Genomic DNA, 72,089 nt, shown 5'->3' on the forward strand with positions numbered 1-72,089 from the left:
GTTTAAACTTTACCTCGCATATGTATACACATATATCCTGGCTGAACAGGGAGTTCTTGCTGGGACTCAGGAAAAAAAGGAGGGTCTACCACCTATGGAAGAAAGGGCAGGCAACTCAAGAGGAGTACAGGGCTCTCATTAGGTCGTGCAGAGAGGATATTAGAAATGCAAAAGCCCAGCTATAACTCAGGCTGGCCACTGTTGTAAGAGACAACAAAAAATGTTTTTACAAATACTTCAACAACAAAAAGAGGGCCAAGGAAAGTCTCCATCCCTTATTGGATGCGAGCGGGAATATTGCCAACAAGGATGAGGAAAAGGCTGAGGTATTTAATCATAGAATGGTAAGGGTTTGAAGGGACCTTAAAGATCATCTGGTTCCAATCCCCCTGCCATGAGCAGGGACATCTTCCACTAGACCAGGTTGCTCAGAGCTCCATCCAACATGGGCTTGAACACTTCCAGGGAGGGGGCATCCACAGCTTCTCTGGGAAACCTGTTCCAGTGTTTCAACACCCTCTTGGTTAAGAATTTCTTCTTCTTAATGCCTTCTTCGCCTCAGTCTTTAATAGTCAGACTGGTTATTCCCAGGGTAGTCAGCCCCCAGTGCTGGAAGACAGGGAAGGAGAGCAGAACAAACCTCCCATAACCCAGGAAGAAGCAGCTAACAACCTGCTATGCCACCTGGACACTTACATGTCTATTGGGCCAGATGTGATCCACCCAAGAGTGCTGAGGGAACTGGTGGAGGAGCTGGCCAAGACACTCTCCATCATCTATCAGCAGTCCTGGCTAACAGGGGAGGTCCCAGATGACTGGAGAATCGCCATTGTAACACCCATCTACAAGAAGGGCCAGAAGAAGGATCCTGGGAACTACAGGCCTGTCAGCCTGACCTTGGTGCCAGGCAAGATTATGGAGTGATTCATCCTGAGTGCGCTCACCCAGCATGTGAAGGACAACCAGGGGATCAGGCCCAGCCAGCACAGCTTCATGAAAGGCAGGTCCTGATTGACCAGCCTGATCTCCTTCTATGACCAGGTGACCCACCTGGTGGATGAGGGAAAGGCTGTGGATGTTGTCTACCTGGACTTTAATAAGGCCTTTGACACTGCTCCCCACAGCATCCTCCTGGAGAAAGTAGCTGCCCATGATTTGGATGGGTGTACTCTTCACTGGATAAAGAACTGGCTGAATGGCCGAGCGCAGAGAGTGATAGCGAATGAAGTTAAATCCAGCTGGTGGCCGGTCACGAGTAGTGTTCCCCAGGGCTCAGTTTTGGATCCGGTCTTGTTTAACATCTTTATCAACGATCTGGGTGAGGGGATTGAATGCTCCCTCAGTAAGCTTGCAGATGACACCAAGCTGGGTGGGACTGTCAATCTGCTCGAGGGTAGGAAGGCTCTGCAGAGGGATTTGGACAGACTGGATCGATGGGCCAAAGCCAACTGTATGAGTTTCAACAAGGCCAAATGCCGGGTCCTGCACTTCAGGCACAGCAACCCTACGCAATGCTACAGGCTTGGGGAGGAGTGGCTGGAAAGCTGCCCAGCGGAAAAGGACCTTGGGCTGTTGGTTGACAGCCGGCTGAATGTGAGCCAGCAGTGTGCCCAGGTGGCCAAGAAGGCCAACGGCTTCCTGTCTTGTATCAGGAATAGTGTGGCCAGCAGGAGTAGGGCAGTGATCGTGCCCCTGCACTCAGCACTGGTGAGGCCACACCTTGAGTACTGTGTTCAGTTTTGGGCCCCTCACTACAAGAAAGACATTGAGGTGCTGGAGCGTGTCCAGAGAAGAGCAACGAGGCTGGTGAAGGGTCTAGAGAACAAGTCTTTTGAGGAGCGGCTGAGGGAGTTGGGGCTGTTTAGTCTGGAGAAAAGGAGGCTGAGGGGGGACCTTATTGCTCTCTACAACTACCTGAAAGGAGGCTGTAGTGAGGCAGGTGTTGGTCTCTTCTCCCAAGTAACTTGTGATAGGATGAGAGGCAATGGCCTCAAGTTGCATCACAGGAGATTTAGACTGGACATTAGGAAAAATTTAATTACTGAAAGAGTGTTCAGGTGTTGGAGCAGGCTGCCCAGAAGGTGGTTGAGTCACCATCCCTGGAGGTGTTTAAAAAACCTGTAGATATGGCACTTTGGGATATGGTTTAGTAGAGACGGTATTGTTGGGCGGATGGTTGGACTTGATCTTACCAGAGGTCTTTTCCAACCTATGATTCTATATGAAAGTGTCTATTTCATTGTAAAAATCCTAGGTGGGTGTCTTTAAGGTTGTGTTTTGAAATCATTGTGTCTTTACATTGCAGTTTATTCCATATATTTCCATCCTTCTGAGTCACACTGTTCAACCTCCTTTTTCTTAATAGATTAATTTGCAATTGCTCTTTTGACATTTCAGCCTTTCATGACGGAGAGCAATTCCTCTCATTTCACCCATCAAGGCTCCAAATAATAATGAAAGTTCCCATAGGTCACCTCTATTGCATCTTATTTCCTTAACCCCTTTAGCCTTCCGCTCTGATGAGCATTCTTAAACCCGGAGCTCTCCAGACTAAGGCAAAAATAAAGTTTCTCCTGCAAGGCAACTGCAACCAAATCCATGTTGTATCAGTTCTATAGAAAATATGACTAGAGCCATGTGATTTCAATTCTCCAATCTCTTTACGTTGTCATAATATCCTGTTTGGTTTTTTCGAAGCAGTCATACACACAGAACTGCTGGGATTTTTCTCTAACAACCCCAGGTCTTTTTTTCCTTGGAACACTGAATAATTGGAACTCTGCTGTGGTTCACTAGCTCTAGACTTACTGATACAGCCACTAAAAGATCCAAGTCCTCCTCAGCTTGGTAAGCATTGCTTCTTACTGTTTGCTTAATCTTTACATTTGGCCGAATAACCAATGTCTACTATCTTACTTGTTATAATCTTTCAGAATAAAATTGATAGGCAAGATTCTGAGCTGCCGTAAGTTGGCGTGTTCCTAGCATCTCTTCACTGGTCGAGCTTCACACATTAAATAGATGCTTCAAAACAAACCTGGAGGGCAAGCTGCCAATTTGAATTTTCCAGTTGTTACTTATGACCAATAGTTGTTTCCTAAGTTGTGGCCCTGATTCATGATTTACATTTATGTAGGGGAAAGTCCCAACACAGCCTGCAGGCAGGCAGGTATGCTTGTGCACCGTGGAGGAGGTGCGGCTCTGGGTGCAAGTGAGAGGTAGCTGAAGGTGTTCAAACGTAGCCCTGTTATCCCAAGAAATCGCCGTTAAAAGAACAAACCATCACAATTTTTAAAGAACAATTGCACATGGCATCATATTCCAGGATCTCTCTTCTTTTGTGTAATCTGCCCATTCCATGGAAAACAATATATTTCTGACCAGCAATACAGCACAATAAAACAACTGCCATTCATACACAGAGCCTTGAAGGTTGTGCATCTTTAGGGGGAGGACACAACAGTTAGTTCAAAGTAATTCAGTGCTGATTGGGCTGGGAATAATTTTCTGGTAACTGAGGATAGGATTGAGACCAAAAAAATAATTTCAAATAACTATGACAGAGTCACAGGATAGCAACACCTTTCAGTCTCTAGAGACCCAGAATTGATTTGAACTGGTCTAACACTTACATGGAGAAAAGCTATTATCCCATCACTAATCTCCTGAGCCATTCACTCCCACTTGAACCAATTTTTTCTTCAACAAGCTATTTTACATATTTCACTTAGCCCACTATCTTTATGGGAGAAGCTTATCAAATGATTTGTATAAAAAGATGCGTACCTCTCCCCTTTTTCTGTTTATTCTTGGGTTTGTTGCTAACATGACAGAACTATTAAACCTGTTCTTCTCTCTTTATAGTACCCTGCTTTTCTTGCTACCATTCACAAAATAAGGCAATTTCTTAGTAGTTTTTGGAAGAAGAGCCAGCCTAGAAGCCTGTGTTCTAGAGACTTTATTCCCAGGTAAATGTAAATTGATTGCTCTCACATGTCATAGCAGTCATCCATATAATGCTGATACCTCCTCAATCGCTCTGCAGCCCAAGACAGGTCAAATTCAGGATTTGCAGAGGAAGAATTGCTAAATTCTAAAGCAGAGCATTGTTAAGGATCAAATTTGTAAAAGTAGTCTTCATTTTCAGGTGCATTCATGGGCACCAAAAGGTAGTCGTCACAGTCCCCATAAGTATAGGAAAAAGCTGTAATTAATAATGTCTTAAAAATTAGACCTTTGGTGTCTGATATTGGGCTTGCAAAAAATAAAGACACCCATAATGGAGTGCCATTCATGAAAAGGGGGCTGCAAACGAGGCCATCACGAGAACATGATGAGAGAGCCAGGATGGTTGGATCTGCGGTTTGGTGACGGGGACACACCAGCCCCACAAGAGAATTCTTTCTGGTGAGAAAGCCATCAGGCGTTCACACTCCAACCTCTCAACTTCTCTCACTGGTTTTTCCGCTGTTTTGTGCGCTTGGAGTGTTGTCTCACAGAGCCTGTTTTGTCCACTTCACACTTTCTGTTCCTTGAGCATTTTCCCTGTAGTTCCTCGCACTACTGTATTTACTTGGTCTCCTCCATCACTCCCAGAATTAGAATCCATGCCTTCAAAAAACCTGCGCTTTCTTCATTTCAGGCAGCTAATCGCCCTCCCGCTCACCCTGCAGGTTATACTGCCAGAGCAAGGCTACTTTGATATTGTTCCTCTGGCAGCAATTAGAATCAAATCAGCACCAGGCTGTTTATAAAAAGGGATGTTGCTATAATGACACTATCAATTCTTCCAAACATTGTAGCTATTTATCAAGTGATTAAAGTAGTGTAACTTACTCCAGTTTTACTAGCCTATTTTCCATTGGAACTTAAGAGGTTTTACTGCCTCAAGTACGACACTTGGACTGCTAATAATTTCGATTTTATTACATTATCATATTTTTTAGATTTATTTCTAGGTTTTGCATAAGATTCAAATTGTTACCCAGTTTGTAAAATAAGATAAATTTATCTTGGTCACAAATCACATTAAGATAATTATCTTGCCCTTTTGGCAGATAATTTTGTTTGTAATATATTGAAAATGCTTATTTTTTATTTTTCTAACCACTCATTCCTGCAAAAGTGGCTATTATTTTCCTGACACAGGCAACTCTATCTGCCTCTCACTGTCAAGAGCTGTCCTGTCTCCTCCCGTTTTCCCTTCTCCATCAGGGGAAAACCAAACTTGCCTGCTCTCGGCTTGCCAGCAAGGACCCACAGACACCTGTACTTCTGGCAGGCGTAGCAGGGCTGGCTTGTCCGCTGGTCATGCCACGTTGCAGTGTCAGGGACTCGTGGGGAGCACTCACTCAGGCAGTCCCACACCACGATTAAAGTAACACCTATCAGAGGCGGGTGTTGGCAATGTGCACACTAACAGACACTGTGACAGCCTCTCTCCCGGCCGACGCTATGCTATGCGTGTAGCTTCATTGTGCTCCTCACCAACTCCCTGCTTCTCTCTGTTAATGAAAATATTAACTGCTGACAGATGACAGAAAAGACCACTTCTTAAAGCATGAATGGAGGTCAGTGGCTGATGCCTTCTGCCTCTTCCCTCTCACCAAGCTGGAGTATCCCTGAAACTGCTGCCCTGCCTCCCGTCATAAGTCCACACTTCTTCCACCTCCCTGAAGTAGCAGGCTGTAGATAACACGGTAGCTTGCCTAGGCAAATAATTCAGACCCTATTTAATCAGATACTAAGTATCTGCTAAAACCCCTAAATTATAAGAAAGATACTACTTATCAGGTATCAGAAGAAAATTGCAGCAACTAACCCTAGAGTAAGCAAATCACATCTGTCCTCTGTCTGCTCGCAGGGTCTCTGGGGAAGGTTATTTATCTGAGCTTTATCTTCAAATATCTGGATGCCTATCTTGAACAGCCTCAGTTCCTTGGCTGTAGGATGTCTGAAAAGCCACCTATGACCTCCAATGTTAGCACTTTGTTTAGCTGAAATTAGATTTTTCATTTTATGGGATGTTTTCATACTTAAAAAGCAAAAAATCACAATTAGATCAAACTTGTAAGAGATTTTTTTGTGAAAAAAATCCAAATACTGTTTAAGGGAAAAAAATCAGCTTAGGGAAAGTTAAAGTTTCAAATTTTATTTAGAATGCACGGCTTTTCATTTGTGCATGTACAGCATTACTCTAAAATAATAATTTATACTGACATGTGTTAACCTGATGTCAATGGTTAGTTAAAATAGCTCCTCCTACTTTAAAAATTATTAAGGGAATGTGCTGCTTAGTACTGATGGAAATAACTCTGTTACAAAATAAACTAAGTGGCATTCTGGTGCAGAAAAAGGATAGCGATATCCTGAGCTTTGAATAGAATAAACAAGGATTTTTCAATTATTCTAATACACCAGCATATCAAGCACTTATGACAGAAGTACCAACAAACAGAGACCGGGTAATATCCAAAAGGTTTCGAGGTATGATGCTGAAATGTGAGCTATTCTTGAGTGAAATTATTTACATTTCTCAATATCTACCATAGTCAAGCAGCTTTATGAAAGCAATTCTCTCCCTGTATTTTTCCTCACTTCTTGCTCAAGGCCCAGGAAGGTAAAAGGTGTACCTTTTTTTTTCAGCTTTAATGCAGGCATAGAAAAAGAAGCAATTAAAAATTGGAGAACACCTTAGAAAAGTCCCAAAACAGAGCTAAACCAAATTTTCTTTAAAACATTCAGGCTCCATTTGAGTTTGCGGTTAAAATGAAGATCAGTTTACTTATTTTGTTATTTCTGATGGCAATTCTGTAGAATATACACTGGCAGAAATTCACCCATTTCTAGTGAGAAAACGTCTACCTTTCTCCTCTGCCATTGCTCAAAACACAGGCGACACTGAACTTCCTTTGTGCACCCTCCACAGCCACGCAGCCAGCAATGGGGGGAAAACACACGCACGGCAGAAGCCAAGCACAAGGGAGGCAGCTAAGGCTCCCTGCAGTGAAAATGGGTTCAGTTCTGTGGATTTTGGTGTGGTCATAGAGAAATTGCACCATTGTACAAATCACAATCCAGACGGGTTGGCAACAGAAGTTTGACTGTGTTGCATACTCCATATCTCTAAACATTTTTGCTCTTGTAATGACACAGTGAAGAAGCTGATGATCATAAATGTGGAGTGCATCACCCTGTCCTTTAACTCCCTCCATATTTCTTTGCAACTTAATACATGCATCTCAAATAAATTAAACGTGACATATAAAGTCAGTTCATATTTTTGGGGGGTTGTCAAAATCCTGAGAAACCAAAACGTTGAAAATCACTTGTCAAAACGTTCTGGGATGAAGTAGTTAAGCTGTCATCAACAGCTTAAACACTGTTTATTTGAATATGTAAAGCAACTTTTTGAAAAGACAGAAGTACAGAGTCTATTGATCAGAGATCTTTCTCCAGACATCTTAATTCTGCTTCCTTGATCTCCTGGGAAAGAAAACTTCACACGAAGCGCAAGGCCATATACACCCGCAGTGAAGTAAGTACACTGCTCTACTGACACAACTGATTTGACAAAGTATGGCAATAGTATTACCATGGTACTACAGGATTATTACTCTGCAGTGCCCATTATTTGAAATGGAGTTACTCTGTGCTTACCACAAAACAGCAAGTAGCATTTTGCAGTAACACAATAAATAACCCATGTCATCGCTGTACCTACACCTTTTGCAGGAACAGATACACAGCCAATCTAAAAACAAATCTAAAAGTGCTATAATAATGCCAGAATGACATGCCTCTTAAGCTGTTTACAGCTGACAGACTAAATGAAATGGTTTGACAAGGAAGAACACAGTACGTGTTGACAGCCTTGCTTAGTTCATATTTGAAAGGCAAAATTAAAGTCATACTTTTACAAGGTGCAGAATTCTGCTCCCTTGAAGGACATTCTCTTAAGCAAGGCATGGTATTAAGCCTCTGCCATCCTCCTCCTCCTGTCTCCCATTTTTATGTGTAGGCCACTAAGTGGCACACCTCAAAAATGAGCCCTGACTCCCTATCTCAGTAATTGCTTGTGAAAACGTATCATTTAGAAGACTATGGAGAAAGAGCAACAGTGAGAGCAGCCATAAATGTTCACCCTCCGTAATTTGAGGGAGCATGGCAACATATGGGCAGCATTTGGCTTTTCTTGCAGCAGGCAGCACCGTTAGGAAAGAGCAAACATCAAACAAAGGCTGAGTACAAATCCCCTCTATCCACAGAGACACCTTTCAGTTGATTACAGGATACGAGAGAAAAACATAACAACACAGTGAATCCTAAAAAATGTAAATAAGAGCTAAGATAGGTCAGAGGAAAGGGCTAGAGACAAGCATGAGGAAAACCAGACCAGTTTAGCAGTACTTTCACAGCTCTAAGGCAAAGGGAGCGGGAAGGCTCAAAGGACAAATGGTGGCAAATACCTGGACTCCCATTTTTACCTTGTCCTTGCTAATCCTATGGGCTAGCAGTAACCAGAGGCTGTCAGCAACTCATGTGGTGGTCACTGCGAGAGCAATTTGGAGGGCTCAGTTCAGCTACTATTGAAGAGGTTTCTTCACCACAAAAGCTCTTGCTAAGACTTGCCCCCTGACTGTTACAGGCCATGGGAAGCCATGAAAGTTGACCTTCCCTCCTGTCCCAAGAGACCGTGACTGTTATCGTAGGGGAGATGCACTGAAGAGGGAAAAGCCAGTGCCTGCTATTCCTTTTCTGTTGATAAACCCAGACATTCAGCTGCTAGCAGCGCCAGTCAGTCCAGCTCTTTTAATGAGCCCTGTAATTAACACGAATGAGCCCAAAGTTGCCAGATGAAATCATCTCACTGGGGGGCTGTCCTGGGTTTGGCCAGGACAGGGTTAATTTTCACCGGACTCCAGGAAGGGGCACAGCCGGCACAGCCGGGGGGGGGGGGGGGCTGACCCCACCTGGCCAAACAGAGCCGGGTATTCCATACCATGCGCCGTCATGCTGGGTTCCGGTGGGGGGGGCGGGCGGCGCGGCGGGGACTCACTCGCGGCTCGGGAGCACGCGGCGCCGGTCCTGTCCGAGAGAGCAGGTCTGTTGTGCGAGTTTGTGTCGTATTTTCTCCTTACCTGTATCATTGTTGTTACTGTTCCCCCTGTTTGCTGTTCTGTTAAACTGCCCTTATCCCGACCCACCAGTTTCTGCCTCTTTCTTTCCATTCTCCTCCGCACCGCGGCGGGGGGAGGGGCAGCCGCGTGGCGCTTTTGTTGCCGGCGGCAGCCGAAACCAAAACAGGGACACTACTAGAAAAGCATTAGGAATATGCTGGACTGGGAGGCATAGGATGCAGTTACCATTGCATTTACACTGGACTGGCTCTGCCAGCTCAGCCGACCAGGACCAAGGAGGTGCAAGGTCAGCGATCAAGAGGGAAGCGGCTGCTGGCAGCTCCTTCCTTACAGGTGAGTGGAGAGCTGGATCCAACTGCAACCTTAGCCCAGGCTTAGTACACAGCGCTTCCCAACTGTTTCAGTTGCAGCTCCATGTCTGGAGCCCACTGGCAGATCATGAACAGCGACTGTTCAAAATTTCAGGTTGAAGCTGTGGTTTGGAACAGTGCTGAGTGGAAGCCTTTTTTCAAACTAATGGAAGTTTTGCCTACATATTTCTTCCCACACATGAAGGTCATCAAATGTTTGTGTGCCAAATGTTAGAATTGATGCCATCCTAATGAACTCTGAAAACATTTTCCTGTCAAAGCAAATAGAACAAGTTGACATCACTGATCCCAGCATCGACCAAAGAGGAAAAACAAACAAACCATCAGTTCAAAAACCAGAGCGGGGTTTTTGTGCCCCGAGTTCAAGGATGTGAGGCCAGCAACGCAATGACAAAGGGGAGCACAGCACAGATGACAAAAGGGTTACACTCACTGAAAAGGAAGTCAGTCCTGAGGGAGAGAGATTGCCTCGGCATCAAGGTCAGACATGCTTGGGCACTACCTTCTCCTACCCCGCGGCACATATGAGATCCCTCATCTCTGAGCTGTGCTGGGTTATTACCTGCAACGCGTGCCACAGGCTAGGACCTGAGTGGAGAGTAAAACTTCCTACTAAACCCTGTCAGAAGTTGCAAACAGATTATGCTCTTAAAAACAAGTCAGCAGCTCTCAACTTGTCTGCCAAGAAACTTTTTCTTTCCTATTGGAGCTGCCCACCCTTGTGGCCTCCTTCTCCATCTCCCAGGGGATCTCCCAAATCATCTATCCAAGTATAACCCATGGAGTGAGTGGCAAGCCCGCTACAACTGGATGCAAGTATGAAGAAAGTGTATCTTACAGTTACGGTGCTAAATTGTGTTTTGGGAAATCCAGGCTCATTTCTTCCTTCTAACACATGATTCCTCTATGTCCCTTGGCAAATCCGTGAAACTATTCCACGTGGGAAATAACCACACCTCCTTCTTTGCCTCTCCTGCTTGTTCAGAAACCTGGGACAGGCTTCATCTTGCTGTGCACAGTTCCTAGCAAAGAAGTGCTCAGTCACAATCTCTCTACGTACCTTGGTTGTTCAGTGTACAACTAATTAAAGCTAATTTTACTATTCACACAGTACAGTGGAAAAGATAGAGACTTTCTCTAGAGCACACAGGAGGTCTGCAAGCCTGGTGAAAGCAGCTAGGTACCAAGCACTGATGAAGTTCCCAAAATAATTCTTCTCCTCAGCTGCTTTGGCCATTTTGTGAAGGAGATTTTTCACAGAAGTTGCTACAGGATGGAGGTCCTCTTGGAAAGTACAGCATTAAATTTGGGAATAATCACAGAGGAACCAGAGCAGAATTAAAAGGCTGAAACATAATTTGTTGCTCCCTACATCAAACATATTTCCATTTTATTTACTGTTTTAATTTCCAGTTCTCTCATGCTCACCCTATGCCGTCACCCATGTTTTTTGAACGGAAAGGTATCATCTCAGCTCCCATTTCTCCAAAAGTCAGTTCTAATCTCAGTCACTCTCCAGCCCTGTGGTTTTCCTTCTCCTTGACAAGCTTGACCACTTAAATTTCTATCAGCTCAAAGTTCACCCACACCCCTTTCTGTTCCTATCTCATTTCTTCCCCTTCCACTTTTTATGATGCCATCATACATCTATACCAGCACACAGAGCATGCAGCAATAGACATATAGATCCCGACTGTGTTCAGGAAAGGGGAAAGGTTGAAGTGAATAACATCCTGCATATGAATGATTCCCTTGCTTGCTATACTGCAGTGAGCTGTGCTTTCACATACTGTGATGGATGTGAGTTATGGGTCACTCCCTCACTTGTGAAAATAAATGTACAACACTTGCCAATTGTTATATTGTATATTACAAAATTCTATCACTTCAGATTTATACACCTAGCAAAGCAATTACACAAACAATACAGCTACAGCACAACAGCTCCACTACCATTTTTTGTGTTGTTGAGACAGACAGAGGCAAAATCACGCTTCGCAGTAAAGTGGTGCTACATTATCCAGAGGGGCACATTTCATAGACAAAGAGTTTATCATACAAGAGTTTGCCTTGGGTGCAGTGGACTTAGCACGTGTTAAGTAATGCTTAAGTGATTTGCTGAACTGGCCTAACAGCACAAAACACTCCTGGCTCTATTTGCTTATAAATACATTTCAAGGCACTTATTGAAGTCTGTGGTGCCCTAAATGGTCTGGGACTCAGTTACTTAAGAGATACAATCTCTCCTTATAAATCTTACATGGTAATTCAGAACCACAAGTTGTTCTTGCTTTCTTTTTCTGGGCGGAGAGTGGGGTGGCTTCAACAGGCGATGCATGAGCCTGGAACTTGTCCTCATCAACCTTCCCACAGAACAATGCTTCAGAGGACTATTTCAAGGAGAAATAAGAAGCTGGTCTCTTCAGCGTGACAAACATCAACTAATCTCTTGAGCGATCTTTTACATTATGTTAATGACAGAGGGCTTGGCTGTGACTGGCCATGTGTTCAGGAAAGCTATTCCAGAACCCTTTTCCTCTTCCTCCTATAACCACAGAACCAGTGCAAAGGCTGAAAAATCACACTCTTGCATGCACCACCTGTCCACAAGGTCTGAGCAGTCCTGGCATCCAGGTAATGTGACCAGAGAGACTGGAAACCCTTGCGGATCCCAGCTCCAGCAAGGCTCCCTTAAAAAACTCACAGTGCCACTGGCACATCTGAGCTAGTGAGAGTGGGTCCTGGCCACTTATATTTTATTTACAGCTGTGTTTTCCATTTCAGGTTCATTTTAACTGGTATGAGCTGCTGAAGCACTAGATGCCCTTATCTACTTTCCTCAAGGGAAACAGATACATAAAGTACATAAGATTGCAGGGTTTTAAGATTAAATGCTATAAACACAGATTAAATTATATGCTTTTTATTCCTTTAAGGAACCCTTGTTCATGGCATTCTGTTCCAACTTTCCAAAATAATTTCTACTTACATTTGCGTTTAGAAGCATTTATAACACAACAAAGAGGGAATGCATTTATGGACATAACTGGCAACAGGTAGCTCAGGTCTGCCTCCCTGCCACCCCTAAACCTCTGAAGGAAACACCCAGGGCAGCTGAGCCCACTCAGGGCAGGGCAGGGCTGTGCAGGCCCCTCTGTGGGGTAACAGAGGCGTCCCCATCAGTGAGGAAATGTGGTCGCAGCGCAACTTCTTCTCAAAACCAAAAAACTGACACTTAGGAAAAACTTCAGGGAAACCATTTCCCTAATCTCTGTTTCTATGATGCCAGCAAAGACTATCTAGTCACCTTCTTGAGAGGAAGCTTGATTGCTTGTCTTTTCGTTGAAAAGCGTGATGAAATGGAACTGAGAGAAACAAATAGCCACCCACAGAATAACAGCCTCAGTGGGTTGTTTTGGTGTTTTCTTTAGTTCACTGGCTTAAAAGGGTCTTTAGTTTTCTTTAGTTCACTGGCTTCACCTCAAGGACCCTGTTAGAGAAGCAGCTTTCAGCAAAACATATAATTAACCTTTGGAACTCACTGTAGCAGGATATCATTGAGGAAGCATATGAGAGATATTTTCCTTTTTTTAAAAGGGATTGCATATAAGCAACTCTAAGGATGCAATCAAATATCAGTATTTTCACTGCAGAGAATTCATTGGTAACAGCCACTAAGGACTGTGCTTCTGGGAATCAAGAATAAACAAAACCAGGAACTAATAACAAATCCTTCACTCACCAATTGTAGGTGAATATGACAGGCAAAACAAACAGGGTGAATCCAGACTGCTTAAAGTCTTCAGAAACAGCTGCTTACAGAGGCAGGAATAGAAACTACACCTGGTGAATGGATATTTGACCTATTCTATTATGGCAATTTTTGTGTCCAGCTCTTTGCTTCATGTCCACTTACTTGCTGGCTCCCAAGTGATGGCCCTTCACAACCTTAGAAAGATTAATGAAAAGTACATAAACCCCAGGCTGACCACAAAGGTTTAACAGGCAAGTTGAAAGCAGTATAAGTGTACAGAAGATTTCAAAAGGAAAGAATCAGGAACCAACAGAAAACGTTTTATTTTACTGTGCAGGAGACTCGTATGGCTTCTGTTAAGAAAAGCCCAACTGACAAACCTGTCTCAGAATGACATCTTTTAAGTGACTTCTGTAATATTTAGAAAAAATGTAAAATCCCTGGGTTAGAGGGACAGCGCAGCAGACAGGAGAAGCAAGATATTTGGAATGTGCTGACATTTGGAGTACTTTGAAGCAGTAAGTCCCACAACTCTCCTGCAAGACAAGAGAAAGTCTGAAATGTGCAGCACCTGCTGAACCATCAGGGTTATGGTAGCAAGAGAGTGTGGTAAGGATGCCACAAGTTCTCCCATTCTGTCAACATTACCATCAAAAATAAGCAAGAAAACACATAAACGCATCTTTTGGACTACTGGGTGAACTTATCAGAGAGTCAGAAATTGTGTATAATTATATTTCTAGCCGTGTGTAACTAACTACCTGGCACTCACAGGGCTCTATCCTCAGCGTTGTAACTCATCCTGGATCCCTCCACATCCATCAATCTATTCCAGTTTTGAACAGGTAATCCTTTAGTTTTGATCCGAATGATCTTCACAAGCTAAAAATAATAAATGTAGTTTTGGCTTTAGGACTTCTCTATACAAAGCCAAAATGTCGTCATGTGTAGTGGTGTGGAAGAAAAACCCCAACTAACAAAAGCCCCTGCAGCCTTGTGAAAAACAGAAACCGTGTTGCAAGCTTTGACAGTAATAAAAACATAACTGGATTGATTCTAGAGAATTTATTCAACAAAATTTAGTTAGGGTCTTTTTGTTTTGCTTTGTTTTAACGATCACACACCACTTAATTTTTATGAGCTCGATTATGCCTTTAAGACACATTCCAGCAGAGGGCTGAGGTGAAAAAGCCTCTCCAGGGACGATGCAGCAGAAGAAAAAGCCTCTGGGATGTGCAGGAGTTGAGTTAATCCTTTCTAGGTATGTGTTTGGCATTACCTACTTGCAGCTCTCACACTTCCCAGTGGAAAAGCAAATCTGTGGGCCCACGGCTAGGAAGTTTCTGCCTCCTTCGGCACACTGAACCCAAATGTGAGAGGGGGCTGATCCAAACCCCCCTTCAGGCATAACAGCTGCAGACTTCTTCATGAACAAGTTATTCAACTCGGGGACCCGGTCTCGTCACCACCATTCCATCACCAAAACCCAGGCTTTCTCAGGAAGAACAGAGATCATGTGCCTCATATATCCCAAGGCAGCCAATGCTGGCAAGTTTGTTTATAAAAACTCTAAGGAGCCTACTCTAGAGAATGTATCATGACTTAAAACACTGAAAATATTAAACTCAGACCTAAGAATAAACTGCTCCTCTCTCCTTTCCAACAGACCAAGCCATAACTAACAGTGAAGATCATGAAGCCCTTCGACCCCTCTCTTTCCCCAGCGACAGAAACAGGAACAAGGGCCGGTGCAAGCTTAATTGGGTAGGGGCACGATCGAGGCAAATTAGGCAGCCCTGTTACACCAAACTCCTTACCCCGCTTCAGCTTAACCGCCTGCGGAGCTCTGCCTCTGGACAGGAGGTGCTGCGCAGCAACTGGGGCCCCGGGCTGCTCCACCTCAGCCTCCCGCCTAGCAGCTGCCGCTCCTCCCACTGCACCTTCCAGACGAGAGGGCTGTACACTGCCTTAGCAGACCAAGCTTTCAGCGCTTGGAGAAGACACAAGAAATGGCACGAAATACTGCTCGTAGTATCTGGGATTCAGGGAACGACTTCAAAGCAAATTCCGCCCGGTGATAAAGCTAGTCCGGTTCCTCAAGTGCAGCTTCCCTCTCCTCAGTGCTGTTGCATATTGAACCATACATGCGTGCTTCCAGCAAATAGGTACAAGTCCTCATTTTAATCCATAAATGAGAAAACATTTCCCTCAGACTTCCTTTTAGAAAAAATTCTGCAGCCCTAAAATGAAGCGCGCACCACCTGGGCTTCCCAGAGTCTACCATGGCAGTCCCCGCAGCAACCAACCAGCCCCGGGTCTGCGCAGCGACGACCGCCCCAGCCCTTCGGGGAGAGGTGCTGGCCCTGCCGCAGCCGGGTGCCGCAAGCCGTCGCCTGCTTTGAGGCAGTCCCGGTGTCAGCATGGCACCTCCGGAGCCGAGCCGGGCCTCTCCCCGGGCAGCACCCCTCCGCTGCTGAGGGCGGCCTGGCCTCTCGAGCTGGGCCACCGCCCCTTCTCTGCCCCCTCTCCTTGAGGGCCAAGTGCAGCCCATGGTGCCAGGGCAGCCGAGGGGACAGGCCTGCTGCTCCTGTCCCCGCACTGCTCCCGCCGAGCTGCCCGGCGCCTTCCCCTGCCATCTTGCCCCCGCACACAGAAGCTGTGCACGTCGGGCGCTCAGCCCGTGTTTTCCCTCCTTTTGCCCCCGCCTTCCCTCTGTATCGGGCCCCAGTTGAACACTGCATCGTAAGGAGTGTTTGCAAAGGTGAAAAATGTGAACTCTGCACGGGGAAATTCAAAATGAGTCCAGAAACAAAAAGTACTCCCCCACCCCAAGAACCAGAATGACTAAGAAATGCCCATCTTTACTAGTAACTTTTACAATCGCACTACCAGGCGGTCCCCCAACGACCGGGGCAGCTATCAGTCCCACCCTCGCTCCCCCGCCGCCACGGCGCGGGCAGCACCCTGCGGCCCAGGGCGTCACCCAGCCCCGGTGAGCCACCATGCCTGCCGGTCCCGGGCAGAGCTGCCTGCCGCCACGCCACCGCCCGGGAGGCTCCCGCCAGGTGAGGGATGAAGCAACAGCAGGACTGACACTGTGTCTAACGCGGCACAAGGTTCCCTCGGCACAGCGTGCCCCAGCTAACGAATGGCACTGCCCCGAGTGCAAACAAGCCGGGAAAGGTTCTGTTTTCAAAGCAAGCATATTGCACTTCAATGAAGACTTTTTTCCCCCTAAAAAGTTTTAATATACACACTAAATTAAGCTTGAGAAAAGGGGACATTTCATCTTTAATCTATTTACTTCTGAATATTTAACATACAATTCTGGCACCAATCACCAGATTTAACTGGAAAATTACTCACTAATCTGTTTGCTTATTTGGAATAATTGGGTAGGCTGCCAGGGAAGAGGATTTCCTACCCTGTTTAATATCTCAGTTAGTAGTCCAATTTCAGCTTGGCGGCATAATTACTCTGACAGAGCTGTAGCCACAGGGCCTGTGAGTGGGGCTGCTTTTTAAACCGTAAATTATGGAGGATTAGCATTTATGAATTTTAAATCAGGGCTGTGGTAGGAGACACTAAAGCTGCTTAGAGCTTGCAAACCACTGCATTCAATCACCAGTCGTTAACACATTCTTTCCCATGACTTTCTGCAATCACATTTAATAAAAAGGTTTTTCTAATTTGCTTTGGAATATTGTGGCTCTGTATCTTCAGCGTAACACCAGGGATAAGGAGATCCACTTTCCAGGAAAAAAGCATCACAATTTAATCTGACCCTGATTTACCTCCCACATGAGATGTTAAAGGGTTATCTCCTCTGCGTGATTCCTATCATTTCTCCTACCTGATGAAGAACACATGGTTTGATCCCTACTATACTTAAACAATTGCAAAAATTAAAAATTGCTGAAAATCAGAGCTACGATGTGGCTGATCAGCAGAGAACTGAACTCTGCCGTCCCCCTAGCTCAGGAGCTTTGGCTTTTGAGCTCTCCACTGTTGTGTTTGCCTGTCAGGCTCACGATGAGTCATTATGGGGTAAATCCTTCCTTTGATGTAGGCATGTAACTTCTTCTAAGGCCAATGAGAGTTATGTACATGCACTGAGGGCAGAATATTTTATGCCCTGAAGAAGTCGTCTTAGGAAAAAAAACTCTGCCAAAAATCACACTGCTTTGAACTTCAGAGTTGCTCCACTTGGGAGTCTAAAGAGCTCTGAAACCATAAGACATGCATCCAAATGCAAATGCTGAGCCCTTCCTCCTCCTAAACATGTGTATCTCTCCCTCTGTGAGGTTATAATTCAGCAAGGTATTTAAGTTAGTTCTTCACGTGACTTTCAAAGACCCAAGACACACATAGGACACCCACAATTTCTGCACAGAGAGTTTTCATGTATTAAATTATACCTATATATGTTAATAAAAATATATAGATAGAGCCTCCTACCACAAAAACAGAACAAAGACATGAGTGAAAGTTATATACCGCAAAATAAGAAAAGCAAAAAAAAAGGTGGCAAATTGGTCACAGCAAAACTTCATACAGCACCTGTCATTAAAACTTGAAGAAAACACAGGCAATTTAAAAAGGCGCCTGACTGAACTCCTCCCACTGTATGCCTGTGTAATTGTCCCAGAAACTCAGAAGAGCTCTGAAAGCCACCTCCAGGAAGGGACAGGAAGAATTTCCCTGCCATTGTGTGGTGGTGGGGGATTTGCACACCCTCCGCAGAGTCACTCAGCTTTGACCTCTGACATAAGCAGGATACCAGCTGATGATGCATTACACTGCAACCAACAGTGCTATTCACTGAAGAAACCAAATGATTTAAGATTCCCAAACCTCATTGAAAGTAGCTGGAAATTAGGGACTTTGAAAAGTCGACACTTTCGAAAATGCCTTTTAATCCCCTAAATTACTCATGCTTTTGAAAACTTTGCTCATGCTAAGTACTTTGGGGGCCTCAGTCAGTGAAAGCTAAACTGAAAGACGCTAAGCAAGGACCACTTACACAGAACCCTGCCTGAGCTCTTATCTCTCCTCTGTCCTCCTAGCAACAATAGACAGAAGGAAAGCAAAGCTCTTGGCAACACCAGCCCTGTGCCAAGAATTCATCTGACAGAGTGGCACGATCCCATACCCTATTAAGGCTACTTAGATGGATGGATTTTGTTTCCTACTGCACCCAGAGTAGACTTTCTCTAGCTGACCTTCTCCCTCCCAAGGCTGAGTGGTGCCACCACTTCTCCTCAAACCGCAAGAAAGATACAGTCCTTACTGCTGCAGGAGGAACAGTTTGAGTGCTCCTCAAGCAGTGCAAACTGTCCATGTCTTGGGCACCAGCTCCATGCATTGCTTCTCCTTCTACCTCTTCTTGCTTGCGTATAGCTAAAAACCATTTCATAACTCTTCTTTTTGATTGCCCCACTGTATTCTCACTGATGCTAACTGTGCACGTGCTCCATGTGTATGCATGCAGCAGGGGGATAAATGTTATAAGAGCAGGAGAGAAGCAGCATCTGTTTGGCATTCACAGGCTGAGAGGTGCTTCTAAGTGGGTTTTGTCACTTTGAGGAGCAGTTAGGGGACAAAGAATGGACACACACAGGTGACCACGATGAAATGCTCTTATGTAGTAATGCTTGTCTAGGTCTTGAACTGAGGCAATTGAATAGGTGGCAAGGCCTTGATGTAGAGCTATGTCTGAGCCTTGTGCATGTCAGAGAAGGACAAGAAGCAATGCCACCCCCAGAAGCCTTGGTATGTCTCAGGACTCACCTAGTCCCTGGCAAACTAGAGCCGTGCCCAACTTCTAACTATAAGGCTGATCTTTGCAGGTAAGAACAGAGTGCAGCGAGCCACCTGCACCTTATCTAAAACACCTCTTCAAACACACTCATCCATATCATCTATCGTACTGTGGGAGAGGAAAGAGGCATGATACAAGGAACAGAAAAAAAGCTATTTCAGTAGCTGTGCATTGTTTGGAAAAACACCAAGTAGCAGTTCATACCCCAAAGGGCTGTTTGAGTTGGCTTTGGGAGTGTTGCTGTGATCTCTGCAGAGACAACATAAGAGCTACAACAGAGACCAGATTCAAAACCCTGATAATCAAAGTCTGAAAGGAAAAAAACTAAAAAATTTGGACTCAACTCCTACACAGCATCTCTAAGCAGCTTCAATTCCTTAGTATTTGGGCAAAGAGCTAGGGCACTTTCTTATTCCTCTCTGTACTATGTAATCGTCTCAAAATGTTGGCTGCAGCCAAAAGTTACATTTTAGTCCTCATAAATCAAAGGAAGAGGAATATCCTCTACATTTAATGTTTGTATTATAATATTTCTAAATATATCCAAATCCTTTCTTGTCCCACAGGGTTTCTCTCTGTGGCTCTGAAAGAGTCTCCAAACTTGCAAAAGAAGAAAACACTTCTTCCCCTAAGGCAAGTAGGAGGGGGGGAGGCTGCGTTGTATATATAAGCGACTGATATAACTTTGACTTGGAAATCTCTCTTCAGTAGGCTTAATATGCTTCCTCTGCCTGAGAAATGTATAATGTATAAAGCAATCCTGCCTGCCTCCCTCCTCCTCAAAGCCACCTGAACAATCTCCTTTCATTGGCCATGGGGCTTTACAAGCAACTCCTCCGTATAACCAGGTGGCTCGGCAAATGGCCTTGCTTTTCTGCCACTGCAGTTAGAAGCATTTGAGACTTATATAACTTTACGTCTAGAAGGTTGGTTGCTAGCAAACAATCATCACCATTTCCTCTGACACAGGAAAGGATCTGATATTACTCTGGGTCCCTTCCAATGCTGTATCAAGACTGAATCCTTCTCACCTTAGGGAAAATGGTCAATGAGATGCCATGGTTAAACAAGGAGCTTCTAGTGGAGATCAGGCAGAAGAGAAAGGTCCATGGTATGTGGAAAGAGGGGCAGGCCACTTGGGAAGAGTACAGGAACGTGATGAGAGCATGCAGGGATGCGACGAGGAAGGCCAAGGCTCACCTGGAATTGAAGCTGGCAAGGGATGTCAAAAACAACAAGAAGGGCTTCTTCAACTACATCAGCAGCAAAAGGAAGGCTAGGGACAATGTGGGGCCGCTGCTGAATGAGGCGGGTGTCCTGGTGATGGAGGATGCGGAGAAGGCAGAGCTACTGAATGCCTTCTTTGCTTCAGTCTTCAGTGTTAAGACTGGCCCTCAGGAATCCCAGGCCCTGGAGGTAAGAGAAGAAGCCTACAAAGAGGACGACTTTCCCTTGGTCGAGGAGGACTGTGTGAGGGATTGCTTAAGTGATCTGGATGTCCACAAATCCATGGGCCCCGATGGAATGCACCCACGAGTGCTGAGGGAGCTGGCGGATGTCATTGCTGAGCCACTCTCCATCATCTTTGAGAGGTCCTGGAGGACAGGAGAGGTGCCCGAGGACTGGAGAAAGGCCAATGTCACTCCAATCTTCAAAAAGGGCAAGAAGGAGGACCCAGGGAACTACAGGCCGGTCAGCCTCACCTCCATCCCGGGAAAGGTGATGGAGCAGCTTATCCTGGAGGCCATCATGAAGCAAGTGGAAGAAAAGAAGGTTATCAGGAGTAGTCAGCATGGATTCACCAAGGGGAAATCATGCCTGACCAATCTGATAGCTTTCTACAATGACATGACTGGCTGGGTGCATGAAGGGAGAGCCGTGGATGTTGTCTACCTTGACTTCAGCAAGGCTTTCGGCACAGTCTCTCATGATATCCTCCTAGGGAAGCTCAGGAAGTGTGGGCTGGATGAGTGGTCGGTGAAGTGGATATAGAACTGGCTGAATGGCAGAACTCAGAGGGTTGTCATCAGCGGCGCTGAGTCTAGTTGGAGGCTGGTAACAAGTGGTGTCCCCCAGGGGTCAGTACTGGGCCCAGTCTTGTTTAACTTCTTCATCAACGACCTGGATGAAGAGTTAGAATGTACCCTCAGCAAGTTTGCTGACGACACCAAACTGGGAGGTGTGGTAGATACACCAGAAGGCTGTGCTGCCATTCAGCGTGACCTGGATAGGCTGGAAAGCTGGGCAGAGAGGAACCTGATGAGGTTCAACAAAGGCAAATGCAGGGTCCTGCACCTGGGAAGGAACAACCTCATGCACCAGTACAGGCTTGGGGTGGACCTGCTGGAGAGCAGCTCTGCGGAGAGGGACCTGGGTGTCCTGGTGGACGACAGGTTAACCATGAGCCAGCAGTGTGCCCTGGCTGCCAAGAAAGCCAATGGAATCCTGGGGTGCATCAAGAAGAGTGTGGCCAGCAGGACGAGGGAGGTTCTCCTTCCCCTCTACACTGCCCTGGTGAGGCCTCATCTGGAGTACTGCGTCCAGTTCTGGGCTCCCCAGTTCAAGAAAGATGAGGAGCCACTGGAGAGAGTCCAGTGGAGGGCTACGAGGATGGTGAGAGGACTGGAGCATCTCCCCTACGAGGAGAGGTTGAGGGAACTGGGCTTGTTCAGCCTGAAGAAGAGAAGGCTGAGAGGGGACCTTATAAATGCCTACAAATATCTCAAGAGTGGGTGTCAGGAGAATGGGGCCAAGCTCTTTTCAGTGGTGCCCAGTGACAGGACAAGGGGAAATGGGCACAAACTGAGGCACAGGAAGTTCCGTCTGAACATGAGGAAGAACTTCTTCCTTCTGAGGGTGACGGAGCCCTGGAACAGGCTGCCCAGGGAGGTTGTGGATTCTCCTTCTCTGGAGATATTCAAGACCCGCCTGGACGGGGTCCTGTGCGGCCTGCTGTAGGTGACCCTGCTTCGGCAGAGGGGTTGGACTAGATGACCCACAGAGGTCCCTTCCAACCCCTACTATTCTGTGATTCTGTGATTCTGTGAAAAGAGTCCCTGAAGCGACTCAAGAGCTGCGGAAGGATGGAAGTTAAATAATATGGTGACAGCCACTAGCAACTAAATGTTCTTTTTTCTGAAGTAAAAATAAAAATCTCTGCAGAAGCCGCTACATGAAGACTGGTAGCATGAACTACATAGAGTTCAATGCTTGACAGGCTCAAAACTTGTATAGTTTTACAGTTCTGCAAACCATAGCCTTTTGGCATTACTGAGAAGGGAGCAGATATCTCAGGTTGCTGCTCTATGGGAGGAAGAATCAGTTTAACTCACCTTACCCATCCAGAGCTGCAGGCCTTGATGGCTGTGGAAGACGAGTGATATCCTTCTGCAGAAAAAAGTTCCAAGCACAACCTCATTCAGAGCATTTTACTGCCACCAACTCTACAGGCCACAGTGAACTGGCCTCTCAAGTACTGTTTCATGATACTGTGAAATCAAGTGTTTCACGTTGCTCTTTATCATGCTTTTGGTCTTACAGCACATGGTGAAATTGCCATCTCAAAATGATGCAGTATGTTGAATACTTCGCCATAACCTTTCATAGAATGCTTTGGGTTGGAAGGGACCTTTAAAGGTCATCTAGTCCAACCCCGCTGCAAAGAGAAGGGACATTTTGAACTAGATCAGGTTGCTCAGAGACCTGTCCAACCTGGCCTTGAAGGTCTCCAAAGATGGGGCCTCCACTACGTCTCTGGGCAACCTGTTCCAGTGTTTCACCACCCTCACTGTAAAAAATTTCTTTCTTATATCTAGTCTAAATCTAAATCTACCCTCCCTTAGTTTCGTGTTCATATGTGAATTTCCCTTACTTCTACAGAGCCAAATACTTGATAAATGACAGCTGAGACCATTTTCATTAGTGTTAAGGGTATTGCTAAATAGTTGAAGCATGAGTCATTTCTCATGTATTGCTTGATATACCTATATACTGTAGAAGGCATAATCCCATAAAGCCCAGGTTTAAAAATAATTCTCTCACTGGAAAACACGAGGGACTCATCACTGAAAAATATACTGGTCAGGACTGCGTAACTGTAGAAATGCTGTGAGACAGGAGATCAATGAGCATGCCACCTAATCGCACCCCGGGCAGCAAAAGCCTCGGTACTGGAGTCACAGGAAAAGTTTTGCAATGGTTTGTCTGTGCCTGTTGCATTAAGGAAGGGGAAGGACAAAGGCGATCTGAATATTGGGAGGACGACCAAGCTAGGTCAGAAGTACACCATCCAGATACAAATGCACAGGGTGATGTTCCAGATGTGACTTATTTAAATGCTAAAACTCTTCAGGACATATTTGCTATAAGAGGTTGAATGCCTCCCTCTGCTTCCTGGTCTAACTTGGGGAAAAACTATTGAGGGAGGGAGTAGAAGGGGCATCAATCAGATCAGAGACTCTCATATGGAGAGATGCTGCAGTAAAAGTCTTTGAGCTTCATTTTCTATGAAAGGCTTAGTGCATATACTTAGTACAGTGGACTCCGTATGCAATTGCCAAGTTTTTACCATGTTCAGATGGAAAAGTCCTTCAGCTGCAAAAACAGTATCTCCCTCACCTACCTCCTTGTACATAACTTCCCACAGGCAAGTTGAGAGAACTATAAGGTCTTTTTCCCTTTGCCAGTATCTGCCAGATGGTACCAAGCCAGATACTCCTCGGTAGTGGAAATACACTACTGCAGGAAACAGCCCTATGGAAAGGGGAGTGTAGTGTATGTAAACTGGGTGCTCTGGAGGGGTCCCATTCCAGCATTACTCACTGAGCATCAGGAGGGGGCAGGATGCTCTCTCTGTTCTTCCTAAAGCTTCTGCTGTTAGTATGCACAGTATGCACAATTCTTGTTTCTACATTGTGAAGGTCCAAAAAGCCTTCCTTAGTCTTCTTCGAGCCTTCAAAACACAGGAAGTTATAAGAGCGAGACTCCTGGGTTGCAGATTAAAACTGATCTATCACACCAAATGGATCCCAAGTCAGATCCACAGCTGGTGTGACTGACTTCAGTGCAGCTAGACTGATTTATGCTGCCTGACGATCTGCTCTTCCACAGTTCGTGACATCTCAATTTCCTTTTTAATAAGCAACAGGCCCTGTTATAATGGGATATATGGAAGAAGAGATGTAAAAGCTTATAATGTGAAAATTGATTATCGTGTACTTTAGACTATTTCCTGCTGTGCCTTTTGTTTTGGTGTGCGTGTTTCATTTCATTACTCCGAGCTGTTTCACTATCTCTGAACTACACTATGAAATACATTAATTATCTCATTATCTTTGGGGCAAAACCTTCTGTCCTTCTTAAAAACCACATTCACTCAAAACCTTCTTTGGGCTTCATTAGGGATTCTGAGTGTGATGAGAGAGGGCAGGACTGCATCTACATCACCACACACACCAGTTAGTTTTGGTTCTGTTTGTGCTTCTACAACTTAAAAAACAAACAACTTCCCCCCAAAACCAGCTCAGCATGGGCTTGCCTTTTTTTTTTTTCTAACATTCAAAATAAAATTGCTCTCAGGTTCCCAGCTCATACGTCAAACTGTGAACCCACAAGAACTTTTCAAGGCTTAGTCATAAACTTCGAAAATAGAGGAGAACGGAAACGACAGGTAACTTTACTTATAGCCCTACCAGAGGGTGCCATGGAAATATGGCAATGTCGGCACCCTGAATTAGCCTCTATATCAGATAAAAATGATCTAATACTTTTATTTTCATAAATAAATCTTAATTAAGATAATGTCTTCTCAAAGCATAAAGTAGAAGAAGGTAGCAAAAAACCTCCATAAAAATCAGTGTCACATGATCTCCCACTTTGAATTTAGGATCGGGTTGGGGTCATTTTCTAAAGAAAATAATGTTCCAGGCCCATCACAATTTGTGAAAGTCAGGTTAGAGTAAAAGCAAAATTCCCCACCATCCTTACAAGATTTCTTGCCCTGTTCTTTTGTGAATACGCTAGAATGGGTGATGGATGGGAGGCTGCCCCTTTCTAGAGTTCTTGCTGTGTTTTGTGATAACTCATTATATTTCTTTCTTTACAAATAGCCCCATTAACGCTCCAGAATTGAACAGAATCATAAAGCTTGAAACATCCCACTCCCATTCCGGTAGAGCTAGAGGTATCGTTTCATGAATTACAGAGCTGCCAAAACCTGATTTATCCAAGCAAAGCCTTCAAAGCAGAGTCACAGATATTTATTTATTTATTTAGGATTGTAAAAGCAAATACTTTTTACTGAGATAAGGATGATATAACCTAGCTACAGCTTTATTTAAATTGAATTATGTGTCTTTTATATTTCTTCAACAATATGGTTGATGGAAATGTTTTAGTCCTTGTTTTTTGGAGGCTGAACTAAAAACCTTATTAAACCATTTATAGAAAATTTACAAAACAGAAGAGAGTCAAGCTCTTTTAAAGTCTCCATGGCCTCAATAAAACCTTATATATTCTGAGATTAGATGTCACTCTTAGTCAGATGATTTTAAACAAGACTACTATAATCCTCTCTGTTATGGAGATATTTATTTTTGTCTGAAAAACTTCAAAGCAGGCCATGACAGATAATCAAAATCAAAATTTGCATTCCAATGAGAGTTTCTTTTTAATAAAGAAGAATAATTCTCACAGTTCTTCTGTAATGGAAAACTGAGCTCACTTACTTCTAGTTTGGGGGGTTTGGGGAATGGGGTTATGTATTCTTTTTTTTTTTTTAATATCTCCCATTCACCATTATTCAGTAAAGTTTTTGCTACTTTTGGGCAGAAATGATGTATCAAATCAAGAAACACATCCACAAAACTCAACCATTTCATTTTTCTTCAGAATTTTCCCCAGAACAAATAAAACAGTCAGGGATTACCACCAATACATAGTCCTAAAACTGCCTTCCTGGGTCAACACTCCATGGAGATGTAATGTTTTCCTCTGGGAACTGGAGCTAGCTTTCAGTGGCAGCTGAGACTGCATGAGTAGTGAATGAACCAGCATTTCCTAATGTGCACGCTTTTTGAATATTTTTCCTTTTTGCATTTGTGGTGGCAGTGGGGAGCTCTGCCTGTGGACCAGGACCTCAGCATGGCAAATTCTGCGTCATGCCAAAATACCTGATGCTCTAAAGACATTTGCGACATCTCTTTCGGGGCAGCTGAAGGCACCCTGCGCTTGCAGGCACGCACACATAAACACATTCCCTCTTACAGGCTTGTATGCACACAGCCAGGGCTAGCAGCTCGCCCAGCGGGGCTGCAACAGCGGTTTTGTCCAACCTACCCCATTCCCTCTGATAAATTGCTTTTGGGAAGGAGAGCCATTTGGTCGCAAATGCAGCGCACCCCTGAGTGCCAAGACCACTGCTGACCAGCTCTTTACAGTCGCTGTGTGCAGATGAGCAAAGGTGCTTTTCCATTTCCAAATAAAGCACCATCCTGGCCTGTGGCCTTGCGGTAGCATGAATCTCTTTGTCCTTTCAGAGCACTGCCATTTCTTTCCATTCAATAGTATTAACAAAAAATGAAATACCCAGCAATAACAATACACTTAACACTGTTCATAAAACTATACTGGGGCTTCCAGACTCCCAGCTTCTACCAATGAATCAACGCTGAAACAGAGATGTTGTTCCCCTTTCTGATGCAAACCTCCTCTAACACCACTTCAGCAGTCCTCCTCTCCTCCCAGGGACACACAGAAAAAAATGTCTGCATGTCTCACAGGTGGGACTGTTGAGATTTTGTCTACTTGTTAATAGCTTACAGAAACGGAGCTTACAGACACTGAATGATCAGTTTCTTCAGTTACTTATTTAAGCCACAAGTCAGGAAACTCTTTGTAAAGAATAGCTATGTGGAAATTGAGGACAGCTGCAGGAGGAAGAGTGAAAAGCAGCACAGTAGCAAGGGTGGTCTAGCAACCCTACAACCCTTTTGCCAAGAGCTCCGGAAAGGGCCAAACAGAAACACCCATCAATAGAAATAACCTCAGACTGCCACTTACTGTCACTGTGGCTTTGTATGAGAGCAATCCACTTCATCCCCTGGGAAATGAAAGGCAGTGTCGGACAAGGTGCCAAGAAACTAGGTTCTCTCTGGTAGGACTTTCTGGAGAATCAGGACAGCTATTTACATTTGTTTGGTATAAGCCAAAGAGGCAACAGCCGCTGGAGAATATCAGTTCACCAACCCTAACTGGCCATGAAATACCTCTATCAGATACGGTGTTTGCTGGCAACCTTCAGCAGGGGCCTGGCAAGCAGTCCTTGCTGTCCATGCCTCTCCCGTTCTATGCGGCTCTGTGGCAGACTTGTGTAGTCCCCTGTATGCAAAGCTGATTTTGTACCTCCTTTGTTATGTAAATGAGATACTAAACCACTTCTCAGATCCTCTAAGGCAAAAGGGCTGCCTGCAAACTGCAAAATCTCACTTCGGTGTGGCAGTCCGGTCATCTTGTCCATCCAATCCCTTTCCAATTTGCTCGGATTTATTTTTACATATGCTTTCCAGGCAATACAGCCTGGCCCACTTTGGTTTTCATTCACTGTTGCACAATTGCTTTGTTAGCACCTCCTTTTATTTATTAATTGTTTTAATAGTGGTCATTCCACAACAGCACTGTGTTGAAACGCATATCAACGAAATCTTAAAAAAAATTTGCGACTGCGCTTTACATGGGCTGCTTTGCTATTCTGATCTCACTCCACTTAAGTACAGTTCTTGAAAGTGACGGACAGTGGTGTAAGTCAATCTCAGCTAAATGCCAGCTTATCTCATTTAATGATGCAATGGGCACACTTGGCTGTGTTCACTAAAATCTTGTTTGATACCAATTAAGCCTTAAAAAAAAAATCCATTAATAGTCTGAATGCTTCTCAAACTCACTTTGCAATTTATTTTGAAAAGACTCAAAGTTGGATGAAACTGCAAAAATCTGCCAAACTTTCAGTGAAAAGGGTTTGATTTGGAACAAATGGTAGTTTTAATAATGATAAACCTCTGCATACCTTTAAAGTGGGCTCTAAATCTGTCTCTATCCTCTTTACACCTTTAACTTTATCCTGCATAAAGCACTGAGCACAATTTTCTTCTTGGAAATATCTCTTATAATTGAAACTTTCTTAAAGAGCTACTTAGCAAGAACAATCAGATTTCAGAATATCAATTCCTTTTCCTCAGGTGCACCATCTCCATTTCAGACATTTCATCTAGGCCCTGTTCAGTGTCAGCCTTCATTTTGATAGGAATGTATAGCCAAAATATTTGGAAGAGGAAAAGAAAAGAATATTTCCTCTTCCATCACACTACCTCACTGATGAGTAACCTTTTATTTCATGCCCTGCTGAAACATAATTTTTGAGGCCAGTTACTCCTTTGGTAAGAAAGGTTGCTATCAGTTTTGTCTTTTATGACAAAACAAAAAGATTGCAATAACTAGACCCATGCCAGCTGCCTGTCTTGGTTTATTTTATTTTAATTTTTGGGGGTTTTGTTTCTGAAACTCCCTCAGGTCCTAATTCCTGTTGAATACGAGCACACTTACATCTCACTTGCAAAAGCACACCACAAGATTGGCTTGAAAAAACAACGTATGCTAAAGCAGAGACAGCATTTTTGTTGAGGGCTGACAGAGTACCCCCTTGGGACAGCAGGGCCCTGGTGGCTAACATGACAGACATCAAGCAGAACAACAACCACTTTTGGGGAGCTGCCCTGACAAAGCTTCAAGTGGCACCAGGGTACCTATTATGACTGCTCATCTATTTCTAAGCAAAATGATATCAAACACACAGAAAAGACAGCCAATAATGAGAAACTTGCAGCTGTTCTCGAAGAAAGACTTTTTTTTATTGTACCCCAATCCAAAATACTTTAAACTAGTTTTATCAATAGCCATAAATCAGTATGATGATACGATGTCTCTTTAATCTTTTCTAAAACAAAATTTTTTGAACTTTTGAGCATGGCCTTCCCAAATGGGTTAGGTCTTCTAAGACAGCATCAAACCTTCTTTTCCTTGCTTCCCATGTCAGCCCGAATCCCAATAGTTATGAAGCATAAAAAAAAGTTCAAAGTAAAATATAAATTACCATCCCCTTCAAACACAAGTAGAAGTCTTATTAAGTCTCTAGTGCTTGAATCACGTCCCATGTCTGTTCTTTAGACCTTTCTTCCTTTGTGAGGCATAAATGGACACATCTTATTGATTTTCTTTCAACCTGGATCACCTCGATTGCTGTGAATATGGCAGACAAATCCAACTCATTCTCCCGCAGGGAACGAGGAAGAATGCAGACGAGAAGCTGGGGAAAGTCTTCTCACAGTGGGATACCAGGAGTCATTACGCAAAAACCGAAGTCTAACTGCTTGTAATTCCAAGACCTTTTTCTTTTCAGCTCCTTCAAAAAAAAATTTTTCTTTAAATGCTGAGCGCTCTCTCTTAAATTTTTTATGAATATCATTTTGGCTACCATATCAATTTCTGAGGGTGTTTTTGTTTAAAAAGAGAAGTATCAAATAGGCCAGCAATGGCTGCAAACCCTGATAAATATATATAGTTAATGACTAGCGACTGTAAACAGTCACTGGTCAGAAAGAGAAAGTCAGAATCAGAGAAAGCATTGTTTGAAGCCTGACAAAAAAGCTAGTTAAAACTTTTTCCTTCTAACTTGGCTTCACTTTGTATTTTTTTTCTTTATCATTTATAGACTTACTTTTCTAAGGACAATTGTATGAAATGAAAGGAAGTGTAGAAGTAGAAAGATTTTTGTGCCTTACACCAAACCACTTACTGTACATGAAAAAGGGATTTACTGAATCAATTTAGTTGTGTAGGGTTTTTTAAATCAAGTGAACAATTTCAATGAAGTAGAAAAAGGTGCCAAGAATGTGCAGCACCCCAAGCTTTGCTCCTAAAAGCAATAGAAAAGACACAATTGAAATGCAGTGGGACCTCTGTGGATGAATTAGACAGACTGTGTACAGACACTTTGCAGTGACAATCTGCTTCTGAAAGGGATATATTAAGTGCTAACTGCACTGAAGACGTAAATTGAAGATACGATATCCAAGGACTAATTTCAAAGCACTCCTTCTTGTTAAATGAATTGCTGAAAGAGCAGGGTTTAAAAGACTTTGTTTTGCGTTAAAGGATTTGAACTACACCTATCAGCAGACTGCACCAGCAAGCTAATGCTAACATAATAAACCCACCACTGTCTTATTACATCCCCCGAGCTACACCATCACAGCTGTGTTGAGTTGAATTTCTCCAGTGGTTCTCAACACCCCATGCAAAGTGCTCTGCCTCACTATTCAGTCTCTACCACATAAAATTACCATCACTTTCATAGTATGAATGGAAAGGTCTAGGTCATTATCTGTTTAATTGCATAAAATTTCAGAAAATGAGGTCATCAGCAGCAGACTTTTAATGCTTTTTAATGACATGTTTAGACACCAGTAACTATATTTTCAGTTATTTAAAATGGGTTTTGAACAACATGAAATGTGATCTTGGAAGATGCAGAAGAAATTCTAAATTCCTTGACATACAGGTTTTATATTGGCCTCTAGTTATGTCATTTCACAAAGTAATTCTGATATCAATATGGATAGAGCTTGGGGGATATCTCAGAATAATTCTTGTCACAAATATCCATCAAAGTAAGGGATGTTGTTAGTCAGAATTCGCCCAGCAGGCTAGCACCAAGCCCTGCATCACCTATGTGCTCTCCATTTCTGTGAATACTCAATATAGCCACTGATGAGAAGGTCCGCTGGAACACAAAGGGAAGACAAAACACTGAAAACAGCACACGTAAATATTTCAATGACAGGTATCATGCTATTCATAGCACAGTACTTGAAAATGGAACAAGGCATAGGTATGAAGAACAGCAAAAGTGTAGGTAGGCAGGAAGCCATGTCTTCTGGATGTACAAAAATATCAAAAGGAATGACCTGTGCTGTAACTGAGAAATCTCCTCAAGAATCAAAATTATACATGATTCCATAAAAAGAGTCAAAGGACCGGTGACTGAGGTTGAAATAGCATCCTTTCCAGGAAGATGGCATCCTTTCTAACAGCCTAGTAGACGGAGCACTAATCAGACACGCTTAGAGACATATTCAGGCTTTCTTTCACCTCAGACTTCTTGTGTAACCTTGAACACATCCTTTACCTCTTCCGTACATCAGTTCCTCTAAGTACACATGAATATTGTAGGGCGTTATTCAAATATCGCAGTACTGGGAATTATACGATAATCTAATACAGTAATTTCAAGATGGGCTGTTCAGAAGAATTTAGGCATATTTTTCCCTGCTTTAATTTTTAATAGAGACAGTAAAAGCAATGCATACAACTTGTAAGATCCAGCTACAGCACCTGGTAGAAGAATCCAGATGTTCCCCCTTCCAACAGCATCGCTAAACATGAGGCTGATGTGAAATATTTATAATGAAGGTGAATCATAGCCCACAGAGGAGGAATCTAGGGCTGTATCTTCTACTAGCATCAAGCACAAAAATGCAAATACACTGAACAAATACTGCATTAACTTTCAAATCACACGTTCTACGTCTCACAAAGTAAGACACAATTTAGTCCTGATGCAGGTGACAGATGGTAGCAAGAGACCAACAGTTTGGAACAAAGTGTCAAGAACAGATTTCAAAGGAAACCCACCCAACGACCCACGATGTAGGAATCCAGGATTGTGAGTGATCTCCAGGGCCAGTGAGTGTCCTTCCCTCTTTCGTAGAAAATGGCATCATAGAATCCCTTTCTCAAATTTACCAGCTCCATCTTAAAATTACTTTGGTTATTTGTGCCAGTCACTCTCACTAAGGCTGTTCTAAGGATTAAAAATCTCCTTATTTACAGGCCATTTTTTTCAATCTTAATTCTTACCTACTCAATCCTGTGCCAGCACTGACCTGTAACTTAAACTGCTCTTATCATCTCCCAGCTTTTGCCCTCAGTATTTTATAAAAAATACTATCTCCTCCAAGCTTTCGTTCTGCAGAGCTAAATAAGAAAAGGCGTATGGTCTCCTCATTAAGGTTACACTCTTTCTGCGTCTTTTCCAAACCCAATTAATCCTTAAGTTTGGGAAGCCACAACTGTATTGTTGCTCCCTGCCTTACAAGATCATTCAATACTTTTTTAATCTCTACTGCCAAGACTTCATCTTATGCATCCTAGAGTCGTTTCAGCTGTTTCCATGGCCATATCATGTTGACAGTTCTTAACCATTCACATCTCTGTCACTTCTTTCCAGCCCATGAGCCAGAAGAAATCTTATTATTAGTGCCAGGTCGGTAGCAGAGCAAGGCAGAGAATTTACAGGTGTTGGCTGACTCCTGAGTACTGCATTTGACTGACTCATTTCACTTCCTAAACCATTCAACAAGCTGAATTACCATCATGTCCACGTACTATCCAACTTTTTCAGCTTTTCTTGAAGAACAGTAATCCGTAGTCTCCACCACCCCAGTGAAGTATAACTCTCTCAGAAGCATCTTCGTGAGAAAGTAATTAATATTGTTATGGTACATGATTCATAAACTAAATTAGACCAATGGCTTCCACCTTCATCTAAGAAGTACACCTGTCCAAGAGTAGAAATCCATATAAAACACTGACCTGTTTACCACGCCTTCATAATCCATACAGAAAAACCAACACCGTTTTAGAAGGTGGACCACTGACTTGCACATTTCTTCTATAAACAGATAACATAGATCGTTTTACCTTGGAAGGAAGAAAACGCATAAAGCCATCCACATACCCACCAGCACATTCATGACAAGGAAACAAATGAAGTCAAATACCCAGTAGGTCCCCTAGAAGCTCTGAGAGATGTTTAAGACAATCTTTGCCCTCAAAAAATGCTTAAGAACTGCGATTAGACTTTAGCTCCAGGTCAAAATTTGTTGTCCTCTATTTTAAAAAGTGTCTACAGCCAAGCATGAGGTTAACATATTCAGCTGCTTTGTTGGAAAAAGTGTAAGTTTGAATAAAACAAGAACTTCAGCTCCCTTTTTGATGTTAGTTCTAATTTAAGAACTTAAAATGGAGATTAGACTGAAAATCTAGCAACTATTAAAAGCATACTGTCAGACATACTTGCTGCCCAGGAAGATTCTTTAAATCACCCACTTTTTAAAAATTCATGCATTTGATCATCTGCAAAGTCAAAGTGCTGTTCAGCACAGAAGCTGGTATAGAAGAGACCTAGGAGGTAAGAAAATTTAGGGTAGAGATCTAGAATCCAGCCCTTTTGATACAACAGAGGTGCACTGTCAGCAGAAATGTTGGCATGGCTCCACTTTGGCATCTCTTTCCGTATCTGTTTCTGGACATTTTTGCATGGATCTTTTTAGCCGCTATTCATTTGCTCGTACTGGTACCTCTGATTCTTTTGCTCCCAGATCCAGTTCTAGATCTCATCTCACTTTTAATCTCCACTAATATTGTTTCTTTTTCCTCTCATGCTTGAGCTGAACCATGTTCACTGAAGCTGATGTAAAGACACCAGTTGGCTTCAGTTAATACTGAATCACACACCAGAAACTTGGCCTTTGATAGGAAACTGAGCCACAGAACAGCCGAGGTTGGAAGCCACCTCTACAGATTGTCTAGTCCGCTCCTCCTCTGCTCAAAGCAGAGCCAACTAGAGCACATTACTCAGGCCTGTGTCCAGCTAGGTTTTGAGTATCTCCAAGGATGGAGACTCAGCAACCTGTCTGGGCAACCTGTGCCAGTGTTTGACCATCCTCACAGTAAAAAGTTTTCTTCTTATGTGAAAATGGGTTTTCCTGTGTTTCTATTTGTGCACATTGTTTCCTGTCCTATTATTTGGCACCACTGAGAAGAGTCTGTCTTCTTTATATCCTCACATCAGGTATTTACACGCATTGAGAAGATCCCCTTGAGCCGTCTCCTCTCTAGGCTAGGCAATCCCAGCGCTTCCATACATCAGATGCTCCGATCCCTTAATCATCCATGTGGCCCTTTGCTGTGCAAACTGCTATATCTGTTGGCTACTAATCACTGTCTGTGCTTGAACTTAAAATTATTATAAAATCATTTTCTTTATAATCAAACCCAACACTACAGCAGTACCTTGTACAAATGGATCTAAATGGAACACGAGGGAGCAACAACAGGGCTTTTGTCTCCATTCACTTCTCCATTGAGCTATCCTAGACTGGCTCAGATGGTCCTAATTTGGAAACTGAAAAATTTTACAAGTTGTCAACTGGCCCAGTCATTAAAAACTAACAATTATCACCACACACAGCCTCAGGATTTCGAGCACCAGTCATGCCTACAGTAACAAACCACTTCTCTGTTTGGCACAACAATGGTCCTGAAGAGCTGATGTGCACTGAAACAAAATGTACTTTAAGAGAAGTGGTGCATTAAACCAGACTCCAATTCCTTTCTTCCGGGCACTGATGAAAGTTCTGCTAGGCATTATTAGTTCTCGCACATCTCTGCAATACACCACACACCAACGGACAGTGAAGATCTACAGTCCATAACAGCAAATTACCGTCGCCCTGGCTCCAACCCTGCAATGATCCATGCTAGGAATTGGCTCCCACTCTTCAGGCAGTACCTAGTGCATCTCATTGACCTGAGACACGGGCAAGTTCTTACTGCTCCAACTAAGAAACTTGTTGCTTGGTTCAGAGACGTACTGTCAGAACCCACCTAAACTTACTGAGACAACCTGGGTAAGCTTACTAATGTAAGAACAGCTTATGCAGGACTCTTCCAGCATAAACAGAAAGATGATGTCTTGCTTATGTACTCTTGCAAATCTCAGACTATCATCACTTAAGTAAACATTTATGAAGTAAATTCTTATGTAGAAAAAGGCAGGTTTTAGTGATTAATGGAGTAACCATGGCATTAACTGAGCACTCCATTCTGTAAAGTTGCTCATAAGAGAGAGCAAATAAGAGCTGGCTGGAAAACATTGATAAAAAATGGTCTAAATTTTCTGATTCATCACCACAGTACCATTCCACAAAATAGCACAATTTCAACAAATTTCTGGCTTCCACCTTCTCCCCAGCAGGCAACCAGACCTTTGGCCTTTGGGATGTGGAGCATGGCAGGGATCATAGAATGATTAAGGTTGGAAAAGACCTCCAAGATCATCAAGTCCAACCACCAACCCAACACCACCAAGCCTGTTAAACCATGTCCTGCAGTGCCACATCTACACTTTTATTGAACACCTCCAGGGAGGGTGACTCCACCACTTCTCTGGGCAGCCTGCTCCAACACCTGACCACTCTTTCAGTAAAGAAATTTTTCCTAATATCCAATCTAAGTCTCCCGTGACGCAACTTGAGGCCATTTCCTCTCGTCCTATCGCTAGTTACTTGGGAGAAGAGACCAACACCAACCTCACTACAACTTCCTTTCAGGTAGTTGTAGAGAGTGATAAGGTGTCTCCTCAGCCTCCTTTTCTCCAGACTAAACAGTCCATTCCCTCAGCCGCTCCTCATAACATTTGTTCTCTAGACCCTTCATTCACCAGCCTCTTTGCTCTTCTTTGGACATGCTCCAGCACCCCAATGTCCTTCTTGTACTGAGGGGATGTATGAAAACTTTGTAGATGCTGTTTGATATGGATATTATTAAGTGGTGCCATTTCTGCTCATGTGTGTCAGGCAGACAGCTAAGGAGCTGGGAAAGAATTTTGTTCCTAAAGTGCCATTCTCCCATCCTTCCAAAAGGAATCAGTGCATGGTTTAAGCAAATCCTTCCACCCAGTTTTGTGGCTTGCTTTCTCCTGAAATAGCATAAAAATATATTTCTGGAAAACGGAACAACTCTTGCAGAAGAGGAGCATACTCAGTGGCTAGCTGCACTGCAAATGCAGTTAATGCAATCAACATATCATTCCAAAGCAGAACACAGATGACTGGGATTCTCTATAGGTAAGCATGCAGCAAAGGGGGTGAAATAGGTATATAGCTAGCCCTTTTCTCTTTGTATCTTTAAAAAAAAATAGGTGAAAACTCTAGCATGCTCTTGATTTTGAGATTGTTTCACTTCTCTATGATTTCTCCTCTTCTTTAGATCCTCCCCAAACAGGTATTTTTCAAAATCTACTCTTTATGCTATTGCCCATTCCCAAAATTGAAACAGCACATGGCTCCATACCGCTCAGGTAACAGCACTCTCTAATTACTGGTCCCTTGTCCCAAAGCGAAGTGTGATATTCCAAATCCTGCTGTTTCCATAATGCAACCAAGCTTTTTTTTTTTTATTTTCTGTAAGGACTCTTTCCTGAAGAATTATTTTATGTAACTACTGGATAACAAAAGTCCACTTCTCTTCTATTTCAGTCAATCTTCAACGAAGTTAAGCAGCTCCCAATTTCAGATGGAAATGAATAAGGTACTTCAGATCTCTACAGTTATTTGTATGCATATACAGATATCTGCACTCTCCTGCCCATGGATGGTGTTACATTCTAGAGGACAGTACTGATTAACTTCTGTCTTATTTTCAGTGCAACAGTCGTAAAATACTTGGCTGGGGTTTATGCTTGTGTATGGATGGTTGCTGGATTTTAATTCTTCAGGAACAGCAGATTATATTACTGACCTCAGTATTAATTAGGTGTCCTGTGCATTGACAGACTAGGAAAGGCAAATAAGCTTTCCAACTCCTTATGTTTCACTAGAGGGTGAAGGCAGACAGAATATGAAGGACATATGGTAGGCAGTTAATTTCAGCCTTAATGCCAATTTAATGTCATGTCTGTTCCTACCTATATCAAAACAAAATTATATTTTTAATACAATAAAAGCAATGAGAACTACAATCAAAAGTGTAGCTACAACAGTATAAAATATTTTTAGGGATTCATTTTATGGCAGTTATTGCTACTCATTTTTAATATGTCAATGAAAGAAAATTTGCCCCATATTTTTTGTTATTTCCCCAGTTCTGAAAATTTTTATTAATTAGACCAATTAGCTAATCAGTACTCATTATATTCCTATTAGGAATAAAAGCCTTATATCCACAGGACAAAGAGAGTTGGAGTGACTTAGATTCTAGTAAAGAAACATCAATGCTCTTTGTGTTTGAGTCAAAATGAGAGGGTTCTGCTGCCAGCCTCATGCTCAGACCACTAGGCTGTGCATGACTATATATCTCTATAGAACAGGTTACATCAGGCAACATCATTTTTCTTTATCTTTCTACATAGCTCTTATTGACCAATTGTATCTTGGATTTCTAGAACTTCATCAAATTGATATATTTAATTACTTTTATCCATTTGCTGACATACTTTTTAGTTCTCCAGTGTGCAAACTATCTGACCTGTTTGGAAAGATGAATTGCTATCAATCCTGATCCTCTAGGAAACAAAAAAAAAAAAAAAGGAAAAAAGGAAAAGTCTACAGTAAATAACGATTGGGTAAAAGTTATTTCAACTTTTTTTTTGTAGTTATAAGGAGCCTATAGTTCTAAATCCACTTAACTTCATGTTATTTCCCTCTTGCAAAGTAGGGATGGAAATCCCTAGACAAAAAAAATAAAATAGAATGTGTAAAGCTTTAGACTGTAAAATATGTTCTAAACCTAAACAATAGGTTAAAAAAAATTAAGCTAACTTACAATAAATTGTAAAACTGTTTTCTACAAAATTTGAAAGAATGAGCTGTATAAATTATTTGTGTGAAAACAGCGGCATTTCCAAATGTAAGGCTTAGAGCCCTGTTAAAAAATTCTAAAAATTAAACAAAAGAAGCCATTTTTTAGAAGAGATAGGGCTCAGTGGGATTTATTAATGCGCATCTTTCAGAGATATTCTTACATGTACAATGCAAGCAGTAGGTTAGCATGGACTTCCAAATTATATTTAATTGGACAATTATTCAAAGTAAAAAAACCCAACACAGAAAACTAAGGGGGTCTTTAATAAACACCTTGTCTCTTCAAGAAAAAACAGGAAAGTCATTTACCGACCCAAGAGGCACAATTTTATCTTTGGTAAATTTATTTTAAAGTAATTGCCGACTCCAGGAGTAACAATATTTTGAAGAGGAACATGGCACTCTCAGGCAGAATAATAAATTGATCTGTGCCCTGTATGACCGCCTAATCACATTAGAAAGATGTACATGTAGCTGTCTGAGGAAAATAGCGGATGTACATCACCTGGTCTATGAACCCACTAAGATTCGTTTAATGACATATAGGTTTCTCCTCTCTCCAGATTAGGACTGAATTAGAGGGAAAAGACAAATGATAATTTACATGAGGACTTTATAGCTCTGCCTTCCTGTCCCTACTTTCCAGTCCAACAGAAGTGTTCCCCTACAGAAGTCCTCTGTAGTCTCCAGAAAATTTTCACTAAACTGCCCTCTACCAGACAGTACTGCAACACCAGGAGCAAGTTCCATGTTAATATCATCACCTTTGAAAAGCCATTGCTTTCTCACGAAACCCAAACACTATAAAACCCGCTGTGATTAATAGTGAATTAAAAGTACAAATCAATATTTAAAATGTTAATGTTCCTTCACCTCAGCTGGAGAAGAGCTCTTCCACAACTACTTCTCTGTCTTTTGTCTGGCAGGATATGGCTTTCAGATACAATGGTCTTCGATACCAGGACTTTAAGGCTTGGCTGTGTAAACGTTAAGGTCAGACCATAGTTCTGTGAATAGTTTGCATGCCTTCAGCACTAGCGTAGAAATAGAAGAAAGCCCTGATGAAATAGCTTAAAGAATAATCCCTGAACTCCATGAATGAGTGTAACACTTCCTTGCATGCATTATTTTGCCAGGAAATTTCCAACTCCAAAGTCTTTTCTCCTTGTCAAGGTCATCCTGGCCATTGGGACAGCAATGCTAAATAAGCACGCTTCAGTGAATTCCCCCCTATTTCTAACTAAAAAGCTGGGATTCCTGCAGTGCAGATTATGATAAAAGATTTATTTGTGGGGAGTGGAAGATGATGTCTTTAGTGAAGTTAATAAGTTGTTTTCATTTTAGATGCTTTCATTACAAACACTGATAAATCTTAAGGCTAAGAGAGTACGTAAGGGTAATGAGTTGAATGGCTCCTCAGCTCTTTGGTGATTATCTCTCTCTTTTAGCGCATTACCATGGGACATCTGGCTTCCAAATTTGTGCCTCTCCTCCACAGATCTGAGGACCAGCCTACCAATTATACATTCGCATAGGTTGTAATAAATCAACAGCAGCCAAACTCTGACAAGGTGATGGCTGTTGACAGATAAAAACAATACACATTGTCGTGCTGTTCTCCAAAAACAAACACATGCTTTTATCAGATTTCTTTCTTTTAATGAAAAAATTGCCTCTTTCAACACAGAGTCACCTAATTTCACAGAGGACTCGCATGACACAAGGTCTCTATATCTAAACCTGAGCTGCATGTAAAGACAGGTTCGCAAACAGGCCCTGAATTCACCTCCCACAGCAGTCGAGCAAAAAACTGCTGCTCTGATCATGGGTCAGCCCAGGCCCAAAGACTGTTAACCTTTTGCTCTGAGAAGCACGTTATGTGCAGAACAAAGGACTGAGCCAAAAAAATCCAAGGATACAGCAGACTTGGATTTATTCATGAGCCAAGCAGAATCTGGTTAATATACTGTCTTTAGTGAAGGACAGCTATAGTAAGGGTCTATCCAGCAACTAGATTGGTGTGGTGAGTGCTGCCCAGTCCTCATCCCCTGTGTCTCAGAGGAATCGGCCGGCAGTGCTGGATTCTTCTTGCCTAACTCCAGCTCTCTGAAAGCTAGGTGGCTAATCTAAGCTAATTCTCTAAACGGCACCAGAGATAATTAATCTCCAAAGCAGTACTTACATAGGCAATGTGAGTTCTGCTCTCAAAGTGCCTTGAGCTCTGCAGCGATGACAGGGGACCTCAAGTAGTTCACTTCCACAAACACCTCAAATTCAGCAGAAAGAATTCCACTGTTGTTTGTAAAACTGACCACCCTCTTTGCAAATCCAGAATCATAGAATAGTTTGGGTTGGAAGGGACCTTTAAGGGTCATCTAGCCCAGCCTCCCTGAAAAAAGCAGGGACATCTTCACCTAGAGTAGGTTGCTCAAAGCCCCTTCCAACCTGGCCTTGAATGTTGCCAGGGATGGGGCATCTACCACCTCTCTGGGTAACCTGTGCCAGTGTTTCATCACCCTCATTGTAAAAAATTTCTGCCTTATATCCAATCTAAATCTAGCCTCTTTCAGTTTAAAGCCATCATCCCTTGTCCTATCACTATATGCCCTTGCAAAAAGTCCCTCTACAGCTTTCTTGTAGGCCCCCTTCAGGTACTGGAAGGCTGCTGTAAGGTCTCCCTGGAGCCTTCTCTTTTCCAGGCTGAACAGCCTCAACTCTCTCAGCCTTTCCTCACAGGAGAGGTGTTCCAGCCCTCTGGTCATTTTTGTGGCCTTCCTCTGGACCTGCTCCAACAGGTCCATGTCTTTCCTGTACTGAGCGCTCCAGAGCTGGACACAGGACTGCAGAACAAAGTTATTGTACTGTTCCAACTTGAAAATGTTATCAGGTGATATCCCCAAATGTGATTTAGGTGACAAACATTTTATGATAGGCCTATTTGAACATTTGTGAACTACATGAACTATCGCAAAGATTTGATCATCCAAAAAAATGTGGGAAGCAAAGAGCTGTACTAATTGTGCTGGAATCTCTGTTAGCAATTCTCATTCAGGGAATAGGGGTTTATCCCGAAGCTTCTTAGCATATGGTGGTAATTTATCCACTGTTATCCTCCCTTGAAGAGACCAGGACTATTTTCACACCAAATGATGTGAAATACCTTCATCTTCAGAAAAGGCGAAGACTGAGAGACCATCAAATTCTAACAGGCTCCTTGTTCATCTGAAACATCTTAAGATCAAATCTGCCTTTTACATGGCCATTTCCCAAGGGTGTGTCCTGTGAAATACCTACGCATTTCTTTTTTTTTTTGGCATTGCCAATTAATAAGCCTATAGAAAAAAAATCTGTCATTTGACCTTGTGTACTTTATACAGATTTAACCCCATTTCCAGTTCTCCAGTTCTGAAGTTGGTCCAGTTCTTCCTATATGATATCCCAGTCTTTCTGTATGCAAATAATGTTTCTCAAACATGTGGCCTCAGCAGATTTTATTTTGGTTTCACACACAGAAATTTTGTGCCTGTCAAACATATCCCAATGCCCAGGCAAGCCTCCTTATCTTTCAGTCTAGAAGAACAGTTACTCCCACAAGAACCTGTACTGAATGAAAGGAAGATTCAATACCACTCTCCAGGATAAGTTGTGATCACAAATCTTCCTCCTTCTCCTCCTCTTTGGTAGCTCATATAGGAGCATTCTATTTCCTACAGCACAACTGAAGATGTATAGGAATTTCCACACGACACATCTCATCGTTCTGTAGTGAATCTGGCAATGACCAGCCATGGATTGTTCACTTGGCTCTACTCAGTGGTGTATGGCATCAAAAGCTCATGAATATACATAGACATTACTAACACCCAGGCACTATTTTTAAGAGTGGAGTGTGGACTCCACCATCCTGACTGTCTTTCTGCTGGGGGAAATACATTCCCCACTGGTCAGTACTTTCCTTGTGCTCCTAGTGAGTTACTGGTGCTCCTCATTTCTTGTCCTAGACCACTCTGTAAAATGCTTTTAAAGCACTCAGGATGCTACTGGAGAGAGTCCAGCAGAGGGCTACGAGGATGGTGAGGGGACTGGAGCATCTCTCCTATGAGGAGAGGCTGAGGGATCTGGGCTCGTTTAGCCTGAAGAAGAGAAGGCTGAGAGGGGACCTTAGAAATGCTTATAAATATCTGAAGGGTGGGTGTCAGGAAGATGGGGCCAGACTCTTTTCAGTGGTGCCCAGCGACAGGACAAGGGGCAATGGGCACAAACTGAAGCACAGGAAGTTCCATCTGAACATGAGGAAGAACTTCTTCCCTCTGAGGGTGACGGAGCCCTGGAACAGGCTGCCCAGGGAGGTGGTGGAGTCTCCTCCTCTGGAGATATTCAAGACCCGCCTGGACAAGGTCTTGTGCAGCCTGCTGTAGGTGACCCTGCTTCGGCAGGAGGGTTGGACTAGATGACCCACAGAGGTCCCTTCCAACCCCTAACATTCTGTGATTCTGTGTATGACCCTATACAAGTACAGAACAGTCACTATTGTATTAGGAATTGATTAACATCAATAGAAAGGATAACACTATATTGGGCATTCCATGTCTTCATCTGAGGAATACTGTGAATGCTCTGACAATGCCATCTTCTAATTATGAAAATATCTATGAGAATCACTGTGAGCTCTTTGCCATTATCTTTAAACACTCTTTCTACAATTTATCTAAAAAAATTCTTTAAAAAAACCACCATCTCCTCAAAAAACCCTACAAAATATACAACACATTCAGCAATATTTCCAGCCCATGGATTAATAGAAATACCATCTCAAGAATCGTAACAGCTATACAAGGTAAATGTCAAGAATCCAAGTGTAGGGTGAAACTTTTGCAACTACTTGAGGAACCCACAGTCTCACCTACAGAATAATTTAAATACTATAGCCATGTATATGTGGTGCTAGGCAGAGCTCTAGCACCAAGAGGATACACTTGTTTGGAGCTAGCTTGGATATTCACACACAGCAGACATATGCAGCACAGAAACCACACAGAAACAGAGAGGCAGCTGCTGTAAACACCTTCAATTCAGGATCGCATACCTGGACCTGTGACCAAGAAGACTCTGCTGTTTGATTCTAGAGAAGTAAACAAGATTAGAATGAACCTGCAGGATCTCACATGTTGAGCTTGTTGCTTTCTAAAATAAGTGAATGACATAAGCAGTGGCTACATTTTGAGGAAGTTCAGAAAATGATGTTTAAAAAACGAACAGAAGAACACAGAGGAAAAGGAAAATAGATGGGATCTGGGAGGAGATAAAACAAGTTTATAACACCAGTTATGAGAAAAAGTCAGTATTATCAGGGCTGGTAAAGGAAGGAAAAAGAAAAAAGTAAGAATCTCAAGGATTAGGGAGAGATTGAAGAACTGGAAGAAATGAGTGGGAAAGCTAAAACTGGAAATCGGAGGAGCTGACAAAACCTCAAAGATCAAAGAAGACTATGGATCTAGATTTGCATGTGCTCAGGAGTCCAGAGAGATTCACAAGACTGAGGAGATTGTAGTACAATTTTAGAACAGTGATGGATTGCTTGAGCTGGAATATAACAGTTCAGGAGGATTCTAAAGAAAAAAAAAGAAAAGGAAAATAGGGATGAGTGTGTCTTTAAGGCTAGTATATTTGGCTGTTCTAATAACTTGATCAACTCTTTTCTCTGTCACAGATCCCTTGTGTGACCTTCTTGGGCAATTTACTTATCCTCACCTCTTTGTCACATCCCTTTTCCATTTGCAACATGAAAGCATCATTTTCCTCTCTTTATCTTCTTTTAGGGGCAAAAGCTTGTCAGAGCAAGATTCTGTCCCTAATTATGTGTATGTAGAGCTCTCAAAACAATGGGGTGCTCATCTCAGAAACAAGCAATGAAGTAAATTGCCAAATCAAAGAAATATTGTGGTAAAAAATATTTGCATAGGGACAGTAGCTATTTAGATGGCATGCTATACATGACTGAGTCAGTGGTGGACGAAAGTAAGTAGCAACACATTCTCTGTCAAGCAACCTGTTAAAAAGTCACGTACAAGAGGGGAAAGTCAATGAGATGAGTCATGTCTTGCCTAGCCTACTACGTTATCAAAGGTTATGTTACACACAGTGTGAAGGACAGTAGGAATTCCTTCGATCTACACTCCCATGGAACAACTCTGGCTCCTGCTGCGAGCTCCGAGGTCTCCTCTGTAGGTGTCACTCTAGCTGATGATGGCCATAGATAATAACAAGTTAGGGTACGGACTAACCAGGAAATGATACCACCTGCTACCCAACATAAATTACCAACCCCTCTGGGTATAATTACTCTTGTCAACATGTCACATGGCTATTATATTCACTCTTATGCAGAAATGCAGAGCAGCAGCAGATTCTGCAGAAAGAATGGGTTGTGTAGCACTGCTATGTATTAACTGGAAAAAGCAATGAATTTGTTCCTGAGATGGAAAAGAAGTGGGAAAAGTCCGGTAACACAGAGAGCAGAAATAGTCCTTCTGCTAGGAGTCTTAGCAACTGCACAACTGGTCAGAGAAGGAAAACACAGTGAAGCGAAGGGCACCCTCCCCTGAAGCACGGGTCTCTTCTCATTTCCAAAGATCGGGGCTCCCAAGTTGTAATTCCCAACCGACAGTGAAGTGCACGTTATTACTTGACATTATACCATCACATGAAAAGTCAGTAGACTTCTGCTCAGCCTGCAGCTGAAGTGACTTTCACAGCAGTTTTAGACACGCGTTTGTGAGACAAGCAGCTGTATCAGAAAGAGCTGAAGCATGAAAGCTTGGTGTTATTGCTGAAACAGCTCAGGTGTTTCCGAACTACCCCATGTTGTCTCCAGACTAACGCTACACTACTTGAGCAAGGTTGCATGCTATGCTGTCAGCAATTCAGCCACTGCCATTCTATTGTAAGTGTTTTAAAACAGAGTCTGACCTTTAAGACATTCAGAAAGACTGAAATGGTGAAGAAACTGAGCAAGCCTTTTCACACGTTTCTGCTTAACTGGCTATGGCTGAGCAAACTGACCACTTGGTTGCAATGCCCTTCTGGGCGCATTGACTGAGACACTAGGAGATTTTCTCCAAGTGCTCAGACTCTGCGTAAGGCTGGCAACGGTTCGTGCTGGTGAGAAGAGTCTGATTTCCTCAGTTGCTCTTGAGTAGCAGCTGCATCAGAACCATTAAGCTGTCTACTGAACAGGCCTGGATCAGCAGCTAGGGAAGCCTGTGATTTTATGCAAACTCATATATAAACAATTGAGATAATTTGCCTTGATTTAAGTTTTAATTCACATTATTTCTGTGCAGAGCAACGTATAAGACCTAGAAACGACACCCGAACCTGAAAAAGGCTATTTACTGAATGATACGAACAGTACAATATGCCAGCACCTGCCAAGGGTCTTTCTTGATGACTGCTTATGATTATAAAGGTAAATTATTTGCTTGTGTAAAATAATAATTAGAAAAAGCAAAGGTCATTCATCCAGATAAAAACCTGGCTGAAAAAATCATCAGCATACAGAGTTCGCAGGCATATTCATTGCTTTATAAACAGCAGGCCAGGATAACATTATACAGTTTGCAATCTGTATTTGTTCTATGTGAACCATAGCTTTGCATAATTTTTTCACATTCCTGCCAGACAAAAGCAAACATTAAAAGAAATATTAGAAGCCAGCCAGTTAAATATCATAGAAGAAGAAAAAACTCTGCGACTTCCTCCACTGTAATGACCGATAAGCATTATTTTATCTGTGTGATTTGGTAGCTTGTGTGTATTTTTTTTTGTGGTAGCACTTTAAAATAATTTCTAATATGTGATTAGTTTATTTTGATTGGTCTAATATTGTTATATTGTCTAATATTGTACTACAGCACAGATACAACTGCTTGGACTTTTTCTATATGACATGATTGATTAGGTGCAGATAAGAAAGAAAATATTACTTCAAGAGACCTGACCTTCAGTGAATCATCTGAGATGAAGCAAATTTAAATGCTGCATTACTTGCACTCAGCACTAGAAAATGTTACAAAAAAACCCACCCACACTTACTGAAAATTTCTGCTATGACTGACAACGTTTTCCAGTAAGATTCTTCCTCTGCATTTCCCCTGCTAGAAACATTCCTCATCCCTAAGCTCTGCTGCAAGAGCAAATATGTGCTACGAAAGCCATACAACACTTCACCAGACCTGCAGAGAAGTATCTCCTATGTCTTTACATGTCTCCTACAGTACGTGACAGCTCTTTCCTGGAGCTTTAGAACTTGCAGCTCTTGGAAGGGATCTTTGCTCTGTCCCCTGGCTCAGCGCAGGCTCCGTTCTGGCCTCCCCGCAGTCTCTGGTGCAGCGACAGGATAGGAGTGACCTCAGGCCTTCTTACTACCCGATGCAGGCAGCGCGTGAGGACCTGCTGTGACTTGGGATCATGCCTTTGAATCTGGGATGATGAGACGTTGGCTTACGCCGACAGTTCTCTCAGTCCCCACTCAATGAACACCTTGTGCACTGTGGCTCCCTGGGGAAGCCCTTCCTCACGCATGACGAGACACACATTGCCGGTCCCTCTCTCACGTCCCTGCCACCCCTGAGCGGTCTGCACCATAACTGGACCGGTTATGGTGCCCAAAGGGCAGCACAAAGGAAGAGATTAGAGAGATGCAATCGTGTGGTGTGCTCAACTCCGCAGGTTTCTTTTGCCACTGGCTGTCTCCCACATACTGAAAAAAACCAAACTCCCACTCAAGCCTCTATAATATCCATGAGAGAGAAACTGGGCACAGAGATGGGAGCAGGGAGCTTAGACATGTTTCCTCACACCCACTCCTTTGCTCTAAATATACAGGAACTTCAGCTTGGCCCCAGTAAAAAATATTCATCCTAGGAAACCTACTCAACTCTCCCCCAGTTTAATCCCTGTTATGTTTTCCTTTTAAAAGAAAATAAAGGGGGAGAATAAAGAACTATATAGAGTTCACCATTTGGCAAAAGTAGTTTGCTACTGTAAATAATTTTTCTCTGAACTATTTATCTTAAAGCATGTCAGAGCAGGCATAAAAGGCAGCCGTGGCACTGATGGAGTGCACACTGTCACTTTCTGTGATTGAACGGACAGTATGTTTTCAAACAACTATGCTTGTGTGAAGTGTCATCAGATCTGACTGCTTAATCCCGATTAGAAAAAAAAAAAACAGAAAAAAGGGCTGTTCCATTCAGAGGTGAGACTACACTGATGACATTGTCCAAGAGTAATTTGATAGAGACAGTGGATAATCACAGCAGCCACGAGTGAGTAGATTAGTGACAGGGTGCATCTCGGAGTCATCACCATATTGAACATACAGTACGCGATGCAGCCATCAGGCAAGGATGAAAACCAATGAGAGATGGTTTAGAAGTTGCATCTAGCAACAAGCAAGATTTGCCAGAAGAATCTGTACTTTGCAGATTGCCTTCCATTTCCCACAAGATGCTACACAAATTCGAGATTCAGCACTGTCGGAGGAGCCTGAATCAAAAACGAAATGGAGTTCTACAAAGCAGCTTTACCAATTGCCCTTGACCTTCAGGAGAATCCTACTAAATTCCACTTAAAAAAGCAAACTCAAAAGAAAAAACCATCAAATCATGGAAGATGTTGCTTAGGAAATTTAAAGTGATACAGGAAAAAAGTTAGAATATGTATAGCAAAGAATAATTTAGGGTTGGCAGAGGGGTGAATTAAAATATTAGATGACCTATTTTTCTGTTTGTGATTTAAATCTAAGACTCTTACTACTTCTACTAATTAGGGCCAAAGTACTCATCGCTGCACAAAGTCACTTAAAAGTAACATCATACTCTTAGTAACACCATGAAAACCGTGTTCTGCCTATGTGTGATAAGAAGGCATTTAGACTTGCTCATAAGTTCATCTGTTTGTGACCTACCCACGAAACATACAGCATCTTGATAATTCATCACGTTCAGGAGAGTGTGACTCCAGCAGACTTTGTTCTATTCTGCTGCATGTTATCTCCCTGCACATTCCCAGGGCTACACTATAAAAGATTGCAAGGTGACAGAATATGTTCATAGATCCTCTAAGTGCTACTTCGCAGGATGCATTGTAGTCTGTTACCCTGAGGCACTAAAGTGTTTAATGATGTTGCTGTATGTCATTAGTTAGTATTCTCTAAGTGGATCTTGTAGGAAAGTATTCTAAATCATAAATTGAGAAGTTAACTGAGTATTAGTGAAGAGAAAACATTAAGAGATAGGGGTTGCTTTCGCAGGTATCTATACAGGTGGGTACAGTTTCAAAGTCTGCCAGAACACCTCGTGCCTACAATCAAGTCTCTAATCCCTAAAATGATCTAGGAATGCCTCTGCCCAATCCAGATTGGCAAGACTGGAAGAGTATCTTGTCTGCTGGTGTTTACCTTCTGCTCTTACCTGTAGCCATATACAAATGGGCAAAAGAAAGCTTAGCTAATGTTTTTACCCATTTGCTCTCCAAGGCTTCACATAAGCAAGGTATCATACATCACAACTATTCAATTAAGCAGCATTTTTATTAAGCATCTATTAACTTAAAGCAATGCTATGTTCTCTAATGGTCACTGTAATTTCCTTGCTTCCGGCTATTATTTGTCATACACTTCTCCGCATGCACGCCTGTGTGGTAGAGAGTGAATCAGAGAGAGAGAGAGAGAGATGGGGGGAACAGAGAGGAGGAAGGCGGCTGGAAAGTGGGGGTCACTGAACAGAAGTGGAAATGGAGCTGCGGAATTGTAGGCACAGCTCACAGTGACACCTAGAGTCAAGCCTGACATACTTTCCCATTGTAAATCCTTGCTTTCTGGCGCTCTCGTTCTCCCCTGTTCTCTAAAAACTTTGTTTATAGCTGCAACTGATGTTTCCGTGCTCCAGCTCTGCCTCTGGCTTAATTTAAAAAAAAAAAAAAAAAAGAAATAAAAAGAAAAAAAAAAAAAAGAAAAAAAATACACAAAACCAAAGACATCCTGCTTCAGCAAAAATGTCACAGCTGTTTTCAATAAGACTGAAAAATCTGGAGAGATTGCCAGCACAAACCACCTTTTTAAAACAAAATTGAACTTTCTGAAGGTTTGGAGGATAAACATGGGAATTCAGCATAGAGGTAACTCTGAAGTAGGTAGACATTTACTATTTTCCTCATAAAAAATCCTCTTAATTTAGCCATATGCAAGTTTCTTAAAAGTGCTATCTGCATGCACTAACTCCTTGAGAGTCCGGTTGCTCGAGCCTGAAGGCTCTGTGTGCTCTGCGTGAGCTCAAGCACCCACGGGCCAGAGCTCTGCACGACAGACAGTGGGTGCCGGGCACCTCTGTGAGCCCACAGGACACCCCATGTCCTCACCTCTGCCCTTCTTACCGCTACCAGTGATTCCTATCAGAGATACCTACAGAAGCAGGTTATGTGGATAATCTTAATTCTGCTACTTCCCATCTTTGAAGTTCATCTTGCAAACTAACCATTTTTTACATGTTTATATGTAGATGTACCTGATGCCAAATCCTTGTGTAGCAGCAAGAAGCCCAGAAATAAGGCTGTTGGGAATATTCTTCATTGTGACTGATAAAAAAAATGCAAACAGTGATGTTCAAGTTATTATCCAGAAAAAGAATACAATAAAATATAAACATGAGTGACAGCAAGTAATTTGAACAACTCTTCTGACCACTGAGACATTATTCAGGATTTAGTGTCTAAGAAAGGCAGTGTCTTTTGTCCCTTTGACTTTGAGTGTCTGATTAAGTGAAAGAAATTCATCTAATTAAGATATCCAGATGATCATATTCAGCTTTTTGTGATTTATTACAGAATTTTAAAAGTTAACTTTGTTTTACTGTGACTTTTACATATTAAAATTCAGGACCATCTGCACAGACTTTATCCACGCATATTTCAAACTCTGGAAGAGCTCAAGTTTGAATTAGTGCTGATGTGTGGACATTGTTCATCATTAACACACTGTACGTGTGCCCAGAAGAAAGGTCAAGGGATACTGAAATATAAAAAACTCCCAATTGATATCTGCTACAGAATAACGATATTGTGCCATGCCAGGTATAAATACCTGTTTGTGAAATGGGTAGCTAGTAGAAAGGGGATGGGGTGCGTGAGAGGGTAACTGTATATAATGCCCTTTCCACCCAATCGTTGGTTAGATTTTTGAAAGCTATAGCAAATAGCCCAGCCATAACTTGAAAAGGACCAAGTGTTGGGTACAAACTTGAAAAATAAATAAATAAAGGAATATCCAGCATCTGTTACTGTGTAACACCTCAGATTTTGCATGAATAATCTGAAAAGGGAGTAAAGGAGAAGGGACTAGAAATCTGAGCAGAAAATAAGAATTCTTCAAATCAACATGTTTTGCCTATAAATTAGTGATATTTAAAAGAAGTCAATTTTTTATTTGAATGAAATCTTGGAAAGCTCTCATGCTATGCTTATTTTCCTATGAAACTCTTACGATCTGCTTTGTCTCAGCCCCATAACCTGCAAGTTGGACTTTCTAGACCTATTTGTCTTTAATTATACGCTGTTCTTCTTGATTCAATCAAATGGTATTTAAGGCCTTACTAGTTAGTTGCTGTTAGGAAGGAAGAGAAGCTCATGCTAACAGACATCGTTCACCACAGGCTTGCTTTTTTAAGTAAAATGTATAAAAGCTCTGGCTCGCTGAACAGCACAGATACAAGAACAGGTCGCACCCTCCTCAGCAGTTCAAGAGTCCCAAATGAGCTCGGTACCTCTGCTTCCTCCCGGCCATACACACAACAGCCCTCTGCATCTCCATAGGCACGCTCTCTGCCTTTCTATGTCTCAGGCACCAGCAAGCAGAGCTGCAAGCAGCACATGCCTCAACTCCTGCGTTGGCAGTCTCCTTCAGAGAATGCAGTCAAAGCACCAGAGCCCAGCTCTGCTTACCCAGTCTGTCTTAGGTGGCCAGTTCCTGTGGCACACACTGGAAAAAATGTGTGTTACTGCTTTTAGTATGAGTAGTGATTAACAGTCGTATTTATATTTTTTAGCATTACCGCCCTTTTGTGATTATCTAGATGGATCTCCTCTTTTTTCTTTTTTTCAAAAAAGAGAAGCAAACTTCCTATGTGAACACAAGGGAATTTAAAAGCAGGTATTTACATACGAACAGTGTTACCAATAACCAGCCCAAACCCATTCTGTGATGGAAACACACAGTTTAAAAATTTCTGCACTTTACTTGCCCAGCCAAGTTGAAAGGTATTGAACTATCAATCTCTGATCAGATAAGCAATGACAACGTCCTTATTACTTGCACATGACATTGAGGTCCCCAAAGAACGCTGCTATCAGTTGTGATACAGGCCCAAACAATGTGAGTTTGGTTCAGGGAAAGAAAATAATAAATGTAAAAAAGAATATACTTTTTGGGTCCCCACATAAACTCAATTTATATAGCCATTATACACATTTCCCACAGCAATATAGCATCTCCCTTTCTATGAGCTGCACACTATGTGTGTTGACACAAATGCAGCATGAACTGAAATGAAGAGAGGCCAACACCATCCTTCAAAATAGGACATTTGGTGAAACAGTGGTACACAGCCAACCACTGCAAAGTTTCACAGTTTTCATTTCTCCTGCCAATTCACTGTTTACAAATTAGACACAGCGTAACTCTGACACGGTGGCCCCGGACAGTACAGCCTCAATTACGATGTCGCCATTGGCAAAAAATCTCCTGATGCATTCCCTCTCGATAGACAGGATCAGTACAGCCAGCAGGCAGAAGGTGGGGCAGAACTCCGTGCTCCTCCGAGCCTCAGCATAACTCGGTGACTGCCTTCTGCTCACTTCAGACCAGGCTGTGGCCTCCCACTACCCAGGGGAGTAACCATGGAAAAAGAGAGAGTTTGGAGCCCCTGTCCTCAGCCACACCAACTGCATTTTGCCCAGGGATCCATGAACAGGACATACACAAAAGATGCTTCTGCTGTAAAAGATGCAACTTACACCAAACCATCCAAAGTAATTAGGTAGGAAACCACATGGCAGCAATGAACCTTAATTTTCCATTCAGATTCATTCCAATTCTATTTTCAGGATGCTCTCAAACATTTCCTACATTCCATCTCTGAGTATTTACCTCAACAATCTCAACATAACCAAAAATATCCAAGGAATCACCCAGGGACCAGTTGCCGCAGAGGTGTGTATAACAAGGAACATAACCAGTCCTCCTGGACTGGACACAGAAAAGACAATGTTGAGGGTCATGTAGACCCTGCCACTGGAGTTTGAAATATTTGTATGTTTACCATGTTATATCCCATGACAAAGTTCTAACGGACACTCTGAGACCATTCACAGGAGCTGAATGAGGATCTGAATACTTGGGTTGATATCACAGACTGTGGCAAGGTACAAATTAGCATCTTATTTTCACTTCTTGTACTATAGCCTCTAGTAGGCACACAAGTAGGGCTCTCAAACTGTCTTCCATATAAACTTCAAGTTCACAAGTTTTGAACACCTGAGGTTAACATTTCTAGCCTGGGAAGCTCATTGAAACATCTTTCCCATTTTTGTGCAACAGTGAAATGTCAGGAAAGGTGGAGCATCAAACATTATCCCACAATCTCTGACCCTGTTATAAGGGGGTAGAGTTCAACTGGACAACCTTTGATTTTTGACCAATTAAATTGTAAAACTGCAGGAATTCAAAATGTGTGCAACTGCCAGACACGGGATCTAGGGAGGGCATGCTGTTCAGGTGAACACTCTGACCACAGGTTTACTTCTTTCCCTTTGAAGTAGGCTGTCATCCATTTGGCTAGAAAATGAAGTGTGAAATATAGAGGTTTTACAACATGTAATAACTGCGACAATTTAGTTAAAACTGATTTTCAGAAGCCAAGAGCTGAGTTTCAAATTAAATTCCTTATCAGTGGCCACCATGACAGAGTGTATATTTAGAAAATTATTTATTCCAACATGATATAATTAATTGTAAGATGTTCTTTAAGTTCCACATGGCATTCTAGGCACTGGACAAATAACATATAAAGTTGGAACTCAAGCCATATTGAAGCCTATTATTCATGTATGGTGTTCTGGGTGTTCACTTAGCAGGTTCTCAATGAGAGAAACCCAAGCTGACTTGATCAAACATTTTGAATTTTCTAAATTTTTGTAACAAATTCATTTATTGGTCTTCGACTGTCGTACAGAATGACAGAAATTGTTTTTTTTAAGTCTGTTTCCTCCCCAAATAAAACTATATTGTAATGTCTGAACAGTTCTGCTCCTTGGTTGCAGGACATCACGTTGGCTTTTTGACATCCTTGCTAAAGCTCCATGGTCTTGCTAAAGAAATAATGAATTGTGTGCATGTGTAACTATATACACACTTTAGTATCGCCCTCTGATATCTGCACAGAGAGACTGAGAACTTACAAGAATTTATGTGAAAAGGAAAACGTCTTTAGCTCCACTTATCAAGTATTGTACCTTTTGAAGTGGAAAGACAGGGCTGGAAAGACCCAGTTCCATATAGATACCCACCAGGTAATTGCTCATCTGAGTTGCGAAAAGAGACCAGAATTTCTGTAACAATTGTGCCATGGCTGGTGGCACAGGCATGCAATGTACCTACCTTCCCGACGCAGTACAGTAGCAAGAAGCTGAGGGAGAACTGGAATCCTTCAGCACAAGCACCAGGTCTTCTAGCTTCGTTAGACTGATCCGCAAGTCTGCTGCAGATCACAACGGGAAGGGTAACTGCCAGTTAAATGAGAGCTCTCCAGCTCAGATACAGAGTCTGTGTTCATCCACAACTACGGTTAATCCTGAGAATGATGAGATATAACCTGAAGCTTTTTGGAAAGGAACCCTCGATCTGAGTAAAGGCTGAGAACCTCCTTGCAGCAAGTGGACACCTTCTGCACACTAACAGCACGCTTGCCTGCCACCTTGCTCTACATTTCCCTCTCATGGGAGAGAATTGCAAAAAACAATGTTTCTATTACAGCCAGGTCTATGTAGAAAACTTTGCAGCAGAAAGGAAGAGTACTCAGTTCAGCTGAAATTGCTGAGTACAAGCCACCCACGTCAGAATATTACAAGGACATCTAAGCTCACTGTCTAAAAAGCAGTTATAAATATATAAATTTAGTATGGTGAATAAGTTTCTTTCTCTCTCGCCACCCATCTAAAAGATTAATCAGATCAATCATGGCACATTTCTTTACAGAATTCTATGATTTAAGTGCTACAGACATTAGCAACATTTCAATCTCCTGTCTCTGATGCTGAAAACATCATCTGTTAGGTTTTTGGCAACACTAGAAGGAAAATCAAGCTGCTTAAAAAAATCAGGGAACATTTCAGGAGATACAAGTGTCAATCTTTCATTTGCTCTCCCTACCTTTCTGTAAGAATTTACATAGAGTCAAGTATACGGAAAAAAGGCATGGTTGGTGGTGTTTCATAAAACCTCATTCAATACCAAAAATCAAGCAGGGAAAGAAGGCTACTGAGTACTATACCGATAAACTTATCTCCTGTTTTCAGTAAGGATACATGAAGAAGCTACATATTAAACCACTACCGTACTACACGGAATATGCATATGGAATTAAAGGGGAGAAGAAAAGCCCACAATTTTATTAAAAAGTGCAGACAGTTGCCTCACCCTACTTTGAGCATTAGTTGTTCTGGAAAAAAAAAAAAACCCTCTTTAAATTCAGATTATTTCTCATTTGCATTTGTCATTACTGGGATTTTTTCCTACAAGGTCCAATTAAGAAAAATATTTCTTTTCTACGAGGCAAATTTATCAAAAATTCAAATAAACTCTTTGATGCATTTTCTGCATAAACTAATCATGAATAAACATAATCCTGTTGCTCTAAGAACAGATGCCATCCAGTAACTCCCTGCCCCCGACAGCTCTGCTCTCCAGTCATAAAGAAGAAGGAAATTGTTTGGCCAAGTTTACAGAATGAACCATAAATCACAGGCATCTTTGCCAAAGCAAACTCATGTTTCTTTTATGAAACAATTGCTCCTAAAAGAATTTATATTCATTTTTTTATATATGCATTTTTTATAAAATACATAAGGAAAGTAGAACATACTGTTCTGTTTCTCCTTTAGAAATGCTTGGTATTTTTCAGTTCTGGTTGAGAAAGCAAACATTTGCATTTTCACGTGGCTTTCTGAAGCTAGCTGCATGGACGTAGCTGCAGTATTTTGAGGGATTTGGAGAACATTAAAATTGCTTTGGAATATTTGAGTCACCATTATTCACAAAAGCACAATTTGAAACTAGAAAACCTTAGGGATTTTTGTTGAAAACAGCTGCTGGAAATACGAATGAAGGAAGACTTGTGCATCTTCACATACATGGAAAATTTCAAAGCTGAATGCTTTCTCAGGAGTTTAAAAAAAACAAAAAAAAAACCCCAAGATGTATGAAGAATGTAAAGCGAGCCTACAGAAGTATATGTGCAGTAATGCCATTCTGACAGGCTGGGGCACCTACCCCTCTTCCCAGAGAGCGTTCCAGCTTTCAGAGATGAATCTGACCTGAAAGGATGGTCGTGAGCCAGAGCTGCTCACAGAAAGGTGCGGGGAGCACAGCAGGGCACGGGCAGCTCCGCTGCGGCACGGAGAAGGCTCTGCGCTTGCCTGCATGACTCCATTGCACCTCCCGCTCACCCAGCAGGGCACACTGCTCTCCAGGCTGCTTTGAGCAGCAGCACTGGAGAAAGCTGTGAACTGTCCTCAGGCTTTGAGTAGGGGAATCACAGAATCACACAGAATTACAGAATGTTCGAGGTTGGAAGGGACCTCTGTGGGTCATCTAGTCCAACCCTCCTGCCGAAGCAGGGTCACCTACAGCAGGCTGTACGGGACCTTGTCCAGGCGGGTCTTGAATATCTCCAGAGAAGGAGAATCCACAACCTCCCTGGGCAGCCTGTTCCAGGGCTCCGTCACCCTCAGAGGGAAGAAGTTCTTCCTCATGTTCAGACGGAACTTCCTGTGCCTCAATTTGTGCCCATTGCCCCTTGTCCTGTCACTGGGCACCACTGAAAAGAGTCTGGCCCCATCCTCCTGACACCCACCCTTCAGATATTTATAAGCATTTAAAAGGTCCCCTCTCAGCCTTCTCTTCTTCAGGCTGAACAAGCCCAGGTCCCTCAGCATCGCTGCTATATATGACAGTCAGTCATTTCAGTGCAGCTCTCTAGTTCTAGATGAGCACAAGTGCTCAGCGATGCTCTTGCTATGCTATTCACATCTAGAACGTGTCATTCAGACTGTCTCAGTTTACAACAGGCTGAATGCCCAGTTATATCCATCGCTCTTATGTGTAATCAGCCCTCAAGGGTCCCCAAGAGTACTCTTCCGGGGTACACGGAAGGGTCCAAGCCTGTGATACTGCTTTATTTCCTTTGGAGACGCCTTCTTTGACACAACGCCTCTGTTTTTACTCTTAAAGGACTTCTTGTCATCCTATCCGATCTGATCTGTGGCTCTAGTTGCTGGGATGGACACTGAAGAATAGTAAGTGGGACAAGACTCTACTCCTCCATGTCCACCACTCTCACATCAAAAATCAGGGCCTTTTGTAGCAGTCAGAGCTGATCTTCCCTTTCTGTCTGGCACAGTTTTGAGGGTTAAGGCTTTTCACCATCCATAAGAATTTCAAAGTTCTTCCTCACATCACATCACATCACATCACATCACATCACATCACATCTCTTTTCTGAGACTTGCTTTGCTTCCCCCATCTGCACCTTACCTCTGTTCCTCTCTAATCAGTTCCTTTATTTTCCCACCTCATCATGCTTGTCACCTCTTTCTTCCTTTTCTTTTCCTTTCATTTTTATGTAACCAACAAATCCCAATTCAGAATAAGAGCCACAGTGTGCTAAGTGCTGTGCCAACACCATGAAAAAGCCACTCTGTTGTGAACAGTACAATGCTTTTCCTTGGTTACTCTTACCCTTTATATCCTATGCTGCAACACATCGTTACAGCTATCTACTACCTTCCACTCATTATGATTAAAATCTCTTGTACAGCAAGAACACGTTTCAGTTCCAGCAGGTATTAAAACCAAATATCTTGTTGCAGGCTGTGTCCTTTCTGCAAAGCATCAGAATTTATAACAATGACAACTCACGAGCCTGATGCCAGAGATCTGAGATCACTCGATTTTGCCTTGCACTTGTTTAACACACCCCAAAAGAACGACACCATTTATTACACATTTTTGCTTAATTGATGTTTTCAGATGAGACAATAGCCACTGGAAATGACAACTTTTGGCTGGAAAAAGTCATATTATTTTCTGATAGCACAGTGTACAATGCTTGCCATTCAGAGGATGAACAAATTCTTCTGTTCAGAGTTTTCATCTGCTTGCTTGTCATACAAAGTATATGCATTACCCGATTAAATAACTCATGGCCCCATAAATCGTTAACCATGTGTACAGTACATAATTCAGCAATCTGCAAACTGTGTTACAATAGACTATTTCAACGCTTTTCTCAAGTTATAAAAAAAAAAAACACCTACAAAGCTTTGTTCACCGAACTGTGTGCCAGTGACCTTTCTCTCTAGTTTCCATGGCATGTTTGTTCAGTTAACTGCTCAAAACATTTTAATGCTATATTCAACCCCTGCAAAGTCAAACCGACGTATGACAATCCATCAAAATCAGCCAGATAACAGAAAGCACATTCCAATTCCAGAATTATTGTTGTCTGATTCTAAATGACAGGGTGTGAAACAAAAAGAGCACAGAGCTTGATTTTCCAAAGCAAAATTAAGCCCAAAGAACGACAAGAGAAAAAACCTTTAGACCGAGATCCTAGAGAAATGATATGAAATTTAACAGATGAGAATGTATGCAACCAGACAATTGCATTGTCACACACACAAACTTCGGTCAAATACAAATGTTTCTAAATGTGTGTATAACTGAAGACTCCCTAAACCAGAAATCATGAAATTGTTTTCTGACAATTAAAGCAAAAGGATGTGTTTATGCCATTAACTCTAGATTCATACTCTTTCCCCAGGGTCCATCTCAGATCTAAGAATTAAGTATGTCATGACGAAATGTTTCAATTATCTTCATTCACAACACTTATTACTAATTAAAATGTATAATTCAGAAGAAAAAAAATCAAGTCGTAAGACAGCTTGCTTTATGTAAAAAGCTTTGTTAGCATTGTTAGTCAGCATAAGAATTAGTAACAAAGGCAACCTAAAAAGAGGTACTGACAAATTAAAAAGAAGAAATCCTTCAAGTTGTTTGAAACGAGCTAAATAGAAGCATTGCTATTTAGGAACGTCACTGTCATAACATTTTGCTAACTCAAGTAGGTAAACAGGTTGATAACAGACTTCATGGTGCGGTCTCTGTCTCTATCTTCCTTTCCCCAACAAGGACCAGACTGGCATTCTGGTGAGCCATCTTGCGCAGGGGACAAAGCCACCCCAGCCAAGCATTCTGCAGTTCTCACCAGGCTCTTATGAAGTTTTTGCCTCCTAGCATCACAAGACCCCCAGTCTGATTCCCTTCTCCTTGTAACAGTGGAGAATGAAAGATCACACACAGCAAGACGTGGTCCCAAAGTAGCAAATATGCATCCATGGAAAGGTGTGAAAATCTTGGCAGACTTTGAACCACATTCTGTCTCTAACAAGGAGCAAGTCAGCAGTGGAAATGCAGTAAGAAGTGTCCCAGCTGCTAGTTGCTAAACACCTGGGACCCTTTGAACAAACCTGGTATCCTGGACATGAGGCTTCTGTCCTCAGAAGGACCCATACTACCACAACTGTGTTCAAACGTGACCAAGAATTTAACTCAGCAGGACTGGGCACAATCTCTTTGCCAGTCACAGATGAAAACAAGTGGTTTGGCACACTGATCCTTTGGGTACCTATATTCAATAGGGATGGAGTCAAATTTGAGAAGGGACGTATTTGGGGAGTTCAGCAGAACACTTCTCTTGTGATCTGAGGGCAAGGTAGTATTCACAAAAGGCTGCTGGAAAAGCAACAAAGCATGGGAAAAAACATTTTTTAAAAATGGATGTAAGCACAGTGAGAAAATTTGATTTCATCATTTGCTTCTTGATGTGTGAATATTTCAAGATTAAAGACATCTAAAGATACTTGATTCTGAACAGCTGTGCTGCAGTCCTCATGAGGACTTGACACATGCAAATGTTCTTCAATTTAAGTTAAGTTGGAAATAGTACAGTACAAGAACCTGTTCTCTGATTTCTGAACTTTCTTTTGTGATTCAAGCTGGGAAAGGAGTTGCAGGGGATGCACGCTTGAGATGTGTTATTTTCCAAGCCATTTCCCTGTACCTTCAGAAAAAAAAATCTGGTTCCACCCACCCTTAGTGATCCAACCACTAACTCAGCCACTCACTTGTCACTTCAGATATGTCAGCTCCCTGTCACCCAGACACATTTCCTTCTTGCTTGCCTTTTCCTTTACCCGTACAGCAAAGTTCAAGCAGCTCCTCTTCAACATCACGGAAATTTTAAACACTTATCATGTTTGTCTGACCTCTCAGCACTACCTGTGGTGTTTTCTCTCTGCCAACAGTAGCAATATTAAAGTCCCTCTACTTCTCTCTCCTCCTTCCTCCTCTCCTCAACATCAGTCTCCAGGATCTTGTTCTGCCACAAGAGCTGTAAGGAATTACCCAGCTGTTATTGGATAGACACACTGGGGACAGGGAATGGTGGGACTCATATCTAGCCATAGATAGGAACTAAGGTCTTATTCTCAGTTCTCATGCTGTTTAGTCAGAGGGCCTTATCCCGACAAACACAAATGCCAAGCAATAGAACAAATGCTGCTCATGCATGAACACCTTTCAGTACACCTAAGTGACAACAGAGTAAGCAAGCAACAACAGTATGCAAAAAGAATTACATTAATTTCAGTAGCAGCAGCTTTTTAGGTGAAAGCACTGTCTATGTGCGCAGATAACAGTGCCCAGCAGATGTGAAATACTAGCAAATAGTAATATAATTGACTAAGTCAGTCAGAATTTGGAAAAGACATATGCCAGCACTCCTCCATGAGGGCCTTTTGTAGCGTCTAGACCCCAATGCACTCATTCACTGTACAGAATTTCCTACAGGCAATGCTCTTCTGCCTGCTGAGATAAACATCAGCTCATTTCTGAAAAGGGCTAAACTAGCAGTCCTTCTGGCAATGGGATTAGCTAATGCCCAAGGCGGGCTCTGGCGCCCTCAGAGCTATTGTTCGGTATCGAATCGCTACCATGCTTTTACCCATAGGAAAGTCTGTCCTGTGCAAAAAATTGTACACATTTTGACTATGGAAGTCAGCATCTAAATCCAGAGGGTATGCTATAAAGGAAAATCGACATCAAATGCCCAATTCTCACATTTGTTCCTCAGGCTAAAGCTAAACAATAAATTTTGTTTTCAAAAATCTCTGCTCTCTCCTTACTTTGGAGTTACGCTTATCCAAAGTAATAAAGGAAAATACACCATGATAAAAAGTCTGTAAACTGCTCACCTACTACATACAGATCTTATTCCCCTGCGTATTTTTCAGGCTTAATATTTTTCTAAAATTATATGAACTAAAGGTTCTCGTTTTAATTAGAATTAGAAACCAGTCAATCATTATCCTATAGATACACAAACACATTTAAATCATCAAGGAAAATTGATGGATGTATCACCTGGATGTATTTTACATAGCGTACCTTTAACCTAAATCACCACAAAAACTGCTCCATGCCCCTCCTAGCTGTTGAAGCAGCTATAGAAGTACCCTGAAAAGGGTAGCCAGGATACCAATTGCCAAGCGAAATTCCTGTGCCTGCCGTTAGTGGAAGCCTCGAACAAAGAGGTGCATTTAACACCGCTTCCTAAACTTTGCCAGATTCAGGCTCAGACAGATTTCTGGCAGAAGCGAGATGCCGAGCCAGGAGCCCGTCGCTGAGAATGACCTGCCCCCTCGTTCCCACGAGCTCCTCCCTTGGGACAGACGCGAGAGACGTGAAAACCCAGTCATTAACGGGGGAACAGAGCGTGGGGCGAGAGCCACCCTCGCTTTCTGGCTGAACCACCACCGGGCTCTTTGCACTGAACAACAGACTCCGTGGAAAATCCTACGGGATTGAAAGAGTGACTCCACAAATTGGGTTCCACACAATACGATCAGTTGCTACAAAACATCTTCCAAGACCTGTGTAATGCACTAAAGAGGATGACCTCTCTCTAGGAATTGTTTACCCTGTCCTGTGGAGCTCTGACAGACATGCAGTTCTGGTTTACATTTTTAGGAAGATTTCAAAACCTTGTACAAAAGCGATCACTGTGTTTTCAACTGTGTGTGACTTTGCCAGGGAAATTTTTATTTTATGCAGTCAAAAGAAAAAAAAAAAAATCCATTGGTGAAAGAATGTTGCCTGTTCCTAGAGAGGATAAGGTAGAGCTGCTCCTTAAAGTGGGCAGCCCCCAAGAGCTGGTGGAGTACATGCTAGAACACTGATGGGTCGTACATGATACTGTACAATGGCAACTTCAGCTTACAAGTGTCAAATTTTCAACATAAATTAAAACACAGAAAAATCATGCTTTCCATCTCTTATCAGCTCCTTAGTACCACATTTGAATGCACTTCTAGCTCTGAATCTGTATGTCTTGGTCCACGTGAATCAGTTTCTGCACACTAATTACATTGAAAACCACAAAGATCCAGTTTTATCCCTATTTCTGAACAAATTTCTGAATTCCTGAAGTTTCAGCTGCAGATTCAGATAAAATCACCCCAAAGCAAAAAGAAATCCTAAAACAGACAGAAAAAACACAGTTGCTGCTGGATCCATAGGCAGCATGTATCTTATAACTCAGATGACACACTGCGAGGCAGAGTACGTTATACACATCTCGTGCAGAGCTATTTCATCTTTGCACACACTTGAAAAGAAATGGATGATGCAATCCTAAATTACATCGCATGAGTGTGGTTCAAATATTAGTTATACTGATATTCCAGAACTTGTAGTCAATGAAACTTACACCACCATTAAAACACAGAACTACATTCTGGTGGGCATTTTCCAACAATAAATGTTTTAAAAGATCATTAAGAAAAAAACAATGGTATATTTTAATTTTTAATAAATATGCAAAATATTTAGATACAACACTGCTAGTTCTAATTTTGGAATAAAATTGAAAAATGTAAATATTCTACCTCAGGCCTTCAACACCAATTATTATATTAAAGATATCCAATTTCTGATAACATTTTCAGTGAGGTTTTTTTTGTTTAAACAAACAAATCTAAATGTATACAGGGAGAAAAAAAGTCACTATATTATTCTGTAAACTTCTTGAAATAGAAATGTCTCTTCTGTAAACAAATCCAGAATGACATGTAATACAACAGGTTTATATAGAAAGATATTCCTGCCTGGCTTTTGACTCTATTTACAGAGGAACAAAACCAAGGAAATTTGAGTAAAACCTTCTAACCCGTAGGACTGACATGAATACTACATGATGCAACTAAAATTTTACTAGAGGGCAAGTAATGATACTCTAGCGTGTCTATGATTGTCCTAATAGGTGACTGCGGTGCATTATGAATGTGAAGTGTCTGTGGTGTGCTTCCACTACAGATTGACTGTTATCTGTTGTGACTCTGATGTGGCTGCAAAGGTACCGCAAAGCTCAGAGTCTCTGATGTGACATAGCTGCGGCATTGCTACGATGTCACACGCAGTCTTCTGCATTATTTTGGCATTTGTGTATACAGGCACAGTGTGAAGGCAGAGTTTCAGAGTTTCAGCAATCCTGGTGAATTTTGGAGGTTTGGTAACCATATAAAAGTATTACATTCCTTTTTATTCTGTAAATATTTCACAAAGGATTTTCAAAGACAGTGTAAGAAATTAATATGGCTAAAAGGGCTGGTGTTCATCGTCCAGACTTTCACAAGCATTTAAATATGCAAAAATGCTAACACATTGGGTTATCTTTTAAAATATAAGAAAAGGTCTTTAATTTAGCAGCAGTGCAAGCTGTGGTTAGTAAAATATGTTTACCTTCCAATTTAATGTGCGTTCTCCAAGAACGTAGGCTATCATAGCCATATTTTCAGTGACTTCTAAAGGACGTTAGATCATCTGGAAAGTATGATGTATGGTAAAACGCAATATTTAAAAAAATATGATAATATTTAGTTTAGCTCAGTTCTGTCATTTGGAGGAGAGAGAGGGAGCTAGGCAAAACTTAAAGCATCTAATTTTACTATAAAAACAGAGGCTCCATACTTCCACATAACTGTATCATCTTTTGATACTTAAATTTGTTGTCCTTGCTTCTGCAAGATTTTCAAGATCTGTAAGGTTTTTAATTTTTTACTGGCAAGAGTCCATGAAATTAGAGGTCAGAGTGACTTTACTGAATATAAACATTTGTGGGATTAGTCTTCAGGAAACAATTATTCACTTTCACAAAAATGGAAGACAGACTTTTTTAAAAAGAAACAAGTTTTTACCAATGAAAAATTTCCAGCTGGCATAGCAGAAGACATGTGAGGAGATAAGCTAAACTAACTGTTTTACTGTTTTGCAACATCTAGCCAAACAAAATCCTACATAAATTTATCTTGTAGAATCTGTGATTCTCAATTGTAGTGCAGCACAAGAAACATCCTGGTAATTGTCAACTTGAAAGGCTTCAGTACGTTACATATAAACACTCTGAGGTCACATTTGCAGCTAATGTAAACTAGCACAAATGTAAAACCACAGTATATCAAATTCAGTGCACAGATGAAACATGAAATAAAATAAACCATGCCAATATACAATGCCTAAAATCTGTTCCTTGAACTTCATGTATATTCCATAAAATACAGATTACATCCAATTTTTTTTTTTAATGATATTATACTTTATACCTTAAAAGCAGTGCAGAGAGAGCATTGGCAGGCTGGGATCTCTGTTTGCAGCTTGCTGGACTCCACTCAAGGCAGCGCTGAAGGACACCAGCATCATGAAATGCCAAACCTGAGCTGGCTGCCATCAGCCCAGCAATCAGCTCTTTGCATGTGCTTCATCCCAGACAGTCCCTGACCAAACTATGCCATGCTCTCTTTCAATATTCCACTAATATGATATTTAAAAAATCGTCTTCTGTGCCAGATAGGTCTTGGCTGCTGTAAATGTCATTCTAACAAAAAAAAAAACAAACCTGAAAAATAAAATACCAAACCAACCAACCCACCAACAAAACCCACTACAACAAATCTTATTTCAAAAGAATTAACCCTGAAAAATACTCTGTCTAATTTTGTGGTGAAATCACATTTGAAACAGCAGTAAACACCTCCATTCAGAAGTATGCACCCGTGAAAACACTGCCTTGATATATGTGAAACCTCTGCTTATAGCTGAAGAATATAATCAGGTATTTGGAAACCAGTGTTTTGAGAAGTAGTAGGAACTAGACTTGCAGCAAAATGGGAAAGTTAGGGAATGTACAGACCTCATGAAACATAGCACATGCTCCCCTACAAACAGACAGAAAATTTCATATTTACTGCAATGAGATACAATATTTCTAGGGTGTCAGTAAGAAAACTCTAAGAACTATCTTTAAGGAGATCCACTGCCAATTCTTCACTGGCTGTCTTTATTCTTTTTCTGAAAATACTCATCTTAAAACATAAGATGAAATGTTTAACTTTGAGTCTTTTCCTTGAAACAAGAAGAACTGTCTTGCCGGTCTTTCAGTTCCTCCTGTTGGCATTATCCTACCGCATAGACACAATTAATCTCTTGTTGCAGAGCAGACCGGGGTACCTTAGGTTCCCACAAGCGCACTTCCCCAGTGGGTTGCAGTCGCCCGTCCCATGCACACGGTCTTACAGAATCAGAGAATAGTTTGGCTTGGAAGGGACCTTAAAAGTTCATCTAGCTCAAGCCCCCTGCAATTAGCAGGGACATCTCCAACCAGAGCAGGTTACTCAGAGACCCATCCAAAACTCTCCCTGCTGTTGCCATCTAACGCCAGAGTCTGCCGATGGCTGCCCTTGTCCGGAAGAAGTAGCGCAGCAGGCTGGTGAGGAGGGCACTCACCTTGCAGGTGTGTGCTCGGGAGGGGAGGACCCTGCTCCAAGCCACCCGAGGGAGAGACCTCCTCCACTGAGCCAACCTCCCATGCCGCGGTGGTTTTTGGCTGCGCTAGCACAGGTGTCTCTGCCGGACAGGCAGGAAGCACATGCTGCGACAGTGTGCTTTTGTCACAGCCCAGGAAAAGGAAAGACCCGAGTTCCTGGAAACTCTGCAGGCTTGGAAAAGTTTTCCTGCAGAAGCCGTGCAACTATACAACTAAATGCAAAACTGCAGCTCACTATGCAGCAGGGAAAGGCAAGCTGCTATCACTCTTTCTTTTGCTTTTACTATTCCACATCAAAGAAAATATTTTGGCATATCTATTTTACATATTTACATTCCTGAAATAAAACATCTGCTTAACACCACTATTCAAATTCTGTTGGGGACAAATTCTGCTTTCACAGATACCCACACAACTGTGGAGAAGTTAGTGATTAGAAATGTTAGAAAAAGTGGACACACTTCCCCAGATTATTTTTCTGAGCCAGTTCTCTTGTGTTTTCTCACTCTCTCAGCTGCTTTCCTCCCCACCCCCTTTTATAACTCTGTGTCCTAATTTAAAATTCCAGTTTCTGCATTTATTGAGATGGTTGTTACCTCTGATAAAATGTATCACCTGGCTTCACTTAGAGATTTAGTGGTGTTTACGAAAGCCTGCTCCCTAGCCTTTCCAAGCTGGTCTGGATTTTGGATGCAGTATGCACAAGTTTGGTTGGATGCACAGTGAGTGAATTTCCCACACTTACAGTTCTGTGCCTATGACTTTGTACAATAGTACTTTACCTTACCTGGGATAACAACTCGACTAAATATTTCATTTTTTATCAAACTTGGGCTTTTTTAATATGAGATATAAAACATTGATATTCCTGTTACATCCTGTGAGGGAAAAGAAACACCATTTGCTATAATCAGGGGAAATGTTTTATTGCTAAGACAAGCATTTATCTCCCTCACAAACAGAAGTCATAAAAAGAACATACAACTGGTTAAATGTTACTTGATGTACCTTAGGTCCCCACTGGTTTGCTTTAGGTCCTGCGGTGTCTTATGGAATTAAATCCAGGCATGAACACAGGTTAATGCTTTTTCTTTCCTTTTAGCAGAACTCTGTCAGTCTGGCCGACACCCCAAGAGCCTTCACTTCACACTAACCTGCAAGCAGCACTGTGGGTCTCTCCTTTACTTCTCCTTCCCAATGCTCCACTGATTCACCGCTGACTAATTAATTATAAACCTCTGTTCTTAAAGCTCTTATATAAATCTCTGTCCTTGTTGCCATCCTGCAGATCTATTCAGTGATCACACTCGTACTTAAATCATATAAGAAAGACTGGTCTGTCCCTTTTATCTGAAAGGCTGTTAAGGAGGCCCAAATTCTAAAGCTTTTTGTAATGAACTGTTCTTTCTTGAAGACAGTTTACCATCAAGCATCCTTCCAGGTCTCACGAAGGGCTACATTGCACAAACCGAGATGACAGTTGTCAGAAGAGAAGGCCAGTCCTTTCCTGAATGGAAGAAGAATAGACTTGTCTTTTCACATCTGTCCTTTCTCCATTGTACTTTCAAGGCTCAACTGGAGCTCCCTACAGCAATAGGTATTTTTCTTTGCAAAGATTCATTGTCGGACGCTCGCTGGTATTCCGAGTTCCTAATTCTAAACCCGCTTCTCTCTTTTATAAACCTGCATGTTATTTGTATCTAAAGAACCTTCTTTGTAAAGGCTGCAGTTTTCAGAAACTTGATTCCACTTTCTTCCAGGGCCTTCTGTCTTCCTCTCCTCCTACTCCTCTCTGCTGCAATGCTCTCTTAAAGAAATCTCTCATGTGTGCTGCTATTAAAAAATAAAATCAGGTATTTGATCTTTTCTGTCCAGACTTCCATCTTGTTCTCCATTTCCCTATATTCTGTCACATGTTGCATTGTTTGTCACATGGTTAGCTGAACAGCCACTCTTTAACAGCATATCTTGAAAATAACAGAGCAAATAAACATATTCAACGCTATGTTTCATCATGATATTTAACATGAAACAGAAGAAATTTGTGAGAGTATTTCCAAGCTTTTCAAGTCTAACTTGGAATTCCATACTGAAAAAGATGGGTCGAAATCGGGCTGATAAATTATCTAAAAAGCTCTGAATTTAAAATAAAAAAAGGTTCTTCTACAGTAGCCATTGTGTATCAGTCAGCAATTGTAGGGTTTCCAGTCTCAGATTTTAATTCTGTCCTCGGTAAAAGATTGCTTTTTAGAGATTTAAACATAGGTATTGATGCTTGTTCCTTTGAAGCTAAGGGTTCATGTCCCCTTTAGCTAAAATACATGCTGTCCAGAGTTTTTCATGCTCAACGTCTATGACTAACTCTACTACAGCTCATCTAATACGCAGGTATGAACAATATAAGCCCTAGCTCCTGAAGAGCTGTTCCAGTAAGTGTGATTAATAGACAATGTAAGAAAATTTTCATCTTGATCTCAGAATTCAAGAAAGCAAGTTTGCATGCAATTATTGTTTGGAATATATATATGGAAATAATATATGGTAATAAATTGATTTTGTCTTAGCTGAGAAAAAAAAAAGATTTGTGTATCACTATTTTTTAAATGATCTTCCCAAGACAGTGTGCTTTTTCCAGTTTGAAAGTATTTTTTTAAAGGAGAACACTACCTGAAATTTTTGAAGGCAGTGAACAATAAACAGAGTGTACCAGTCTCTGCTCAGGTGCAGCTAAGTGTTCTAGATTTCCAACCACAAACCCATTCAACAGATTTATGAATTCCCTAATGCATTTTTATCATTGCTATATCCTCAAGCCCATGACATTTTGGATGCATGGGCATGCCAATTCCACAAAAATTCACACAACTTATTCACACAACAATAACAGTTGACATTTTCAGTGGTATGTGATCAGGTCTAACCATGACTTAAGGTTGAAATTCAGCAAATGATCACACTTCATTACTTTCTTCTCCTTTCCTTGATGTGAGGCTATTTTTTTAAAATTATATATCTGTATTTAAAGCTTGACTGAAGAATATCAAGATGCATCTTCAGATACCTGGACCTAAGCATATCCAACAATCAGCTCTACAGTAGCTGCTAAAGGCTTCTGAGTACTTTTGGATCAGATTTCTACTTCTCCAATTCCAAAGAGCATTCATGAAGGAAATCATAATGTGATAAAGAGACAAGTTAGCCAGTCTAAAAAAATAAATTATTTTTTTCTTTCCATTTTTAAACATCGCGCATTTCTTTTTGACCATGTAAGACATTGGCTTGTAGAGAGCGCTGAACGATGTCCTCTACAAAGCAACTTTTGCCAGTCAGCCTCTTAGGATTTTGTAAAATCTAACCTCTATTCATTTGTCACCATTTTGCCAAAGTTTCTGTTATGCGGGAGTACTGAGAACATTTGAGTCACCTACTAGAATTCCGACACTTCATCAGCATTTAGCATGTCATTTGAACAATGCTAAAATGTATTTGCATAAACATACCAAGAGTTTCAGACAATGGGAAAGTTGAAAAGATACCAAGTTGCTTCCTACCTCTGCCTTTGAAAATTCTATTTCTGGGAAGGACAGTTAAAAAAAAAAAAAAAAAAAATAGCTGCAGCTTCTGTCCCCTGCCTTCCCAATTAGGAGAATGAACAAGATTTCATGGCACTATAGCATACTGTCTGGGCTTGCTATGCACTAGATCCATTAGTTGTTTGCTGGGGGAAATAAAATTAGAAATGTTTTATTATGATTTCCAAATTACTGTGTAACAAATGCTTCAGTAATCCTTACAGCGCAAAAAAGTCTGTTTTGCCCAACAAGCAACTGACAGCTTTCTAATGCAGTTACATTAAAGTGCTTTCCTGAGTATGCGAGGCACTTTTTAACTAGCTCCTTAGGGCATTGTTAGATATCATTGCTTACAGCCACTGTGAGCCACTGTGCTGTAATAGCGCTTCCCACTTCCTCCTGATCAGTCAAATACAAGAGGTGACTTTAAACATGAGAAAAAGCCTCAACCAGTCAAGATACCAGATATACGACTGTCTCAAGACAGGACTACAGAGTGAAAGCACAGCCTTCTGCAGAAAGATGGCTATCGGGGTACTAGAAGGAAATAAAGAACTTCTATGGGTGCCTTTTCTTCGGCTAGTTATTCACAGGTGCTTGGAGTCGCTTTAAAATGGGAAATATTAGCTTCTTATTTTCTGCTTTAAGGATACAGTAGTATGCTAAATGATTAAACTTGAAGTAAATCTCAAAGTCATCTTCACTAAAGGAGTGAATCCATTTAATCTAAACATGAAGAATTAGATGAGAGGGGAACAGAACACATATTTTTTAGGTAGAGATTACTAAAAATACTTTATTAGGTATTTATTTAAAGAAGCTAACTGTCATGAATTTTACAGCTCTTCCAAGTCAGAATTTCTGCAGATCAGATTCAGAAAGTATTAAGTTACCTTCTACAGTCAAAGGCACACAAACAGTTCTTGTTGAATAAATCCTTGATTGCTATCAAAAACTGCATGCAAAGTTGCTTCTTTGCAACAAATCTCAACCCTGTCAGCTCTTATTGCCCTGGTATACTGGGAGACTGCTAAAGAGCAGTGAGAAGCAAATGTGAAACCTCAGCCAGTGGGACTGTCTTCAGGACAGATGAGAGACAGACACACAAGTTTCTAGACACAGATAAGACATAAGACCAACTAATCAAAACCATTCCAAAGGTATGTGACTACCAATGCTTCAGTTCAGAAAAGGAGTGAGGGAGTAAGTCACCCTATTCCTCTTGAACAGATCCTGAAGTTTCTCACCCTGCGGTGTTCCCTCCTGCCATGTTGGGGATCAGCTAAGAAACGCTGGGCATCCTCTCAGCAAGGGCTGTTTGATACCTATGTCTGAAGGCAGCCTTCTACCACAGTGACATAAGGAATTGATGCTGTTGATCCTACTTCTGTCTGCTGGCTTTATTTTGTGGTTGTTTGTTCTTTAATTCCTCAAAGTCACAAGAATCAATCTACATTAGGGCAAAATTACAAAGATAAATAGAAACTCTTCCCTGATTCTCAGCCTCATAAGAATGCGGGACGAAAGATATCACAGATACCAACCGGAGCTAGAGGAGCACATGGTAGCAGAAAAGCAAAATATCAGGCAGCTTTGGAGAGTAAGACTGATATGATTACAACGTAATTGAGTTCTCCAGAATAGAGATAGATGGCCACTTACTTTCTTCATTTATTTACACACATCTGCACTTTACGTTTCAAAGAAGCTGAAACTCTTGCATCTTCCCATTTAACTAAGGGACCAAAGGCTGCACAAAACCCACATGGAAAAAAAAATCTGGCCCTGGGATATACGTTGAGCAGTTTTTCAGTAAATCTTATTTCCTCTGAGTCCTCAATATCTAAAGCTTTTATGTATTCATTATCAGCAACTTGTCAAGTAATGTGATAACTTGACAAGGTTCTATTGAAGCAGCTTAGTGGGACATACAGTACTTATGCTGCCTGATAAGAAAACATTCAGAAAGGTCATATCCTCTGTTGTATTCCCTATCTCTCTGGGCAGCAGCAGCTTGGGTTTTTCTGAAAACTAAAGTTTCAAAATATTCCTGGTAAAAGTGAGTGAAAAGCAGTTTGGCTGCATTAGCACAATGGTGATCAGTTTCTGTTAACGTTCATGTTATTTTCTCAAAACTGGATATTAAAATAAAAATCATAGAATGGCTTGGGTTGGAAGGGACCTTACAGATCAGCTGGTTCCAACCCCTCTGCCATGGGCAAGGACACCTTCCACTAGACCAGGTTGCTCAAAGCCCCATCCAGCCTGGCCTTGAACACTGCCAGGGAGGAGGCATCCACAGCTTCTTTGGGCAACATATTCCAGCGCCTCATCACCTTCATAGTGAAGAATTTCTTCTTTAAACCTAATCTAAGTCTACCCTCTTTCAGTTTAAAACTATTACCCCTTGTCCTATCGCAACAGGCACTGCTGAAATATTTGTCCCCTTCTTTCTTACAAGTCCCCTTTGAGTACCAAAAGTCTGCTCTGCAGTGATGACAGGGGACCTCAAGTAGTTCACTTCCACAAACACCTCAAATTCAGCAGAAAGGATTCTACTGCTGTTTGTAAAACTGACCACCCTCTTAGCAAATCCAGAATCATAGAATGGTTTGGGCTGGAAGGGACCTTTAAGTATCATCTAGTCCAATCCCCTGCAATAAGCAAGGACATCTTCAACTAGAGTAGGTTTCTCAGAGCCCTGCCCAACCTGGCCTGGAATGTTGCACCTACCACTTCTCTGGGCATCCTGTTCCTGTGCCTCATCAGCCTCATAGTGATGAATTTCTTGCTTATATCCAATGTAAATCTACCCTCTTTCAGTTTAAAGCTATCACCCCTTGTCCTACCCACTACTTGCCCTTGCAAAAAGTCCCTCTCCAGCTGTTTTGTAGGCCCCTTCAGGTACCAGAAGGCTGCTATAAGGTCTCCCCAGAACCTTCTCTTCTCCAGGCTGAACAGCCCCAGCTCTCAGCCTTTCCTCATAGGAGAGGTGTTCCAGCCCTCTGATCATTTTTGTGGCCCTAATCTTTGCCAAAAAATTAACCACGTTGGTGAGAAATTGTGAAATGAGGAGCCGGTCAGCTCAGCATAACTGTTAGACCTGGGATATAACATTAATATCCCACTGACTGACTCCTGTAACAGCAGAACAGGCTGCACCTTGCCTGCTCACCTTGCTCCCCCACCATCAGCTGCCAAGTGGTGTAGAAAGTAAAATCCAGTTCAGAACTATGCAGACCAAAACATGCACCCTGACTGTGCCTGACTTGGATTTATACAGATAGCAAGGAACAACTCTATTTTGAAAGACTTGTGATGTTGGAGACCTACAAAGCTTATTGTGTGCCATTTACTGTGCAGAACCAGGACAGAACTCAGGGAAAGGGTGTGGTCAAGTTTCA

Source organism: Opisthocomus hoazin, chromosome 7 (genome assembly GCF_030867145.1).
Source record: "Opisthocomus hoazin isolate bOpiHoa1 chromosome 7, bOpiHoa1.hap1, whole genome shotgun sequence".
Lineage (NCBI taxonomy): Eukaryota > Metazoa > Chordata > Aves > Opisthocomiformes > Opisthocomidae > Opisthocomus > Opisthocomus hoazin.